The sequence below is a fragment of the Procambarus clarkii genome, chromosome 11 (assembly GCF_040958095.1).
Source record: "Procambarus clarkii isolate CNS0578487 chromosome 11, FALCON_Pclarkii_2.0, whole genome shotgun sequence".
In the NCBI taxonomy this organism is placed as follows: Eukaryota; Metazoa; Arthropoda; class Malacostraca; order Decapoda; family Cambaridae; genus Procambarus; species Procambarus clarkii.
The window spans coordinates 45,577,936-45,631,064 of record NC_091160.1 but is presented as its reverse complement, the minus strand read 5'-3'; the positions used below and the strand labels follow the sequence as shown (position 1 = coordinate 45,631,064).

Genomic DNA, 53,129 nt, shown 5'->3' with positions numbered 1-53,129 from the left:
CTGCTGAAGCAGGCCAACTGGGCCAAGAGTCGGGTGATGCAGGTCTGCTGGTCCGTCTGCTGAAGCAGGCCAACTGGGCCAAGAGTCGGGTGATGCAGGTCTGCTGGTCCGTCTGTTGAAGCAGGTCAACTGGGCCAAGAGTCGGGTGATGCAGGTCAGCTGGTCCGTCTGCTGAAGCAGGCCAACTGGGCCAAGAGTCGGGTGATGCAGGTCTGCTGGTCCGTCTGCTGAAGCAGGCCAACTGGTCCAAGAGTCAAGTGATGCAGGTCTGCTGGTCCGTCTGCTGAAGCAGGCCAACTGGGCCAAGAGTCGGGTGATGCAGGTCAGCTGGTCCGTCTGCTGAAGCAGGCCAACTGGGCCAAGAGTCAAGTGATGTAGGTCAGCTGGTCCGTCTGCTGAAGCAGGCCAACTGGGCCAAGAGTCGGGTGATGCAGGTCTGCTGGTCCGTCTGCTGAAGCAGGCCAACTGGGCCAAGAGTCCGGTGATGCAGGTCTGCTGGTCCGTCTGCTGAAGCAGGTCAACTGGGCCAAGAGTCGGGTGATGCAGGTCAGCTGGTCCGTCTGCTGAAGCAGGCCAACTGGGCCAAGAGTCGGTGATGCTGGTCTGCTGGTCCGTCTGCTGAAGCAGGCCAACTGGGCCAAGAGTCAGTTGAAGTTGCTGTAGGTGGAAAGCAGGTCTCAAGTAGGACCTGAGACAGAACAGCAAGATAAGCTAAGGTAGCTAAGCTGATAAGCTAACTGATCTAAGGAGATAAGGAGACGTGCAAGAGTCTTGAGAAACTGCAAGAGGAGTAGCAAGACTGCAACAAGGCGAAGAGGCACTAACATCGCGAGAACAGGACCAATGCAGACATCGTAACATCATACATCACAAGAGAGCAGCCAAGAGTTACTCTCGATACAAGCAACACTTCATAGACCAAGAGTTTCCAGAGTTGAGACGAGAAACATCCCTGGCCCCAGAGCCTGACGCAGCACCGCCCCTGGCCAGAGCCTGACGCAGCACCGTCCCTGGCCAGAGCCTGACGCAGCACCGCCGCTGGCCAGAGCCTGACGCAGCACCGTCCCTGGCCAGAGCCTGGCGCAGCACCGTCCCTGGCCCCAGAGCCTGACGCAGCACCTTCCCTGGCCAGAGCCTGACGCAGCACCGTCCCTGGCCAGAGCCTGACGCAGCACCGTCCCTGGCCAGAGCCTGACGCAGCACCGTCCCTGGCCAGAGCCTGACGCAGCCTTACAGAAGCACAAGGAAATAGAGACGCACCATAAATTAAAATATTGACCACGAAGGTAACCGAAGATTGCAAAAAAAACAACAAAAAAACAAGAAGCCGTGTCCGAAAGCGAGCAATAAGTCTACGATCACAAAAACCTACGGAATTCCCACCTGGGTGTTTACTTCTGTTTGACAACTGGTTAAACCTCTCGACGAGGCTCTGAAAATGATGCAATGGTAAGGCAAGTTCTTATTCTGAATATTGACCTTCTATTTTTCACTGTCTGTGATAAATATAAGATGTAAGATGCCTTTCAGCGTCGCTAAGATCACCTGCCCCGGCCTTCGGCCTCTTGCAAGATCTTGCTCAAGTATAGACGCTTGGAAATCAATATCATTTGCAATCCCTCGTGCAATTTCATATTTATCAAAAGGAAAAATATATCCTTTTGAAGAATTTCCCCGAACACTGATTTGTGAAGGGAAAAAATATCAAGAATCTGTAATTCGTTTAAGTGTTGATAACGCAGTAGTGGGGTTACCCCTGTGTCAGTCACATGGGAAAGTAGTGCGCAGTGGCCGGTTAAGCAAGGGTGGTTGTCGACCAGTGTGGCCGCTCGCTGCTGTAACGCCAGCGGTAGTGGAGAGCCTGCATGCACGCACGCACACACACAACACACATACACACACCACACACACACACACACACACACACACACACACACACACACACACACACACACACAAGGTCTTTGCGGCCAAGCGGACGGCGCTCGGGAGTCGTAGTCGAACAGCTGTTGTGGGCTGCATCCTGGAACAGTACGTGAGAGAGAGAGAGAGAGAGAGAGAGAGAGAGAGAGAGAGAGAGAGAGAGAGAAATGTGTAGTAGTCATGATAGAGAAAATTACGTCGGGAATCAGTACATTAGACCACCAACTATTAGAAAGGCGGGATCCAAGAGCTAACAGCTAGATCCTGCAGGTACCAATATTACCTTCAAATACTAAAGCCAGTTATGTCACCCCTCTCTAAGGACGAGCTCAGGAAGGACACGGTATAGCTTCCTAGGATAAAACTGAACTTCGCTCATAAGACCATATTTGACTGTTTTGGGAAAACGGCAATTTGTACTGTTATACATATTAATAACAACTTGGTGAAGGTGTGGCTACCCTTAACCCATGACTACGAGACCCCACGATCCGTATATAAGACCCACGATCCGTATACAAGACCCCACGATCCATATACAAGACCCACGATCCGTATACAAGACCCACGATCCGTATACAAGACCCCACGATCCGTATGTAAGACACACGATCCGTATACAAGACCCCACGATCCGTATATAAGACCCACGATCCGTATACAAGACCCACGATCCGTATATAAGACCCACGATCCGTATATAAGACCCACGATCCGTATATAAGACCCACGATCCCACGTGTCTTGAAGGAGGTTGGAGGCTTCTTGAGGTGTGGAGATGATAGTGGCTGAGAAGGTCACACTCAGAGCTCGAAAATAAAATTCGATCAAGAATTTGAGCCTGAGAATAGTTACGTTACATAGCCACGGGAAGAATAAGGGTAGTTGGCAGAGCATTAAAACCTACGCCTCATTCCACCGTAATCCTTAAGAGGCAAGTATTCCAAGAATAAAATTATATTGGACTTACATTTACTCTTATACTTACCTACTATAGGTGAATTTTTTTTTATTTGAGACGGCTTATTTTTAAATTTCCTTCCCAAGTACAAAAATAAAATAATGAAGACATTGAGAATTACAGTAAACTCTTGGTAGCATTATTCTTCTGATTCTTTGGGGTCATACTCGACGAATCACGCGTAAATTTTCAGGTATGTGACCCAAAGGAGACCCAGCGTGACCCAAGGGTGACCGAAACTGACCCAAGGGTGACCTAAACTGACCCAAGGGTGACCTAAACTGACCCAAGGGTGACCTAAACTGACCCAAGGGTGACCCAGGGTGACCCAATGGTGACCAAAGGTGACTCAGGGTGACCCAAGGGTGACCTCGGGGCTGGAGTAACCTAGCCGCTCCTGCACTAGTGGAGGTGCGTCAATGGCGTATTGACCTTGACAGATGCTAAAATTTGAGGATGACGCAGTTGACGCCACGATTTTTTCTTTTAAAATGTCGGTTCGACAAAGCAATGAAGCAATATGCGTATTGATATTTTGATTAGAAATGTTTACAATGTACAATGCATCATAATCAACGTTCTGTTATATATATATATATATATATATATGTCGTACCTAGTAGCCAGAACGCACTTCTCAGCCTACTATTCAAGGCCCGATTTGCCTAATAAGCCAAGTTTTCATGAATTAATTGTTTTTCGGCAACCTAACCTACCTAACCTAACCTAACCTAACTTTTTCCGCTCCCTAACCTAACCTAACCTATAAAGATAGGTTAGGTTAGGTTAGGTAGGGTTGGTTAGGTTCGGTCATATATCTACGTTAATTTTAACTCTAATAAAAAAAAATTGACCTCATACATAATGAAATGGGTAGGTTTATCATTTCATAAGAAAAAAATTAGAGAAAATATACTATTTCAGGAAAACTTGGCTTATTAGGCAAATCGGGCCTTGAATAGTAGGCCGAGAAGTGCGTTCTGGCTACTAGGTACGACATATATATATATATATATATATATATATATATATATATATATATATATATATATGTATGTACATATATTGCTGGGTGAATAGGTGCATTAGGTAAAAGGAAACGTGCCCAACCATTTCTGTCCCAACTGGGGATCAAACCTGTGATTCTCAATCGTGAATCGAGAACGCAACCACTGTATTATGTAAATTATATTGTTACGTAATTCAATTTGGGGCAGACAGTGATACATTGATGATGCATAGACGTGGGGGTCGCTGGATTGTTTCAAGCGCAGGCTAGACAGGTGTACAAATGAGTTTGGGTCGATATAAAAAAGGAGTTGCCTCGAAGGGTCCAATAGGCCTTCTGAAGTGTCATTCTTATGTTCTTAGTTTCCTAGTTAGTGTCTTAGTTTAGTCTTAGTACACACAAGGAAACTTGTGTGTCATTCTCCCAGCTGTTATATATACGTGAGTTTTGCAAAACATTTATTATATAAAACAAAAATTAATATATAATATAAAAAAAAGAATGTGTACGAAAACAAATTCATATCGGATTGCTATAAATCAAGACTGCATTTGCTCTCTGTTGCACTTTAACGTTGTGACAGCGGTGTGATGGAGCGAGGGTTGTGGCTCAGCTTGAGCGGTGTAAATGTTGATGCATGAGGCCGGTGGAGCAACAGGTCGCTCCTTGTAAGACAGCTACTGACACTGTCAGAGAGCTGAGGAAGGAAGGAAGGAAGGAAGGGGTCATAGCTGATGTGTCAGGTGAGGATGGGCCTTTTCTAGGGAGTTGTTGGCTGTTTCTTTAGATTTGCTGGGCTTTTCTTGGGATGTTATTGGGTCTTTCTTTAGATTTGCTGGGGGTTTTCTGGGATGTTATTGGGTCTTTCTTTAGATTTGGTGGGGGTTTTCTGGGATGTTATTGGGTCTTTTTTTAGATTTGCTGGGCTTTTTCTAGGAGTGTTGCTAGGCGTTTTCTGAATAGTTGCTGAGTTTTCTTCTCTTGTAGAGAAGATATTATAATCTATAAATAGTGAATGTATGACGTTGTTCACTTGACCGCTGACAGGAAATATTGACAGTCAATCTCAGGATTTAAAAAGTTTAATTTACATTCTCTAGAAAGACCGATGAGTAAGGTGGGGGGGGGGGGGGATAAATAAGGATTTAAATACATGAACAAATTAACTGAACACGAAACAATGGCTATAATTTAGATAAGTTTAGATTTTTGAAAGTCTGCGTAAATACTTATCTAGAAATAGATTTTGATTTATTGAACAAATTATTGGGTAGCATACTAAACGTAGGATCTCTGGGTTGTTAGACAATGTTAGGTTAGACATAGATTGACATAGATTGTTAGCTATGATCTAACATAGATTGTTAGATTGACTTCGAATGGACATAACTAGCAGAGTGGTCTTATCCCGCCAAACACACATCGAAACTACGACGTTGGTACAACGTTCGAACAAGTTTTAACACCTCCTAACCAGTTATAACAACCAATATAGCAAGTTGTAACAACGTTCTAATACGTCATAAACACGTTAAGCCAAGATGTAACAACTTTATTACAAGTTGTAACAAGCGGAAAATAGAGACAGTTACGGATTGTGTTTCCAGGGATGGGCCAATAGGCCTTCATTCTAAGTTGCAATAGGCCAATTGTTGGCTTTATTCTAAACTTCCATTAGCTATAAATTGTTTATCATAACTCCACAACAAACACGTTCTTTAGAGACCAATAATATTCGTGAGGGTCATTGTATATATATAAAATTTATATAAGATAAGTGTGTGGTTCTTATTGTTATATTAAGTGTGGGGGGGAATAAGTAAAGGCGATTTTAATCTTTATATTTATTAAGCTGTGTGAATCTCCTGAGACCTGATTCCTAAAGAGAGTGTTGGTCAATTCTGCGTGGTTGGTCACATCTGATGGGTACAGTGAGTGTTGTGTAGGTATGTGGTCTGAGTGGGATGGGCCAAGATCACACACGAGCCAAGAACCACGCTATCGGAAGTCGCCTCGCATTCCACACACACACACACACACACACACACACACACACACACACACACACACACACACACACACACACACACACACAGGTTCCAGTCAGCCCACCCACACCATTCCGTTGACAGTCCTTTACCGAAAAGCACGCACAGTTATTGCCCAATGCCCACTTACATACTTATGCACACACACAAAAATAGTCATGAGTACCTGTGCGCGCGCGCACACACCCACACACGGCCGCCCACCCACACACTGACGCCCACCCACCCACACACTGACGCCCACCCACCCACACACACACACGCCCGCTCACCCATACATACCTGTACTGATATGTATAACATTCATTCAAGCACTCAGAAACACTTGACTATTCACTCCCTGCCATACTTGTCCATACAGCCACTCCCACACAGATCCATAAACGCACCCAACACCACATCCTAACGCCACCCCCCACCTATGTGCCTGAAGGATCGTGCTCCAGCTCTTTGACCCCCCCTTTCTAGTTCCCTGCTGTCTAAATTATGGACGTCTTCCTAGACCACATCTACGCTTCAGATTTTGGATGGTGTAGGCTTCTTTAACCTCTACATCATGTTTGCTGCGATCTGAGACAAGTTTCAGGCTACGGGAATATGTTCTCACATGACTGTGGTTCCCCTTGTACCCTTGGTATTACCCACAGCCACACCCTCCCACACTACAGCCACACCCACACTACTGCCACACCCAGCCACACTACTGCCACACCCAGCCACACTACTGCCACACCCAGCCCCACCCTCTCGACACCCACCTTCCCTCTTTACCAATACCCTCACCCACATCCCATTTTTTTTGTAAACACATTTAGGTACATGCATATTTGTATGCATGTATCTAAATACATGCATACAAACACATATTTAGGTCCTCATACATATTTGACCATTGTCCAGGTATGCAAGTAAATCTATGTGGTCGCCTTGCCACAGTTCAGGACTGGTGGTAAGGGATCATTAGATGTAATCATCTAACTGTCCTCCTCCACGTAACCTGAAGACTGACCTCAAAAAATTAGATTTATCTGGTGTGTGACCTTGTTCAATTATCCTGGTGATTTGGGCTCTTCTAATTCAGCTATGTGTTGGGTGGAGCTGTTTAAGGTGTTGATGTGTGTGTGTTGAGAGCTGATGTCAGGTGTTGATGTGTATGTGTTGAGAGCTTATGTCAGGTGTTGGTGTGTATGTGTTGAGAGCTTATGTCAGGTGTTGATGTGTGTGTGTTGAGAGCTTATGTCAGGTGTTAGTGTGTGTGTGTTGAGAGCTTATGTCAGGTGTTGATGTGTGTGTGTTGAGAGCTTATGTCAGGTGTTGGTGTGTGTGTTGAGAGCTTATGCCAGGTGTTGATGTGTGTGTTGAGAGCTTATGTCAGGTGTTGATGTGTGTGTGTTGAGAGCTTATGTCAGGTGTTAGTGTGTGTGTGTTGAGAGCTTATGTCAGGTGTTGATGTGTGTGTGTTGAGAGCTTATGTCAGGTGTTGATGTGTGTGTGTTGAGAGCTGATGTCAGGTGTTGGTGTGTGTGTTGAGAGCTTATGTCAGGTGTTGATGTGTGTGTGTTGAGAGCTTATGTCAGGTGTTGATGTGTGTGTGTTGAGAGCTTATGTCAGGTGTTGATGTGTGTGTGTTGAGAGCTTATGTCAGGTGTTGATGTGTGTGTGTTGAGAGCTTATGCCAGGTGTTAGTGTGTGTGTTGAGAGCTTATGTCAGGCGTTGATGTGTGTGTGTTGAGAGCTTATGTCAGGTGTTGATGTGTGTGTGTTGAGAGCTTATGTCAGGTGTTGTGTGTGTGTTGAGAGCTTATGTCAGGTGTTGATGTGTGTGTGTTGAGAGCTTATGCCAGGAAACAATATACGAGTCCTTAACGATTTGTTTTTATTACAGATTGCTAGCTGACTCCTAACGCATCATCCCATCTGGAAGCTGCCCCGCACAGAGACTTCGTTCCACACCTAGAGACAAATACACTGGAAATCTACCATACAGAAAGGCTCCACACAGGAATCTACCATACATAGAAAGGCTCCACACAGGAATCTACCATACAGAAAGGCTCCACACAGGAATCTACCATACATAGAAAGGCTCCACACAGGAATCTACCATACATAGAAAGGCTCCACACAGGAATCTACCATACATAGAAAGGCTCCACACCGGAGGCTTCATAATATGGCATGGAGTATATCGATATATTTTTTTAATGTTTTCAGTCTTACCAACCTTCTCTTTTCCTTCTATTAGAAATAGTTTATAACTGAACTTTGAAATTGTATTTCTTTATTTACATATTAATGTATTTTATTCACCCTCATCACCCATCAGCAATTATATTATACCTATTATAACTTGTAACTAACCATTGATTATAACACAATGAAATACAATGAATAAATATAAAAATCACAATATACAATGAAAGTAATAATTTATGTTGCATTATAGAACAATTATCAGCCCCTAGCAGAACATTTCGAATCATTCACGTGTGTGTTCTTTGACGAAAAAGAACACTTTCCCAATAAACAGAAATAACCAAATATCACTTGATGAAAAACCCACATAGAAATAACAGGAACGTGATACATCAGATGAACAAATCCACAAGAATTAGTATTCGATCCTATGCCGAACCTTCTGGAAACCTTCAGTTCATAAGTTCGAACCCTCATCAGGGGCCCTTGGGGATTTATTCACTTGATGTAAAGTTCTGCCTAACTATTTATTTTCGCGGCAAATTATTTAGAATATTTGCTAATTGCCTCCGTTTTAACAGGTACAACAGAGGTTGGAGCGTCTCCCGTTGCTTCGACGAGTCTTCCCAAGTGCTGGATCAAGCTGAAGAGGCTCTGTTCAGTCTTCCAGTCGTCCTGTGATTGGCTCTTGCAACAACGGCGTCGTCCAATCATGGTCAGACCTCATGTTGGTAACTCCACCACCGTTGGCTTGTGATTAATAATTGGTCAACGGTTGTGGAGTACCTTCGTGATGCTTACCACAAGCAGCGAGTCTTACTGATGGAGCTTGTGGCACCTGCGGCCAGTCTTACTGATGGAGCTTGTAGCACCTGCGGCCAGTCTTACTGATGGAGCTTGTGGCACCTGCGGCCAGTCTTACTGATGGAGCTTGTGGCACCTGCGGCCAGTCTTACTGATGGAGCTTGTGGCACCTGCGGCCAGTCTTACTGATGGAGCTTGTGGCACCTGCGGCCAGTCTTACTGATGGAGCTTGTGGCACCTGCGGCCAGTCTTACTGATGGAGCTTGTGGCACCTGCGGCCAGTCTTACTGATGGAGCTTGTGGCACCTGCGGCCAGTCTTACTGATGGAGCTTGTGGCACCTGAAGCCAGTCTTACTGAATCTTGCATCAAACGCCGCTGTTCTTCCAAGGACTTCAACTACGTGTGGCCTGTAATATTCAGACCCGTTTCACATTTAGAGGATCATACTGATACTCGAACAACACAACGTGAATCTTGCTTCTATTCTACTTTAGTATAAAAAGAAGTTTAGTCAGACGTGCTTAACACTTAGGTGATAACTACCACAATCTACTTAAGGAGTTGCAACATATTTTCACACATCTTTCTTTCCATTGGCATTTAACTTAACAATAACTACAGTAAACATAGATCTATTATTCATAATAATAAACAAAATCTTTCAAAACTCTCTTATTCGAATGGTCTTAAAAATAAAAATGCAATTGATTTTTTCTTTTTTTTTTAGGGTTTAAGGTCACAATTTCTGATCGTCTTTCGTCTTAAATGTGACGCAAAAAATATTCTGCGTATTTCTTGATTATTTACTTTATTACTTTCTTGTGTCTATAAGGATATTGGTGCCGCGGCTATTCTGTTGGATCATTTCTTGAACTTTAAAGATATTCAGATAACTACAGTACAGAGCAAGACCATTCGTAAAGAACTGTCGTGTCTATATATATATATATATATATATATATATATATATATATATATATATATATATATATATATATATATATATATATATATATATATATATATAATGTCATTAATCACAATAGCATTGTGACTATTATTCATTTTCTTTTGGATATTTTCAATTCTACCCAAATATTTTCTACCATCTGGAAGGTAAAGAAACAATAGATCACTTAATCTTTCCATTTTTATTGTTCGACGTTTCGTCAGCAATGTGACATTTTCAGGAGTACACTGTTCCATTAACACAGCTATACTGAGCTTACAAAGTGATGTTGCTTTAGATTCAACCACTCGGAACAAAAAGTTCCAAGTAGCACGGGCTATGGTGAGCCCGTCAAGCTTACAAGCAGAACTATAGACATTTATAAGTGTGGGGGTACACCTCTACGATTCACCTAACCCTCTTAATCGTAGGGAGCAGCGAAGGGTAGGGTGAGGATATTGTTGTCTCACTCCGCCTTCTAGCTGTCCGCTACATAGCCTTCCCGGTTTGGTGCCTTCTTTTGATAATTACTTACTTCAAGTTGTCCGCCAGGTCTTACATCTTCCATCTAGATCAGTGGAGGACCATCGAACAGCTGTATGCTCAAAGTCGAATTCATCTGGATGTTGATTACTGGTGTCAGCTCCGGAATGAACAGTCTCCAGTATACGAAGCCTCCTGCGGTCGTCGGTGCGTATGATTATTGTCGTATCTTTCACTATATCTTGGCAATTCAGGAGAATGATGTTGAGAATGATGTTGCTTAAAACCTCCGTCTTACAAATGAAGTGTAAGACGTCTACACAATGTATTCGTCGTGTGTCCAATGTAGCTTATGTTTCGGAGCGCACAGTCTCCAGTGCTGCATTTGTAGTGATACACTACATTGGTACACCTCAGTTTGTCAGAGGAGGCAGAGATGTTATTTCTTATAATGAAGGAAGGTGTACGAGGGTTGTTAAAAGATGTGATAGGACGAATCCTGGCGTTTTCACTACAAAGCTCGCAATTCCTTTCAATTATGTCTCGAATCACTTTCTCATCCTTCTTGTAAGCCTGAGTGAATGTATTTTTATACTACACTACGATGTCTTCTCTTGGGGGGGGGCTGATTTTCCACCCCCGGGGCCTGATTATCCTCAGATGGCGACCTAGCTTCTTATGATTTCATCGAATTCTGTATTGCTTTAATCGTTGATCACCACAGTTTGGCGGATTCGTTCAAGTTGGTGGTGTAAGAGCTGCCAAGAAGATCATGTACGTATTGCACGACCTACATATGCATTGGTGACGCTTTTCTTATACCTCTCAGTAGATTCACTCTTACCATTCATACATTTTCCAGCATCAGTTGGTTTACGGTGCAGTCGATCTCCATGGAGTAGGCGCATATGGAGTAGTCTATCTCCAATATTGGCTGTTTCTTATCTCTAGCAAGTTTAAGACGGGTGAGCTTTGCTGGGTCGCCAGCCATAGTGGTGTTGCCCCCCCATGGACGTGCTGAGGAGGCTATCCACACTCGTCCTATTTCCCCGAAAAGGCAGTCCTTATTCAGATTTCTACCCAGTCATTCATTCCCGAGTCAGAGGCCGCTGGCAGGGTTGTTGATCCGGTAACAAACTGCGCACTCCTAAAGGATAACCTATCCCCTTGGCCTTCCACCTATCACCGCAATGCACTGTTGGAAACGGCTCTGGCTAGGTTACGTTCTGGTCATATACGCTTAACTCACGAGCACTGAATGGAGCGCCGCCCTGCTCATCATTGTCCAATCTGCATTGTCCTTCTTACGGTCGTGAACCTCCTTGTAGAATGTCCCTATTTTCATGACGATCGTCTGTCTGGTTTTTAAATAGACCCTCGAGTTATCTTTTGTTTCTCGATAGAATCTTTGGTGAATCCGATACCTTTGATATCGCTTGTCTTATGTCCTTTTGTTCACATATTGGCGTCCTAAGTGGTGATATTTAGCGCCTTTTTGGATATCCAGCGACACTGACGGTGCTACATAGTCTCCCCGGCTTGTTTATGTTTTGTTTTCATTATTGCTTACTTAGTGTTCCCGAGTCAAAGTGATGCCCCAGAGTTGAGTTGACTTAGTATTTCCCCTGAGTAAGGTTGACTTAGTGCTTCCCTAGTGATAAGTCACCAAGTGTTTCATATGAATATTCGTTTCGTTAGATTATTTCGGTTCTGTTAGATCTATTATTTGAATATTTTTATTATTAAATTTTTATACAACTGTGTTCCTAATCTTTCTTTCCTCAGACCATTGTATCTTTTGTTTCTGTCCTCGTCGGTTCTGGGAACCACATTTCCATTCGTCAACTGGTCGTGTCACTCGACCTTGGCCTTGCCTCTGCGGCAGCAGTTGAGGCACCTGGTGAGGCAGTAGCAGAAGAGGAAGACCAACACGGCCAGGACCAAGAGCCAGAAGAGCAGGACGTCAAGCAACAGGTACTGGAACAGGTGGAGGTTCTTGCCAGCGTAGAGGAGGTGGGGCGACCCCTTGTGGCGGATGGCGTACTCCACCCACCACACAGCCCGCGCCCCGGCGCTCTCCTTCTGGTCCTGCAGCGTCACCGACACCTTCCTTAGTCCCTCCTGGTACCTGTGGTGATGGAGGCGTGGTCAGTGGTCCCCTCCAGCCTACAGTGATGGAGGCGAGGTCAGTGGTCCCCAGTCTACAGTGATGGAGGCGAGGTCAGTGGTCCCCAGTCTACAGTGATGGAGGCGTGGTCAGTGGTCCCCAGTCTACAGTGATGGAGGCGAGGTCAGTGGTCCCCAGTCTACAGTGATGGAGGAGAGGTCAGTGGTCCCCAGTCTACAGTGATGGAGGCGAGGTCAGTGGTCTCCAGTCTACAGTGATGGAGGAGAGGTCAGTGGTCCCCAGTCTACAGTGATGGAGGAGAGGTCAGTGGTCTCCAGTCTACAGTGATGGAGGAGAGGTCAGTGGTCACCAGTCTACAGTGATGGAGGCATGGTTAGTGGTCCCCAGTCTACAGTGATGGAGGCATGGTTAGTGGTCCCCAGTCTACAGTGATGGAGGCGTGGTCAGTGGTCCCCAGTCTACAGTGATGGAGGAGAGGTCAGTGGTCCCCAGTCTACAGTGATGGAGGAAAGGTCAGTGGTCTCCAGTCTACAGTGATGGAGGCGTGGTCAGTGGTCCCCAGTCTACGATGATGGAGGCGTGGTCAGTGGTCCCCAGTCTACAGTGATAGAGGAGAGGTCAGTGGTCTCCAGTCTACAGTGATGGAGGAGAGGTCAGTGGTCCCCAGTCTACAGTGATGGAGGCGTGGTCAGTGGCCCCCAGTCTACAGTGATGGAGGAGAGGTCAGTGGTCCCCCAGTCTACAGTGATGGAGGAGAGGTCAGTGGTCACCAGTCTACAGTGATGGAGGAGAGGTCAGTGGTCCCCCAGTCTACAGTGATGGAGGAGAGGTCAGTGGTCACCAGTCTACAGTGATGGAGGCGTGGTCAGTGGCCCCCAGTCTACAGTGATGGAGGAGAGGTCAGTGGTCCCCCAGTCTACAGTGATGGAGGAGAGGTCAGTGGTCACCAGTCTACAGTGATGGAGGAGAGGTCAGTGGTCCCCCAGTCTACAGTGATGGAGGAGAGGTCAGTGGTCACCAGTCTACAGTGATGGAGGCGTGGTCATTGGCCCCCAGGCTACAGTGATGGAGGAGAGGTCACTGGCCTCTAGTCTACAGTGATGGAGACTCAATGAAGATGAACTGTATAACACAGTACAAACAAGGTACACATTAATGTTACAGTGATGGACAGAATGTGCCGCTCCCAGCCTATAAGGAAGGAGTAAAGTATTAAATTGAATGTAAACAAATTAAATGTTTAATAAATTATATATATATATTTTTTAATTCATTCCGTACACAAATGTACAGAAGTACAGGAAGACAGGTAGAGCCTGAAAGCATTAAGGTTTCGTCATGACCAGAGAGAACAAAAACTGGTCAGGATTCGTTAAACATTTCCGTGCCCTCTAACCCCTACATCTTACCTCAGTTATGGCTGCTTAGTCGGTATTAAACAGCTTACGAACATCGAAACTAAACAACTTCTGGTTATTCTTATTATAGACAATTTCGTTGCGTTTTAGGCTTCATAAGCTGTTTAAAAATTGTAAACAAAGCCACCATTGTTGAGGAAAGTTGTAGAGGTATCGTAAATGGACACGTAAATGCTTGGTGAATCCTTGCCATAGCCATATGGAAGGGTCTTACGTAGGATCGTTGATGAGTGTGTTGATAGCTTTCAGGATGGCATCAACACTCAAGTCCTGCCAATTGAGGACCAGAGCATATCCTCTGGTGGCCAAGGAAACAGCGTTGCGAGGCTGGTCGAAAGCTATGGGCATGGCGAGGACGGGCACGCCGTGGTACAGGGCCTCCTGCGTACTCTGGATCCCACAGTGGGAGACGAACACCCGCGTCCTCCTGTGTCCTGCAACACCCCCCCACTCGTGGGTACACGTGGTCCAACAATATGACTCAAGCACAATGGAAGAGCGGAATACATTAAATTAGTGTGTTACACAGAGTTTAGTGTGTTATGTAGCCCAGACATGTCAAACATGAGGTCCTTTGCAATGACACCTTCGACCTGCACAAAGGATACTATAATTTGGACATCACTGGAATATCATTATCAATATATTCTGAAATCATTTTTATTAAATTACTTTAATTAGTTTCGTGTGTGGCCCTCATGACAACACAAATGTGACCTATATGGCTCTCGGGAAACCCACAGTTTGACATGCAATGGGCAACAGTGTAGCCCACGTAGAAGGCGAGAGTTGTGTGTCTGAAGGACGCAAGATAATAGTATATTGTTTAGTCTTCCCCAGAGCAGAAATGGAGAGTATATCCAGATCTGTCACGATATACAAAGTGCACGCAGTAAGTTATCTGACCTACTAATTCGGAAAGGTGATGTCGCTTTACGCACCAGTTAACTATGCAATTGTCACACTAGCAAGGTGGACTGCCAATTCGCGACTGAGGCAGCTGCATGTATCAAAGTCACAGCAGATTGCCGGCTTGGCCGCCAGAGGGTGCAGACGTGCCCGCCTGAGCCGCACTTCCTGCCCGGCTGGCGTGGTGGTTAGGTGCTCGTCGGTGCTGACATGGCCTCTTTGATGGGGGACCTCTTCCCCCAATTGTGCGGGCTCAATCCGTGGGCCTGGAGTTTCTGGACTAGCTGGATATCCTGCTGTGGAGCTCGTGTTATGTGACTTGCTTCGTGTCTCTGTGGTGGACATTTATGGTATAGAATTGGTGTCTGTGCACTGTGCGATTGTCAAGTTTACTGCGGAGGAGGCATACCGGGAGTTTCTATGTCGCTACGAGGGGCTGACCTTACCCCTGCCGGACGATGAAGGCAATGTGATCCTTTTGGACCGTAGTGGTGCCCTCACAAATGTTAGTGTTCATGGGGCGCTCTTGGAGTTTCTGGAGGACATGCTGCGGCGTTATTCCAGCCAGTTTGGCACTGTTGTCAGTGTGCGGTTGCATATGCTTTCCTCGGGGAAGTTCAAAGGTGTGCAGACGAACATTCGTAACCCTGGGGATGCGTCTGAGGTCGGACATCCCGTCCTTTGTAAGGCTCCTGGGGTACTACGTACGTGTGTACTACACCCGGCAGCCTAGGACATGTTTCCGTTGTGGCCTCTTGGGGCATCAGGCTGGTACGTGCTCTGCACCAGCCGTGGCTCCACTAATCTCTTCCGTGAGGAGGATTTCCCGCTGCTTCGTGTGGGTGAGGATTTGGTGGGTGAGGTTGTGGCTGACTCCTTGGCTGCTGAGGCCCCCCCCTGTGTCGCCCGACGCGCCTGCTGCTGTTGTCGCCGCTCCTCCAGAGGTTGTGCTACCCTCGGTTGGTCGTCCTGCTCGGGTTGGTGTCCCTGATGATCCCTTGGTTCCTCCAGACGCTCTCTGCACGTCGTCACTGTCTTCGTCTTCTCCGGTTGTTGCTCCTGTCTCTTCGTCTCTGCCGTGTGTCCCGGCCGTGCTGGGGGAAGTGGTGGATGCGGGGCCTCCGGCTGTGTTGGGCCTGGTTTCCCCTGTGGTTGAGGCAGCGGCCGTCCTAAGGCGTGCGTCTGTGCGCCACACCCGAGTTGCCTGTGTTTCTGGCTCCGCATCCGGCTCTGATGGTGTGCAGCCAGAGCCCAAGCGTTCCCGCCATTCTTCTTCTGCCTGGCCGATGTGGGTGACTTCGGCGACTTTAAGTCTTCCGACGTCGACGGGGTTGTTCCAAGTGCGTCGCTCTCTGCAGCAACGGTGGTGGCGGAGGTTCATGTGCCTGCGGCTGCGGATGAGTGTCTCTGGCTTACCTTCTGTTCTTTCACCTGCAGGGGATTCTCCGCAGTGAGGAGTGGTTGCTGCTCCTGATGTGGATGGCGTGGGTGCTGGTGCGGGCCGTGGCATCATGATGGTATTGAAGAAAGATGCCCGCCGTGGGGGTTCCCAGCCGGTGCAACGTCCCGTGGTTGGCGCGGGGTGCCTGTGTGGCACCTGAGGTGGGGCCTGGTGCGCTGCCCGGTGTGCTTGCGCATGCGCCGTCCTCTGCCCAGCCCCCTAGGGCGATACCCTTGCCTCTCATCTTGGCCTCCGGAGTGGTGTGTGATAGGTCCAACCCTTTGAAGTTTGACATTATTGAACGCGGGCATCCTGCTTCGTAGAGCCCTTCCTCCATATGGGTTCTGCGGGGTCGGTGTGTGCAGAACGATAGTTGGTATGCCGGAATTAATGCCTCGGCCTATTGCACCTCCTGGTCTTTCGGTCTCGGAGGACGTCCAGTTGCTTTGGGAGGCGTATTGTTTACGCTTTCCGGCAGCGGAGTATCCGGATAAGTATGAGTAATCCGTGTGGTTGGTTTCTGTTTGTGTTTTGTTTACTTGTTTGATTCTGTTTTGATTGGTGTTTGCTCTAGTGTGTGTGTGTGTGTAGTTTCGTTTCCCGGTGCCTGCGTGCACGGGAGGGTGTCAGTGTGTGTGTTTATTCCTGGCTTTTGTGTTGATATTTCATGGTTGTTTACTGTGTTTTCTTTCTATATTTCCTTTCATGTTTTAATTTGCCTTTTGTACTGTTGCTGTGTATTGTGTTTCACATTATGCTTGTCATACGTGTTTGTGTCTTGTTATCGGCCCTTCTGCCCGGTGATTTTGTGCGATACTTGTTCATTTTGGATTTTATGTCTTTGTTTTATTGTACTTATTTCGCATGTAAATATAAATAAAAAAGTCACAGACTTAAAGCAAGTTAAAGGGACACCATAGTGTGGTGTTTTTTGCTTCTCGAGTCAGCCATAACATAAAAATAACAGAGAATTCCTTACCTACATAAATAGCAAGAGAGTACGGTCCCTGTGCCCTTCTTCACCACCTTCGAGGTCAACCCCGGAACTCACAGTTCCTGCGACGGCGCTGGAATCAATCGTATTGGCATGTGCCTTTCCATTGGAGACTTTCAGCGTCGTGGAGAGGGGTGACCTGCTGCCTGGGTAACAGCTTCTCCCCCGTATCAACCTACCCTGGCTTTGCGCCCTGGTGACACCACTCCAGACCGACAGCCAGAGCGCAACTCCATAGTCTCCAGAGACTGATGGATGCCTACTACTACTGCGTACCAAAGATACTATGAAGATAATAGATTTTATAGACTTGTCTGTAGAGCAGGAAACAAATTTTGTTGATGTCCATTACAAAGAAATGTGTTATGTAAAATAGTATGAGCAGCGTCACTCTGGATGAAGGATTGAAAAAGAGATGTGGAATGAGATAATGATTTTAAAATAGGATAGTAGGCGAGGTGTGAAACAGGATAAATATGCATACAAAAACAGGACATCGTGTCCTAGCTTGACAAGGCCCGTGTCCTAGCTGGACAAGGCCCGTGTCCTAGCTTGACAAGACCCGTGTCCTAGCTGGACAAGGCCCGTGTCCTAGCTGGACAAGACCTGTGTCCTAGCTGGACAAAGCCCGTGTCCTAGCTGGACAAAGCCCGTGTCCTAGCTGGACAAGGCTCGTGTCCTAGCTGGAAAAGACCCGTGTCCTAGCTGGACAAGGCCCGTGTCCTAGCTGGACAAGGCCCGTGTCCTAGCTGGAGAAGGTCCGTATCTCACCTAGGATGTCTTGCTGGGGGATCCACTTCCTGGTGAGGACATTTGGGGGAAGGTGGAGGTCGTCTCCCTCGTACTTCCAGACGACCCGCTGAGGCAGCTGCCGGAACGCCTCCACCAGCATCACCTGCAACAACAACAGTGTCAACACCTGCAACACCAACAGCGTCAACACCTGCGACACCAACAGCGTCAACACCTGCGAAACCAACAGCGTCAACACCTGTAACACCACCAGCGTGGTGGTGGTGCACACCAAAACATTATTGAACAGCTTCCTTCTTTATCGGTATGGTACCTTTTGAATGACTTAGTGTAGTGCACTTTCTCTCTCTCTTCACCTTGTATTCCTGTGGGATGTCGGAGCTCTTCGCAATACTGCCGAGGCTGAAGAGAATGACTCCGTCCTCGCCGGCTCCCTCCACGAACTCCTCCAGATCCTGCGGCGACAGGAGAAATCAGGTAATATGTCGTCAAGCCGCTTTCAAGTTAACTCACACACCATCTTCCTGACCATACCTTTAGAGATTAAACCAGTTCTCGTGACCTTCCTAGCCACTTCTAAGTTGCCTGTACCACCCCACTGGCCGTGACCTTACTCTGAGGGGGGGGGGCACATGACCTCTGGGTTCGTTATTTATAAGACGAGCTCTTGCGATCATGTCAGATTTGGCGGGATTTCTTTATTCAGGCTACCTGTGGGTGTAGTTTGGCGACCTTTGACTTGACTGTGGAAGAGACGAGACATCTTGGCGAATCTTAATGAGTAAACGACCTGTTTACCCACTAAAGTTCATGTGCGAGTTGGCGGGATCTTAATGCTTACTGAGAGAAGGTCACGAGTCTCGTAGCTTACCTGTGGGAAGGGTCGAGGTCTCGTAGCTCACCTATGGGAGGGGTCGAAGTCTCCTAACTTACCTGTGGGAGTGGTCGAGGTCTCTTAGCGGAGATGGTGCCCACCTCCACCTGAGTAGGCAGGAGAGGCACGAGGCCGTCCACAGCGAAGTGACTGTTGATGAGAGTCAGCGAACTATTCGAGTAGAGTTGAGTAAGGGGCGGCATCTCCGGGAAGTACTCCTCCAGCAGCTTCTGGGCGCGGGGAAGCGCCGTGAAATAAGGTAGCGTATAAACGTAGAGAATAGTTAATGGGTTTATGGCTCGCTGAAGGAAGGTCATGTGCTGGGTGAAGGGGAGCAACCTTGAGGGCACGACAGAGGCAGGCGGGATGTTGCCCTGTTGCGCAATGTGTATGGGCTCGATACCCGGCGTGCAGAAGTTGACGTATACGCCATTGTAACCCAGCAAGAAGGGAACGGCGATCTCGTTCATGTAACAGACAATTATTATGGCATCGAAGGTATTTCTCTCTTGCCATAGCTGCTGTATCGCTGGGTTAGTCCACATCGCTCGGCCAATGTTCTGAGTGGTGTCCTTTAATAGTGTGTAGGCGAGATAGCTGCTGGTCCCGGTGTGGAAAATGTTGATATGTTGCATGTGTTGATTGTCAGCGCCGGTGTGCACCTCCCGCACGTTATTCTCACTAGAAAAGTGAGATGAGTATTGATGAAGTGTTTATACCATAGAACACTATACTTAGTCATAGAACACTTATAGAACACTCCACTCACTCACAAAACACTACTGAGTTATATACACTCAGTCAAATAACACTCCATTTTGTTATAGAATACTCCACTTAGCCATAGAAAAAACACTCACAAACATATTCATTTGAAGAATGTGTTTCAGGGAGATAAACTTCGAACTCGTAATTGAGACATAGGAATAACAGTGATTTGTAAATCACTGTAACTGGTGATTTACAACATCACAGCGATGTTGTAAATGTTACGGTATGCTGCTCGCCTTGATCTAGGCCAGGACTTTTGTCCTATGGGTACTTTCACTTGGTTCCACTCCTGCATGGTAACGGACAAGGTCTCGTGGACACGGTCAGGGGAAACGGACACGGTCACAAAAGGAAAACCTTAATGATGGGAATTATATATACTGTTCAGATGCACAGATGTTGTGGGTAGCGTTCGTCATGAGGGGATCCGGGTTCGATTCCCGCGGCAGGACGGAGATACTTGCCAAACGCTACCTTTCAACCGATGCCTCTGTTCACCTAGCAGGATATATATATATAGGTACCAGGAGGTTAGGCAACTGTTGAGGATTGCATCTTGGGATAAGAACAGTGTTGGTCTAGTGGGGCCGCAATACGGCCTAACAGTCTTCTTGTCCCCGACAATTTCAAACTAGAAGCTGAAAAAAGTGTTCTAACTATGAAAGAGCTTTTGTAGTCCAGAGAGAAGTTCAACAAGCTTTTGTAAATAGTTTGAGTGAAATAAAAAAAAGTATTCTACTATAGGGTTATTTGTGGCTTAACACCTATTTCTTGACAAAAAAGTTCTATGCTAAGAACATTAGAGAGAACACAGCCGACAGTTCACTCTCGTAACACACATGTTCTTATGACTGCCAACACTTGAGTTGTCTTATGACTGCCAACACCTGAGTTGTCTTATGACTGCCAACACCTGAGTTGTCTTATGACTGCCAACACCTGAGTTGTCTTATGACTGCCAACACCTGAGTTGGCTTATGACTGCCAACACCTGAGTTGTCTTATGACTGCCAACACCTGAGTTGTCTTATGACTGCCAACACCTGAGTTGGCTTAATAACATATGGGTTATAACATATATTGGGGCATCTAATAGTTGGAAGCCAGCATTCTGCGTTAGTTACTTGACGAAGGGACTACAAAAGGGCAATAAGATCTACAGTAGTTACTTGGAGAAGGGGGGGATGATCTTCACAAATTATTTGAAGGAGAGATTATGACTCCAAATAAACAATTCGAAGGAGGAGGGAGAGTAGGTTGTTACAATCCTCATTCCTCCCAGAAGAAGAAGAAGAAGAAGACGAAGTACGCTCTCTTACTAACCTTACAGAAGTTTCGAAGGAGGACACAAGAGTGACGGAGTGGCCAGCGTCCCCCAGGGCCACAGAGAGGGACCGACACAGTTGATAGATGCTGCGGTAACCTACAGGCACCAGGACGAGGACCTGGTACCCCAGGGCGGGGCCCGTCGCCACCAGCAGGAGCCCCACCACCACCACCACCACCCACCACCTCATCCTCCTCGCCTTGCGCCGACGCCTTGTGCTGGAGGGATACAGATGAAAAGGTTCGCCGACGCCCTGTGCTGGAGGGATAAAGATTTGACCTTGTCAGAGCTGTGTCTGCTCCACTACTGTGAGAACAATGCTCCTGCAGAGTCTAGCGTGTTCATGGAAATGTTAATAAGAGGTCGCTAGAGTCGTAAACAAGTATTGGTTGGTGCTTGCTGAGGCACGAACTGTGAGAGAACTGCATAGCGGTGAGACACGCCAGGATAGTGAAGAGATACAACTATACTGTAGTGAGAGACAACGGTGTAGCAGTGAGAGACATATGTGTAGTGGTGAGACGTTACTAATCTCTCCATTCAATAATTACCATCTAAAATTATGTCTAAATAATAAAATAAAGATACAAAATAATGATAATTAAGTATTATTAAACCTGAGTTTGAGGTCGTGTGTGTATATATATATATATATATATATATATATATATATATATATATATATATATATATATATATATATATATATATTGTGACGGTAACGCGTTGGTGTTCGGCTGTTTAAGGCTAGGGGTATGGCCTCGTCACATAGTTATAAAAAAAAATAGAAAAAACTGGAACTTCGTCTGTGGTAAGGTAAGGAGAAGACACACAAACCACAAGTAAACTTTAACAATGAAATTTTAATTACGTTAAATAAATTAAAACATGAATAAAATGCACAAACAAATTTGTATAATAAAATCAATCAATCAAAATAATAAGAATAATTAAATGACACAATGAAAAGTTACGTTAAGATAAAATAACAAGAAGTGCAACACAAAATAAAGGGAAGGTGCTGGAATATTGGCTTTAAGCTACCACCTCTCTCAGTACACGCTAACGTCTAGCCGGGAGGAGTGGTAACCACGAAAGCACTGAATATTCTGAGGTCTAAGGTCGTGGCGACCCCAGACATCAAGTAGTATGGGGGGGCGAGTGCAGTTGCAGCCAGACCGGCGACCAATCAGCGGAGCCGGTAGCGATCAACAGGTAGTTTGGCGGTTTGAGTCTGAACAGGTGTCTCTGGCTGCAACGTTTTGCGCTCTGGCAAACCTTGCTGGTGTTGTTGTCGTTGTTGGACATTTCTTCCATAGTAGTTTTATATAATTTCAACGACGTAATGGTGGAGGGAAGAGCAGGCTCAATCTCTTGAAGGAGATTATCGTCACAATATATATATATATATATATATTATATATATATATATATATTATATATTATATTATATATATATATATATATATATTATATATATATTGTTGGCCCAACAGACCTGTTTCCTGCATTAATAAATTCTTAAAGAAGTCCTAGTTCTTAAGAAGTATAAAACCCTTGACCTGGCCATCATCCCCAGTGACCCACAGTGTGGGTAGATGTAGGTCCGAACACTTGACAGCTGAAGTTTTTTTTATCATTATCAGCTGAACTTGTCAGCTAAACTTATCATTATCTGCTGAACTTATCAGCTGAACTTATCATTATCAGCTGAACTTATCATTATCAGCTGAACTTATCATTATCAGCTGAACTTATCACTATCAGCTGAACTTATCATTATCAGCTAAACTTATCATTATCTGCTGAACTTATCATTATCAGCTGAACTTATCATTATCAGCTGAACTTATCACTATCAGCTGAACTTATCATTATCAGCTAAACTTATCATTATCTGCTGAACTTATCATTATCAGCTGAACTTATCATTATCAGCTGAACTTATCAGCAAGCAAGCACCCTTGGTGGTGCTAGCTTACCTTTGACAGTGTTTATCTTGAGATGATTTCGGGGCTTTAGTGTCCCCGCGGTCCGGTCCTCGACCAGGCCTCCACCCCCAGGAAGCAGCCTGTGCCAGCTGACTAACTCCCAGGTACCTATTTACTGCTAGGTAACTGGGGCATCAGGGTGACAGAAACTCTGCCCATTGTTTCTTGCCGGCGCCCGGGATCGAACCCAGGATCACGCGTCCAGTGTTCTGTCCGCTCAGCCACCGGCTCCCTTTGCTTACCTTTGGCAATGCTTGATTACTTTTGGTGGGTCTTGCTTACCTCTGGTGGTGCTTGCACTCAAGCAGTGGTAAGCACTGCTTGAGTGCACTTGAGTGCACTCAAGTGGTCGTGCACTCAAGCAGCCACTGCGCAACAAGCACGGCAGATGTTCGGCTGCAGGTGTAGTGGAGATTAAGTCTGGGAGTGGCCACTTGGCTCGTCAACTTGCAGACTCAGGTTGACAAGCACGGGGGGGGGGGACTTACCAGCACTGTAACAAGAGAGCAGTACATAGTACATGAACATCATAACAGCATGAACAGGCCACGTGGAGGATGAACAACCCACAGGCGCCAGACAGGCGGCGGCAGACAATGTAAAAGTTACACCTCTGTACAAGTTAGCCATAGAGTCAGGTCAACGGTCATCGAATCACAAAGAGGTCAGAGTTAATGCCGTCATGAAAATCTTCAGGGATTAACCCCTAAACATCAAAGGTAGAACCCTCATGTTCAGCTGAGGAGCAACAGATCAGGGGAGTTAGTACAGTGGGCGCAGCCCAGTAGGAAGGTGTGTGTGGACCCGGGGAAGGAACATCATCTCCCGGAAACGGTGGAACAACATACGAGTAAGTACGGCTCTCTTGTACTAAAGCACCTCATTCAGTACCCTTGGCCTCTAGTAGGGAATATAGCTAGGGAGTGTCTTATTTAATTATTTTTAATAAAGTCAGATATTAAGTGTTATTAAATGTGTATTAATGGTTCCTTGCCTAGTGATATTGGGCCTACCGTCCCTTTTGCCCTAGTGACCTAGTGCTCTTAATTATTCAGTACTCCTCCCCCCGTTCGTCTCCCGTGTTGAGGTGTTAGTATTGGTGTGTCCCGCCTTATTCTTGTGTACACTATAGTTCCCAAGTGGTCAGGATTATTCGAGTGTCAGGCCAGGATCCTTGTACCGTTCAATTGTCCCCTACACCTGTCCTGGTAGGTTATTCCATCTGCAAGACCTACGACTCTCACTCCGGTCCCCTGTCCGGTAACTCAGGGTGGTGGCAGCGTCACTCGGTAACTCATACGATAGGTTGTGACTACGATTACCTCTATCATTCTGTCTCACTCTCCCTCACTAGTGTCTCACTCTCCCTCGCCCTCACTCGCTCTCGTTCTCCCTCCCTTGCTCTCGTTCTCGCTCTCTCCTCTCTCTCTCCTCTCGCCCTGCCTCCCTCTTCCTCTCCTCTCTCTCCTTCCTCTGTGTACTGGTTTACGTCTTCGTATGACGGCCCGAGTGTTAACATCTTACATGATCGGTATAGATCTGTTATTACCATAGAAAGAGCGGAGATTGCACGGTTAGCTCAGTGGTAGTAGCGGAGTGCGCGGTCGAGATAGATACAAGGCGAGTTATTACAATTAGGGTTATTACAGCACCGGGATTTATTAGTGAATTATATAACTAATTATATTATGTAACGTTATTTATAAATTGAAACATTATTAAAATAATTTGAATAATAAACCAGAAAACATATTTTAAGGCTACAGAACCCTTCTTACACTCATATATATATATATATATATATATATATATATATATATATATATATATATATATATATATATATATATATATATATATATATATATATATATATATATATATATATACCCAACTGGCCTTATATATATATATATAAGGACCCAACTGGCCTTATATATATATATATATATATATATATATATATATATATTATATATATATATATATATATATATATATATATATATATATAAACAACACGTCAACAAAAAGCGTAACAACATCATAGTTGTAGAAGACAACAATTAGCGAGTGAACAGTGGAGTCAAGGCCTCAGAGTTGGTCAACTCAGGTCTCGTGTTCACGATACAGAGACATTCCAAAGGTGTTGAGAACTATAGTCGTCGAGGAGTGAGAGTCAGTACAGACAACATCGGCGCGAGTGAGAGTCGGTATAGACAACATCGGCGCGAGTGAGAGGATGGTCCACGGCATCACTGTGATCTCTCTACCAACAGAGGACCCAACTGGCCTTATGGACAAACCAGTGAGGTAAGAGACAGATACCAATATGCTCACAGACACTGAGTTTAAGGTAGTTGTTTTTGAGTTCAGGACGACGACGATGGTTTAAGGTTTCGTGATCACAAATCCTTTGCCTACAAGAGTTTTGAGAGGTTTAAGGACTCCCATAAGTGGGTATGTGTACCCCCCAAGCACCGACCCCTCATAGCTCAAACCTTCAACACGGTAGACAACACCACCATCGCTGTTTTAAATTGTTTACAACAGTTATTATTATAAATAAGGTTAAATTTAATTTATGGATAGAATTATCTATGATTATCGCGAAATTGTTTCTACTGTCATAGCTAAGAGTATGCAGATTAGGATATTTTCTATACTGTAAAGGAAATTCTAACGAGATATAAGATATGTAAGAAATATAACAATATGTAACAATTCAGTTTTAAGATTTTCCTCAAATTCCCATTAAATACTTTGTTTGGAACGCATTTGCCAGTGAACTCTTACAAAATTTGTATTTCAACTTTAATTTATTTATAAGCTGAAAGAATCGATTACCCAGAATGTATATTATTGATTTTACTGGACTAACTGCGTGTTTCTCGCGGCTGACATGCAAAACACGATAAAGCTGGTGACCCATGACCCAGCTTCGTATAGCTGGTGACCCCCTTGACCCAGCTTCGTATAGCTGGTGACCCCTTGACCTAGCTTCGTATAGCTGGTGACCCCTTGACCCAGCTTCGTATAGCTGGTGACCCCTTGACCCAGCTTCGTATAGCTGGTGACCCCATGACCCAGCTTCGTATAGCCGGTGACCCCTTGACCCAGCTTCGTATAGCCGGTGACCCCTTGACCCAACTTCGTATAGCCGGTGACCCCATGACCCAGCTTCGTATAGCCGGTGACCCTTCAAGCTTGGCACCCAGCGGAGAGAGAGAGAGAAAGAACCTCTGGTCTCAAGTAACCTAATTCTGGTATTTCTCCCAGACGACATTACATTACATCCTTGAAAGAAGAGCCGACAGTTGTTATGGGTTTATACACGTGTATTTTGCCCTGGTTTTAACCTATCTTTCCTATGGTTAATAGGGGTGTTGCGGCCAGCCATAGGGAAGCAGACACGCTGAACTATAAACTCCATAGAATCCGTAGGTCCCCTTATTATCGCTGAGACGAGATCCAAACGGATTTTAAAGAGGCTCAATGAATCTTTTTATTGATCATGAGATTACAAGTTTCCTGTTCCAGCTTTTCAGGTCGCGCCGTACACAAACATAGGCGCTAGAATGTTGAATGATGTTGAATGAATGATGAATAGGTTTCGTAAATGGGTGAAATTCATCAAGCCGTTATGCTTGATGAATTATGTCTCTCGGCACAGAGTTCCAGATTACCAATTTTTTTAAGTTTCATTAATATTGGTTAATGTATGTCACTTACTTACTAAATTACTATATAAAATATAACTGAAATAGTATAAAAATGATTGTTCAGCTAAGGAGTATAAAGATCCCTTGAGCACCTATTAATCTCTTCCTAAATATAATAGAGGTTGTACTCCAAATATATATGTTCAAGTTATGGCGAGTACTGTGACATCATTATATATTTGAGAGGATTGCAATAGTCAACACCATCATTGCACCTTGCAAGACAACGGAGAGGCGTGGCAAGGATTGCAATTGCCACACCACAGCATCTTGCAAGACTAAATGACAAGTATTACTAAAGTTTTACATGTCAAAAACTACCTCATTCTTGTATAATTCTGATCGCCACACAGAGGAGATATTTGTGTTATGTTTTAGCCCAAGTCGGTCGGCCCAAAAGGAAGCCGGTTGGCCGAGCGGACAGCACGCTGGACTTGTGATCTTGTGGTCCCGGGTTCGATCCCGGGCGCCGGCGAGAAACAATGGGCAGAGTTTCTTTCACCCTATGCCCCTGTTACCTAGCAGTAAAATAGGTACCTGGGTGTTAGTCAGCTGCCAGGGGCTGCTGCCTGGGGGGTGGAGGCCTGATCGAGGACCGGGCCGCGGGACACTTAAGCCCCGAAATCATCTCAAGATAACCTCAAGATAACCCTGTCTATCATGCAGACTTCTGTCAGGAAGAGGATTATAATTGCCGAATTCTTTGAAGATACCAAATTCCTGACTGACTTAAACACAGCAGATCCTGTTGTTAACTAATCATAATATTTTTGTTTACGTGTCTTATTTAACTGTTAAAAAACATCCAGGATTGTAAATTGATACTTTGAGTTACTGTCGTGTTTTCTTGCAGTTTTGACTGTAGTTAGGCACGCCGGCCTGTCTCTTTGTCCTTGACTTTGAGTGTCGGATATTCCTGAGGGGCGCTGGACATCTCAGCTCTGTATAACATACGTCCCAGTGTGGATGGATATCTCTGGCTTTTATGCAAGACGTCCCAGCGAAGACGGATATCTCTGGATTGTATGATAGACGTCCTGTGTGGATGGATATCTCTGGCTTGTATGACATATTCCAGAGTAGGAAGAATAAAAATATCCAAACTATGTACCACATTATTATTTCTATGCAGAAAACGTTAAATTCTCATTAATACAATATCGAATAAAGTTGCAGAGTTTGAGTCTTAAAATATACATTATCAACGTCATAGAGGTGGAAAGATTTTTTGATTCCCATAATAACCTCAGATTCCATTTGTTTAACTCGTAAGCAGAGAACATCATTACATCTATTGCAGCCAGTGTTATTTAATCAATAATATTGTCAAATCGTGGCTTGAGTTTACATACATTACTTCCACTAACTTTATCAGACAAGTCGGAGGTAGATATGACATTCCTTGCTCTAGGGACAGTCATCTAGATCTTTTTTTTTTAAACGATCAATTTACACATATGTGAGTTTACACACAAAAGAAAAACAAACATTTTATTTAGGCAAAAGTACACATATACATATATAGGATTCGAACCCATACTCCCAGAAGCAACGCAACTGGTATGTACAAGACGCCTTAATCCACTTGACCATCACGACCGGACATTTTGACAAGTGGATTAAGGCGTCTTGTACATACCAGTTGCGTTGCTTCTGGGAGTATGGGTTCGAGTCACTTCTGGGGTGTGAGTTTTCAGTTGCATATTGTCCTGGGGACCATTCAGGCTTGTTCGCATATATAGGATATAAACACATTGTTGGATTCGTAAGAAAGAAGCCTTAATTAAGCCACTAATACGCAGAGCGTCTTGGGCATAATGTAAGGAAAAAAACTTAAAAGTCTTACAAATAAATGAGATCAGAAAACAATAATGAAGTTGAGAAATAAAATTACAATTATTAACACGACGGATGGAACATCAACACTATAACAAAGCAACAGATAGTAATTTTTCAGAATAAATACAAGAACAAAATTTTTTGTATTAAGATGTTGAACACGGCAGACAACAGCAGCAGCAGTACAAGTTCAATAATTAATGTTCAATAACGGCAAAACACAGGTAAACATTTAGGAACGTAGGTTACGTAGAGTTTATTAGGTAGTCCATAGTTTCTCTTTTTAAACTGGCTGAGAGAAAGACAGTCTTTGATGTGATTAGGCTCGTTAATCAACATTTTGAGACCGTTGATTTGCAGCGTATTTCTGCTTTCGGTAAATCGCACTCATGGAATATCTAGTAGATATTTGTTTCTAGTGAGGTGCCCATGGGTTCTGTTACAACCCTCTAGGAAGTGTTTAAGCTTCAGATCAAACGACAGGTGCAGGCTGCGACAGGTGCAGCCTGCGACAGGTGTAGCCTGCGACAGGTGTAGCCTGCGACAGGTGTAGCCTGCGACAGGTGCAGCCTGCGACAGGTGTAGCCTGCGACAGGTGCAGCCTGCGACAGGTGTAGCCTGCGACAGGTGCAGCCTGCGACAGGTGTAGCCTGCGACAGGTGCAGCCTGCGACAGGTGCAGCCTGCGACAGGTGCAGCCTGCGACAGGTGCAGCCTGCGACAGGTGCAGCCTGCGACAGGTGTAGCCTGCGACAGGTGCAGCCTGCGACAAGTGCAGCATTCACATTCCTCAGTCTTTTCGTAGGTGATATCCTCTTCCAGGGTACCATCCTCGGGTTCTGATGACAGGACGTCCTCTCCTCCTGGGGGCAGCGTCCCTATGCTGCCCACTCTCTGGGAGCCAGGGTAGCGGGGACACCACCGCTGTCCGACAATATCGTGGAGGTGTTAGCAACCAAGCTTACCGCACATCAGCAAGATTCCAGTAACGACATAATCTCCAGCTGGAGCTCTCAATCACTACTTCGATGTCACCTGCTGCCTTGAAGGAAGCTATCCACCTAAAGCAAATAAATAATTATTTAGTAACATATAATAATATGAATATATTCCATCAAAATATTCAACAAGATATTTGAATGAAAACTTAAATGGTAATTCCGTTATTGGCCTACCTGGAGGTCGAGCTCTGGCATGGTGACCTCTTCGAGGTCGAACTCCGGCATGGTGACCTCCTCAAGGTCGAGCTCTGGCATGGTGACCTCCTCGAGGTCGAGCTCTGGCATGGTGACCTCCTGGAGGTCTCGCCTCTCACACTTCTGGGGAAAACACACGAATAATTTTACAAAAAAGTTTAACAGCTACGTTTCCACTCGCTTCTCCTTTATTGAAGATTGAAAACTCTCAGAAAAGTATTGAACGAAGAGTTAGGTTATAAACAATTGTTTGAGAGGCAACTCTAATAGTTGTTTGATTGTGTTTACCCGAAGCACGAAGTCTTAATCGGTTTTATTATTACTTGATACTAGATTTTTTCTATTTTAACAACCTTCCCTTTTAGGATTTCTAAATATTGACAAATATCTGTTATGAAACTTAAACCTAAAGCATTCTAACAAAGATGGGCAACACAAACCTTTTTCTTGGGCAAAGTAACCACGAGGATGCCGTCAGTGGACATGGTGGACGTCATGGTGTCTATCCTAGCGAGACCCGGGAAAGAGATTCGTCGTCGGAAGCTGTACTCTTCCTGTCGCCCCTCCGTACTGCTGCTGTTTTGATCCTGCTCCTCCTCCTCCTCACTGCTGCCGTCCTGTCCTCGCTTTTCTACACATCGGCTGCCTTCCACCAACAATTCATTTCCGTCAACCACGTCCACTTTCACTCCACTGCTCATGAAGTCACGAACGTTCATCATTACCTAAATATTGTAGAAATAACATGAATTAAATAATTTAAGTGCATATTTCTGATGTAAATATAATTTAATTATTTTATTTATTCCAATAACTCTTACAAGATGGTTTACATAAGTTTAAAGGAATTTTAGCATAAGGCCCTATCGCCCCCAAAATTATTTATTGAAAATATCAAATGTAAGACCATTATTGGAATTTTTCCTTAGTTACCCATATTGATTTTGTTTTCTCTGAATACTACAAGGAATCAAAAGAAAATGACAAATCAAGGTGTAACTACCTCATATTTAAATACAAACTATCACTATCGGTATTTAATTGATTTGCAATTCAGTGTAGCCAAGAAGGTATTATGGTAAAGAAAGACCAAGTGCAGATGCACAGGAAGCCTGTTAGGTTTATCGAGGTCCTCTCCACCCATGTGAACAGTACTGATGACCTATTCTAGGATGTCTAACTCCCGGTACCTATCTACGTTACTACTAGATAAACATAGACAAGAGGTGAAAGGAAACTTTAGTAAGCCTGAAGAGCTTGAAGAGCCTGAAGAACCTGAAGAACCTGAAGAGCCTGAAGAGCCTGCAAGAACCTGAAGAACCTGAAGAACCTGAAGAGCCTGAAGAGCCTGAAGAACCTGAAGAACCTGAAGAGCTTGAAGAACCTGAAGAACCTGAAGAACTTGAAGAGCTTGAAGAACCTGAAGAACCTGAAGAACCTGAAGAGCTTGAAGAGCTTGAAGAACCTGAAGAGCTTGAAGAACCTGAAGAACCTGAAGAACTTGAAGAGCTTGAAGAACCTGAAGAACCTGAAGAACCTGAAGAGCTTGAAGAACCTGAAGAACCTGAAGAACCTGAAGAGCTTGAAGAACCTGAAGAACCTGAAGAGCCTGAAGAGCTTGAAGAAACCTGAAGAACCCTGAAGAACCTGAAGAACCTGAAGAGCTTGAAGGACGTGAAGAACCTGAAGAACCTGAAGAGCTTGAAGAACCTGAAGAACTGAAGAGCTTGAAGAACCTGAAGAGCTTGAAGAACCTGAAGAACCTGAAGAACCTGAAGAACCTGAAGAACCTGAAGAGCTTGAAGAACCTGAAGAGCTTGAAGAACCTGAAGAACCTGAAGAGCTTGAAGAACCTGAAGAGCTTGAAGAACCTGAAGAGCTTGAAGAACCTGAAGAACCTGAAGAGCTTGAAGAACCTGAAGAACCTGAAGAACCTGAAGAGCTTGAAGGACCTGAAGAACCTGAAGAACCTGAAGAGCTTGAAGAACCTGAAGAACCTGAAGAGCTTGAAGAACCTGAAGAGCTTGAAGAACCTGAAGAACTTGAAGAACCTGAAGAGCTTGAAGAACCTGAAGAGCTTGAAGAACCTGAAGAGCCTGAAGAACCTGAAGAACCTGAAGAGCTTGAAGAGCCTGAAGAACCTGAAGAGCCTGAAGAACCTGAAGAGCTTGAAGAACCTGAAGAGCTTGAAGAACCTGAAGAGCTTGAAGAGCCTGAAGAACCTGAAGAACCTGAAGAGCTTGAAGAACCTGAAGAACCTGAAGAACCTGAAGAGCTTGAAGAACCTGAAGAGCTTGAAGAACCTGAAGAGCTTGAAGAGCCTGAAGAACCTGAAGAACCTGAAGAGCTTGAAGAACCTGAAGAACCTGAAGAACCTGAAGAGCTTGAAGAACCTGAAGAACCTGAAGAGCTTGAAGAACCTGAAGAACCTGAAGAACCTGAAGAGCTTGAAGAACCTGAAGAGCTTGAAGAACCTGAAGAACCTGAAGAGCTTGAAGAACCTGAAGAACTTGAAGAACCTGAAGAGCTTGAAGAACCTGAAGAACCTGAAGAGCTTGAAGAACCTGAAGAACCTGAAGAACCTGAAGAACCTGAAGAGCTTGAAGATCCTGAAGAGCCTGAAGAACCTGAAGAGCTTGAAGAACCTGAAGAGCCTGAAGAGCTTGAAGAACCTGAAGAACCTGAAGAGCTTGAAGAACCTGAAGAACTTGAAGAACCTGAAGAGCTTGAAGAACCTGAAGAGCTTGAAGAGCCTGAAGAACCTGAAGAACTTGAAGAACCTGAAGAGCTTGAAGAACCTGAAGAGCCTGAAGAGCTTGAAGAACCTGAAGAACCTGAAGAACCTGAAGAACCTGAAGAGCTTGAAGAACCTGAAGAACCTGAAGAACCTGAAGAACCTGAAGAGCCTGAAGAGCCTGAAGAACCTGAAGAACCTGAAGAACCTGAAGAGCTTGAAGAACCTGAAGAGCCTGAAGAACCTGAAGAACCTGAAGAACCTGAAGAGCTTGAAGAACCTGAAGAGCCTGAAGAGCTTGAAGAACCTGAAGAACCTGAAGAACCTGAAGAACCTGAAGAGCTTGAAGAACCTGAAGAACCTGAAGAACCTGAAGAACCTGAAGAGCCTGAAGAGCTTGAAGAACCTGAAGAACTTGAAGAACCTGAAGAGCTTGAAGAACCTGAAGAGCCTGAAGAACCTGAAGAGCTTGAAGAACCTGAAGAGCCTGAAGAACCTGAAGAACCTGAAGAACCTGAAGAACCTGAAGAGCTTGAAGAGCCTGAAGAACCTGAAGAACCTGAAGAACCTGAAGAGCTTGAAGAGCCTGAAGAGCTTGAAGAACCTGAAGAACCTGAAGAACCTGAAGAACCTGAAGAACCTGAAGAGCTTGAAGAGCCTGAAGAACCTGAAGAACCTGAAGAGCTTGAAGAACCTGAAGAGCTTGAAGAGCCTGAAGAACCTGAAGAACCTGAAGAACCTGAAGAACCTGAAGAGCTTGAAGAACCTGAAGAGCTTGAAGAGCCTGAAGAACCTGAAGAACCTGAAGAACCTGAAGAGCTTGAAGAGCCTGAAGAACCTGAAGAACCTGAAGAGCTTGAAGAACCTGAAGAGCTTGAAGAGCTTGAAGAACTTGAAGAGCTTGAAGAACCTGAAGAACCTGAAGAGCTTGAAGAACTTGAAGAGCTTGAAGAGCCTGAAGAACCTGAAGAGCTTGAAGAACCTGAAGAGCTTGAAGAACCTGAAGAACCTGAAGAGCTTGAAGAACCTGAAGAACCTGAAGAACCTGAAGAGCTTGAAGAACCTGAAGAGCTTGAAGAACCTGAAGAACCTGAAGAGCTTGAAGAACCTGAAGAACCTGAAGAACCTGAAGAACCTGAAGAACCTGAAGAGCTTGAAGAACCTGAAGAACCTGAAGAGCTTGAAGAACCTGAAGAACCTGAAGAACCTGAAGAGCTTGAAGAACCTGAAGAGCTTGAAGAACCTGAAGAGCTTGAAGAGCTTGAAGAACCTGAAGAGCTTGAAGAGCCTGAAGAGCCTGAAGAACCTGAAGAGCTTGAAGAACCTGAAGAGCTTGAAGAACCTGAAGAGCTTGAAGAGCCTGAAGAGCCTGAAGAACCTGAAGAGCTTGAAGAACCTGAAGAGCCTGAAGAACCTGAAGAGCTTGAAGAACCTGAAGAGCTTGAAGAACCTGAAGAGCTTGAAGAACCTGAAGAACCTGAAGAGCTTGAAGAACCTGAAGAGCTTGAAGAACCTGAAGAGCTTGAAGAACCTGAAGAGCTTGAAGAACCTGAAGAACCTGAAGAACCTGAAGAACTTGAAGAGCTTGAAGGACCTGAAGAACCTGAAGAACCTGAAGAGCTTGAAGAACCTGAAGAGCTTGAAGAACCTGAAGAACCTGAAGAGCTTGAAGAACCTGAAGAGCTTGAAGAACCTGAAGAGCTTGAAGAACCTGAAGAGCTTGAAGAACCTGAAGAGCTTGAAGAACCTGAAGAGCTTGAAGGACCTGAAGAACCTGAAGAACCTGAAGAGCTTGAAGAGCTTGAAGAGCTTGAAGAACCTGAAGAACCTGAAGAGCCTGAAGAACCTGAAGAGCTTGAAGAACCTGAAGAGCTTGAAGAGCTTGAAGAGCTTGAAGAACCTGAAGAACCTGAAGAACCTGAAGAACCTGAAGAGCCTGAAGAACCTGAAGAGCTTGAAGAACCTGAAGAGCTTGAAGAACCTGAAGAGCTTGAAGAACCTGAAGAGCTTGAAGAACCTGAAGAGCTTGAAGAACCTGAAGAGCTTGAAGAACCTGAAGAGCTTGAAGAACCTGAAGAGCTTGAAGAACCTGAAGAGCTTGAAGAGCTTGAAGAGCTTGAAGAACCTGAAGAGCTTGAAGAGCTTGAAGAGCTTGAAGAACCTGAAGAACCTGAAGAACCTGAAGAGCTTGAAGAACCTGAAGAGCTTGAAGGACCTGAAGAGCTTGAAGAACCTGAAGAGCTTGAAGAACCTGAAGAGCTTGAAGAACCTGAAGAGCTTGAAGAACCTGAAGAGCTTGAAGGACCTGAAGAGCTTGAAGAACCTGAAGAGCTTGAAGAACCTGAAGAGCTTGAAGAGCTTGAAGAACCTGAAGAACCTGAAGAACCTGAAGAACCTGAAGAGCTTGAAGAACCTGAAGAGCTTGAAGAACCTGAAGAGCTTGAAGAACCTGAAGAGCTTGAAGAACCTGAAGAGCTTGAAGAACCTGAAGAGCTTGAAGGACCTGAAGAGCTTGAAGAACCTGAAGAGCTTGAAGAACCTGAAGAGCTTGAAGAGCTTGAAGAGCTTGAAGAACCTGAAGAACCTGAAGAACCTGAAGAGCTTGAAGAGCCTGAAGAGCCTGAAGAACCTGAAGAGCTTGAAGAACCTGAAGAGCTTGAAGAGCTTGAAGAGCTTGAAGAACCTGAAGAACCTGAAGAACCTGAAGAGCTTGAAGGACCTGAAGAGCTTGAAGAACCTGAAGAGCTTGAAGAACCTGAAGAGCTTGAAGAACCTGAAGAGCTTGAAGAACCTGAAGAGCTTGAAGAACCTGAAGAGCCTGAAGAACCTGAAGAGCTTGAAGAACCTGAAGAGCTTGAAGAGCTTGAAGAGCTTGAAGAACCTGAAGAACCTGAAGAACCTGAAGAACCTGAAGAACCTGAAGAACCTGAAGAGCTTGAAGAACCTGAAGAGCTTGAAGAACCTGAAGAGCTTGAAGAACCTGAAGAGCCTGAAGAACCTGAAGAGCTTGAAGAACCTGAAGAGCCTGAAGAACCTGAAGAACCTGAAGAGCTTGAAGAACCTGAAGAGCTTGAAGAACCTGAAGAGCTTGAAGAACCTGAAGAGCCTGAAGAGCTTGAAGGACCTGAAGAGCCTGAAGAACCTGAAGAGCTTGAAGAGCTTGAAGAGCCTGAAGAACCTGAAGAGCTTGAAGAACCTGAAGAGCCTGAAGAACCTGAAGAACCTGAAGAGCTTGAAGAACCTGAAGAGCTTGAAGAACCTGAAGAGCTTGAAGAGCCTGAAGAACCTGAAGAGCTTGAAGGACCTGAAGAGCCTGAAGAACCTGAAGAGCTTGAAGAACCTGAAGAACCTGAAGAGCTTGAAGAACCTGAAGAGCTTGAAGAGTTTGAAGAGCCTGAAGAGCTTGAAGAGCCTAAAGAGCCTAAAGAGCCTGAAGCGCCTGAAGAGCCTAAGAGCCTAAAGAGCCTAAGAGCCTAAGAGCCTAAAGAGCCTAAGAGCCTAAGAGCCTAAAGAGCCTCAGAGCCTAAAGAGCCTAAGAACCTAAGAGCCTAAAGAGCCTAAAGAGCCTAAAGAGCCTCAGAGCCTAAAGAGCCTAAGAACCTAAGAGCGTAAAGAGCCTAAAGAGCCTAAGAGCCTCAGAGCCTAAAGAGCCTAAGAACCTAAGAGCCTAAAGAGCCTAAAGAGCCTAAAGAGCCTAAGAGCGTGGTCCAACAATTGATTGCGAGAGATGAACTTAAGTACCCACCTAACTGTATACCCCTAACAATGGTTGCGGGGGTTGAACCTCAGCTCTCTGGACCTGCCTCTCTATCTTCAGTCAGCCGTTGCTCTGAGATTCACGTTCAAGTGTGTTTGAGACATGAAAGAAATGCACCTCAAAGGGATAGAGTAGCTTGGGCTATTTCTACCCCACCTACATGTTCTGAAGGTCCGTCCTCCATATTTGCCACTCCGTTAAAAAGACGACTGTTTTGACTAGCCACAAACGTGTTAACCCAAGCAACCCACCTAACCTATCGAGGCTGAGGCATAGAAAACGTTTATATTACAGTGCTTTAATTGTTACTAATACCTCGTAATTTTAACGGATTGGTCGATTCCGTAATAAATGTGACGTGTTAAGTGAGAGGACAGGTTCTGATACCCGACTGTAGCGGAGTGGTCTGCGTAATCGGGGTCACAACCAGAGAGTCATGGGTTCGATTCCAGCTAACTCCCATGGAACTATTTACTGCTTGGTGAACAGGAACATCAAGGTGAAAGAAACTCTGCCCATTTATTTCCGCCTCCATCGGGGATTGAACTTAGAACCTTTGGACTACGAATCCCGAGCCTTGTCCACTCAGCCGTCAGGCCCCCAGAAGGGGACAATTATCTATCATATCTCTCTGGCTCATTTTGGTACCAATTCGTGTACTAATCTGTCCTTGTCTACCCTGACAATTACCTAGAGAATTTTGTATGTGGTAATCATGTCCCCACTAATTCTTGTCTGTTCCAAAGACGTGGAGTTTAATCCCAATAGTCTTTCCTCGTAACTCATACCTCTCGGCTCTTGTATTGAGAAACCCCAACGCTATTACTATACCTTTTAGGGACTTCTCTAGCTGGCGATGCATATTCCAGATTTAGTCTGACGTATGTGGTAGACATTATTTTAAGTGCTTCTGTATTCATGATTTAAAGGGAATCTTTATTTCTGGGGTAACCTTACATATACAGCTGTTGACACTTATTTGTGTGTGTGTGTGTGTGTGAGTGTGTGTGTGTGTGTGAGTGTGTGTGTGTGTGTGTGTGTGTGTGTGTGTGTGTGTGTGTGTGTGAGTGTGTGAGTGTGTGTGTGTGTGTGTGTGTGTGTGTGTGTGTGTGAGTGTGTGAGTGTGTGTGTGTGTGTGTGTGTGTGTGTGTGTGTGTGTGTGTGTGTGTGTGTGTGTGTGTGTGTGTGTGTGTGTGTGTGTGTGTGTGAGTGTGTGAGTGTGTGTGTGTGAGTGTGTGTGTGTGTGTGTGTGTGTGTGTGTGTGTGTGTGTGTGTGTGTGTGTGTGTGTGTGTGTGTGTGTGAGTGTGTGTGTGTGTGTGTGTGTGTGTGTGTGTGTGTGTGTGTGTGTGAGTGTGTGAGTGTGTGTGTGTGAGTGTGTGTGTGTGTGTGTGTGTGTGTGTGTGTGTGTGTGTGTGTGTGTGTGTGTGTGTGTGTGTGTGTGTGTGTGTGTGTGTGAGTGTGTGTGTGTGTGTGTGTGTGTGTGTGTGTGTGTGTGTGTGTGTGTGTGTGTGTGTGTGTGTGTGTGTGTGTGTGAGTGTGTGAGTGTGTGTGTGTGAGTGTGTGTGTGTGTGTGTGTGTGTGTGTGTGTGTGTGTGTGTGTGTGTGTGTGTGTGTGTGTGTGTGTGTGAGTGTGTGTGTGTGTGTGTGTGTGTGTGTGTGTGTGTGTGTGTGTGTGTGTGTGTGTGTGTGTGTGTGTGTGTGTGTGTGTGTGAGTGTGTGTGTGTGTGTGTGTGTGTGTGTGAGTGTGTGTGTGTGTGTGAGTGTGTGTGTGTGTGTGTGTGTGTGTTTACTAGTTGTGTTTTTACGGGGGTTGAGCTTTGCTCTTTCGGCCCGCCTCTCAACTGTCAATCAACTGTTTTTACTAACTACTTTTTTTTTTTTTTTTTTTTTTTTTTTTTTTTTTTTTTTTTTTTTTCCCCACACCACACACACATACCCCAGGAAGCAGCCCGTGACAGCTGACTAACTCCCAGGTACCTATTTACTGCTAGGTAACAGGGGCACTTAGGGTGAAAGAAACTTTGCCCATTTGTTTCTGCCTCGTGCGGGAATCGAACCCGCGCCACAGAATTACGAGTCCTGTGCGCTATCCACCAGGCTACGAGGCCCCCCGTATGTGTGTGTGTGTGTGTGTGTGAGTGTGTGTGTGTGTGTGTGTGTGTACTCACCTAGTTGTGTTTGCGGGGGTTGAGCTCTGGCTCTTTGGTCCCGCCTCTCAACCGTCAATCAACAGGTGTACAGATTCATGAGCCTATCGGGCTCTGTCATATCTACACTTGAAACTGTGTATGGAGTCAGCCTCCACCACATCACTTCCTAGTGCATTCCATTTGTCAACCACTCTGACACTAAAAAAGTTCTTTCTAATATCTCTGTGGCTCATTTGGGCACTCAGTTTCCACCTGTGTCCCCTTGTGCGTGTTCCCCTTGTGTTAAATAGACTGTCTTTATCTACCCTATCAATTATCTTCAGAATCTTGAATGTGGTGATCATGTCCCCCCTAACTCTTCTGTCTTCCAGCGAAGTGAGGTTTAATTCCCGTAGTCTCTCCTCGTAGCTCATACCTCTCAGCTCGGGTACTAGTCTGGTGGCAAACCTTTGAACCTTTTCCAGTTTAGTCTTATCCTTGACTAGATATGGACTCCATGCTGGGGCTGCATACTCCAGGATTGGCCTGACATATGTGGTATACAAAGTTCTGAATGATTCTTTACACAAGTTTCTGAATGCCGTTCGTATGTTGGCCAGCCTGGCATATGCCGCTGATGTTATCCGCTTGATATGTGCTGCAGGAGACAGATCTGGCGTGATATCAACCCCCAAGTCTTTTTCCTTCTCTGACTCCTGAAGAATTTCCTCTCCCAGATGATACCTTGTATCTGGCCTCCTGCTCCCTACACCTATCTTCATTACATTACATTTGGTTGGGTTAAACTCTAACAACCATTTGTTCGACCATTCCTTCAGCTTGTCTAGGTCTTCTTGAAGCCTCAAACAGTCCTCTTCTGTTTTAATCCTTCTCATAATTTTAGCATCGTCCGCAAACATTGAGAGAAATGAATCGATACCCTCCGGGAGATCATTTACATATATCAGAAACAAGATAGGACCGAGTACAGAGCCCTGTGGGACTCCACTGGTGACTTCACGCCAATCGGAGGTCTCACCCCTCACCGTAACTCTCTGCTTCCTATTGCTTAGATACTCCCTTATCCACTGGAGCACCTTACCAGCTACACCTGCCTGTCTCTCCAGCTTATGTACCAGCCTCTTATGCGGTACTGTGTCAAAGGCTTTCCGACAATCCAAGAAAATGCAGTCCGCCCAGCCCTCTCTTTCTTGCTTAATCTGTGTCACCTGATCGTAGAATTCTATCAAGCCTGTAAGGCAAGATTTACCCTCCCTGAATCCATGTTGGCGATTTGTCACGAAGTCCCTTCTCTCCAGATGTGTTACCAGGTTTTTTCTCACGATCTTCTCCATCACCTTGCATGGTATACAAGTCAAGGACACTGGCCTGTAGTTCAGTGCCTCTTGTCTGTCGCCCTTTTTGTATATTGGGACCACATTCGCCGTCTTCCATATTTCTGGTAGGTCTCCCGTCTCTAGTGATTTACTATACACTATGGAGAGTGGCAAGCAAAGTGCCTCTGCACACTCTTTCAGTACCCATGGTGAGATCCCATCTGGACCAACCGCCTTTCTAACATCCAGATCCAGCAGGTGTCTCTTGACCTCCTCTCTCGTAATTTCGAACTCCTCCAAGGCCGCCTGGTTTACCTCCCTTTCTCCTAGCACAGTGACCTCACCCTGTTCTATTGTGAAGACCTCCTGGAACCTCTTGTTGAGTTCCTCACACACCTCTCTGTCATTCTCTGTATACCTGTCCTCGCCTGTTCTAAGTTTCAATACCTGTTCTTTCACTGTTGTTTTCCTTCTGATGTGACTGTGGAGTAGCTTTGGTTCGGTCTTGGCTTTGTTTGCTATATCATTTTCAAAATTTTTCTCTGCTTCTCTTCTCACCCTGACGTACTCATTCCTGGTTCTCTGGTATCTCTCCCTGCTTTCTGGTGTTCTGTTATTCCGGAAGTTCCTCCACGCCTTTTTGTTCAGTTTCTTCGCTTCCATACATGCCCTATTATACCATGGATTCTTCTGTTGCTTCTCGGATTTTTCCCTTTGGGCCGGGATGAACCTGTTTACTGCCTCCTGACACTTTTGGGTAACATAGTCCATCATACCCTGTACAGACTTGTCTCTGAGGTCTGTGTCCCAAGGTATTTCACTTAGGAAACTTTTCATCTGTTCATAATTCCCCTTTCGGTATGCCAGCCTTTTGATTCCTAGTTCTTTTTGGGGGGAGATAAGTCCTAGCTCTACCAGGTACTCAAAGTTCAATACACTGTGGTCACTCATTCCCAAGGGCGCTTCCATCTTAACTTCCCTTATATCCCATTCATTTAGGGTAAATATCAAATCAAGCATTGCTGGTTCATCTTCTCCTCTCATTCTTGTTGGCTCTTTGGTGTGCTGGCTTAGAAAGTTTCTTGTTGCCACGTCCAGCAGCTTACACACACTTGTGTGTGTGTGTGTGTGTGTTTACTAGTTGTGTTTTTGCGGGGGTTGAGCTTTGCTCTTTCGGCCCGCCTCTCAACTGTCAATCAACTGTTTACTAACTACCTTTTTTTTTTTTTTTTTTTTTTTTTTTTTTTTTTTTTTTTTTTTTTTCCCACACCACACACACTCACACTGTGTGTGAGTGTGTGTGAGTGTGTGAGTGTGTGAGTGTGTGTGAGTGTGTGAGTGTGTGTGTGTGTGTGTGTGTGTGAGTGTGTGTGTGTGTGTGTGTGTGTGAGTGTGTGAGTGTGTGTGAGTGTGTGAGTGTGTGTGTGTGTGTGTGTGTGTGAGTGTGTGTGTGTGTGTGTGTGTGTGAGTGTGTGTGAGTGTGTGAGTGTGTGTGTGTGTGTGTGTGTGTGAGTGTGTGTGTGTGTGTGTGTGTGTGTGTGTGTGTGTGTGTGAGTGTGTGAGTGTGTGTGAGTGTGTGAGTGTGTGTGTGTGTGTGAGTGTGTGAGTGTGTGTGTGTGTGTGTGTGTGTGTGTGTGTGTGTGTGTGTGTGTGTGTGTGTGTGTGTGTGTGTGTGTGTGTGAGTGTGTGAGTGTGTGTGAGTGTGTGAGTGTGTGTGTGTGTGTGAGTGTGTGAGTGTGTGTGTGTGTGTGTGTGTGTGTGTGTGTGTGTGTGTGTGTGTGTGTGTGTGTGTGTGTGTGTGTGTGTGTACTCACCTAATTGTGCTTGCGGGGGTTGAGCTCTGGCTCTTTGGTCCCGCCTCTCAACCGTCAATCAACTGGTGTACAGATTCCTGAGCCTATTGGGCTCTATCATATCTACATTTGAAACTGTGAATGGAGTCAGCCTCCACCACATCACTTCCTAATGCATTCCATTTGCTAACTACTCTGACACTGAAAAAGTTCTTTCTAACGTCTCTGTGGCTCATTTGGGTACTCAGCTTCCACCTGTGTCCCCTTGTTCGCGTCCCACCAGTGTTGAAAAGTTCATCCTTGTTTACCCGGTCGATTCCCCTGAGGATTTTGTAGGTTGTGATCATGTCCCCCCTTACTCTTCTGTCTTCCAGTGTCGTGAGGTGCATTTCCCGCAGCCTTTCCTCATAACTCATGCCTCTTAGTTCTGGGACTAGTCTAGTAGCATACCTTTGGACTTTTTCCAGCTTCGTCTTGTGCTTGACAAGGTACGGGCTCCATGCTGGGGCCGCATACTCCAGGATTGGTCTTACATATGTGGTGTACAAGATTCTGAATGATTCCTTACACAGGTTCCTGAACGCCGTTCTGATGTTAGCCAGCCTCGCATATGCCGCAGACGTTATTCTCTTTATGTGGGCTTCAGGAGACAGGTTTGGTGTGATATCAACTCCTAGATCTTTCTCTCTGTCTGTTTCATTAAGTACTTCATCTCCTATTCTGTATCCTGTGCCTGGCCTCCTGTTTCCACTGCCTAGTTTCATTACTTTGCATTTACTCGGGTTGAACTTCAACAGCCATTTGTTGGACCATTCACTCAGTCTATCCAGGTCATCTTGTAGCCTCCTACTATCATCCTCTGTTTCAATCCTCCTCATAATTTTTGCATCGTCGGCAAACATTGAGAGGAACGAATCTATACCCTCTGGGAGATCATTTACATATACCAGAAACAGTATAGGTCCAAGGACTGACCCCTGCGGGACTCCACTTGTGACGTCTCGCCAATCTGAGACCTCACCCCTCACACAGACTCGTTGTCTCCTGTTGCTTAGGTATTCCTCTATCCACCGGAGTACCTTCCCTCTCACTCCAGCCTGCATCTCCAACTTTCGCACTAGCCTCTTGTGTGGCACTGTATCAAAGGCTTTCTGACAATCCAAAAATATGCAGTCTGCCCACCCTTCTCTTTCTTGCCTTATTTTTGTTGCCTGGTCGTAGAATTCAAGTAACCCTGTGAGGCAGGACCTGCCATCCCTGAACCCATGTTGATGCTGTGTTACAAAGTTCCTTCGCTCCAGATGCTCCACTAGTTTTTTTCGCACAATCTTCTCCATCAGCTTGCATGGTATGCAGGTTAGGGACACTGGCCTGTAGTTCAGTGCCTCCTGTCTATCCCCTATGTGTGTGTGTGTGTGTGTGTGTGTGTGTGTGTGTGTGTGTGTGTGTGTGTGTGTGTGTTTGTGTGTGTTTACTATATGTTCTTCGACCTGTTAGCTCTTGGACCCCGTCTTTCTGACCGTCGGGTGTCTAATGGTCTTTCTCCCCCTCTGACTCTTGAAGTATTTCATCTCCCAAGTGATACCTTGTATCTGGTCACCTGCTTCCTACCCCTATCTTCATTACATTACATTTGCTTGGGTTAAACTCTAACAGCCATTTGTTCGACCATTCCTTCAGCTTGTCCAGGTCTTCTTGAAGCCTCAAGCAGTTCTCCTCTGTCTTAATCCTTCTCATAATTTTGGCGTCGTCAGCAAACATTGAGAGAAATGAGTCTATACCCTCCAGATCATTTACGTATATCAGAAACAGGATAGGTCCAAGTACAGAGCCCTGTGGGACTCCACTGGTGACTTCACCCCAGTCTGAGGTCTCACCCCTCACTGTAACTCTGCTTCCTATTGGTTAGGTACTCCCTTATCCACTGGAGCACCTTACCAGCTACACCTGCCTGTTTCTCCTGCTTATGTACCAGCCTTTTATGCGGTACTGTGTCAAAGGCTTTCCGACAGACCAAGAAAATGCAGTCCGCCCAGTCTTCTCTTTCTTGCTTAATCTTTGTCACCTGATCGTAGAATATATTAAGCCTGTAAGGCAAGATTTACCCTCCCTGAACCCATGTTGGCGATTTGTCACGAAGTCCCTTCTCTCCAGATGTGTTACCAGGTTTTTTCTCACGATCTTCTCCATCACCTTGCATGGTATACAAGTCAAGGACACTGGCCTGTAGTTCAGTGCCTCTTGCCTGTCGCCCTTTTTGTATATTTGGACCACATTCGCCGTCTTCCAAATTTCTGGTAGGTCTCCCATCTCTAGTGACTTACTATACACTATGGAGAGTGGCAAGCAAAGTGCCTCTGTACACTCTTTCAGTACCCATGGTGAGATCCCGTCTGGACCAACAGCCTTTCTAACATCCAGATCCAGCAAGTATCTCTTGACCTCCTCTCTCGTAATTTCGAACCCTTCCAAGGCCGCCTGGTTTACTTCCCTTTCTCCTAGCACAGTGACCTCACCTTGTTCTATTGTGAAGACCTCCTGGAACCTCTTGTTGAGTTCTTCACACACCTCTTTGTCATTCTCTGTATACCTGTCCTCGCCTGTTCTAAGTTTCACTACCTGTTCTTTCACTGTTGTTTTCCTTCTGATGTGACTGTGGAGTAGCTTGGGTTCGGTCTTGGCTTTGTTTGCTATATCATTTTCATAACTTTTCTCTGCTTCTCTTCTCACCCTGACGTACTCATTCCTGGTTCTCTGGTATCTCTCTCTGCTTTCTGGTGTTCTGTTATTCCGGAAGTTCCTCCACGCCCTTTTGTTCAGTCCCTTTGCTTCCATACATGCCCTATTATACCATGGATTCCTCTTTTGCTTCTCAGATTTTTCCCTTTGGACCGGGATGGGTGTGTAATTACCTAAGTGTAGTTACAGGATGAGAGCTACGCTCGTGGTGTCCCGTCTTCCCAGCACTCTTGTCATATAACGCTTTGAAGCTACTGACGGTCTTGGCCTCCACCACCTTCTCCCCTAACTTGTTGTGTGTGTGTGTATACTCACCTATTTGTACTCACCTATTTGTGCTTGCAGGATCGAGCATTGACTCTTGGATCCCGCCTTTCGAGCATCGGTTGTTTACAGCAATGACTCTGGTCCCATTTCCCTATCATACCTAATTTTAAAATTATGAATAAAATTTGCTTCCACAACCTGTTCCCCAAGTGCATTCCATTTCCCCACTACTCTCACGCTAAAAGAAAACTTCCTAAAATCTCTGTGACTCATCTGAGTTTCCAGCTTCCACCCATGTCCCCTCGTTCTGTTACTATTCCGTGTGAACATTTCGTCTATGTCCACTCCGTCAATCCCCCCTGAGTATTTTATATGTTCCTATCATATCGCCCCTCTCCTTTCTTTTTTTCTAGTGTCGTAAGGCACAGTTCCCTTAGGCACTCTTCATATCCCATCCCTCGTAACTCTGGGACAAGCCTCGTCGCAAACTTCTGAACCTTCTCCAGTTTCCTTATGTGTTTCTTCAGGTGGGGACTCCATGATGGCACGGCATACTCTAAGACTGGCCTCACATAGGTGGTATACTGTGATCTTAAAGCCTCCTTATTCCAGTTCCTGAAGGATGTTCTGACTTTCGCCAGAGTAGAGTATGCCGCTGATGTTATTCTGTTTATATGAGCCTATGGAGTTAGGTTTGGTGCTGTGTCCACTCCCAGGTCTTTGTCTCCAGTCGTTATAGCGAGGTAGTTTACCTTCATCCTATATTGGCCAGTTGGTCTCCTGGCTCCTGCTCCCATTCCCATCACCTTGCACTTGTTAGTGTTGAACTCTAGCAGCCATGCCTCGAACCATCTCTGCAATCTGTTCAAGTCATCCTGGAGAATCTTACACTCCTCATCTGCCTCAACCCTCCTCATTAGTGTTGCATCGTCTGCAAACATTGACATACAAGACTCAACTCCTGCAGTCAAGTTGTTTACATGACTGAGGAATAGTCTGGGAGCCAGGAGTGACCCTTGAGGGACCCCGCTTGTTACTCTACACCAGTCCCACTCCTCGCCCCTCACTCTCACTCTCTGACACCCAGTGGATGGAACAACCTGTTGTACCACAGACCAGTGGATGATCAACATTCATATATACTGACGGGTGACACATGTTAACTCTGCGAGTTGGCACGCGCGCGCGTGTGTGTGTGTGTGTGTGTGTGTGTGTGTGTGTGTGTGTGTGTGTGTGTGTGTGTGTGTGTGTGTGTGTGTGTGTGTGTGTGTGTGTGTGTGTGTGCGTGTGTTGTGTGTGCGTGTGCGTGTGTTGTGTGTGCGTGTGTGTGTGCGTGTGTGTGTGTGTGTGTGTGTGTGTGTCTGTGTGTGTGTGCTCACCTAATTGTGTTTGCGGGGATTGAGCTCTGGCTCTTTGGGCCCGCCTCTCAACCGTTAATCAACAGGTGTACAGGTTCCTGAGCCTATTGGGCTCTATCATATCTACACTTGAAACTGTGTATGGAGTCAGCCTCCCCCACATCACTGCCTAATGCATTCCACCTGTTAACTACTCTGACACTGAAAATTCTTTCTAATGTCTATATGGCTCATTTGGGTATTCAGTTTCCACCTGTGTCCCCTAGTGCGTGTGCCCCTTGTGTTAAATAGCCTGTCTTTATCTACCCTATCAATTCCCTTGAGAATCTTGAATGTGGTGATCATGTCCGCCCTAACTCTTCTGTCTTCCAGCGAAGTGAGGTTTAATTCCCGTAGTCTCTCCTCGTAGCTCATACCTCTCAGCTCGGGTACTAGTCTGGTGGCAAACCTTTGAACCTTTTCCAAATTAGTCGTATGCTTGACTAGATATGGACTCCAGCTTGGGCTGCATCCTTCAGGATTGGCCTGACATATGTGGTATACAAAGTTCTGAATGATTCCTTACACAAGTTTCTGAATGCCGTTCGTATGTTGGCCAGCCTGGCATATGCTGCTGATGTTATCTTCTTGATATGTGCTGCAGGGGACAAGTCTGGCGTGATGTCAACCCCCAAGTCTTTTTCTTTCTCTGACTCTTGAAGTATTTCATCTCCCAGATGGTACCTTGTATCTGGCCTCCTGCTCCCTACACCTATCTTCATTACATTACATTTGCTTGGGTTAAACTCTAACAACCATATGTTCGACCATTCCTGCAGCTTGTCTAGGTCTTCTTGAAGCCTCAAGCAGTTCTCCTTTGTCTTAATCCTTCTCATAATTTTGGCGTCGTCAGCAAACATTGAGAGAAATGAGTCTATACCCTCCGGGAGATCATTTACATATATCAGAAACAAGATAGGACCGAGTACAGAGCCCTGTGGGACTCCACTGGTGACTTCATGCCAATCGGAGGTCTCACCCCTCACCGTAACTCTCTGCTTCCTATTGCTTAGGTACTCCCTTATCCACTGGAGCACCTTACCAGCTACACCTGCCTGTCTCTCCAGCTTATGTACCAGCCTCTTATGCGGTACTGTGTCAAAGGCTTTCCGACAATCAAGAAAATGCATTCCGCCTAGCCCTCTCTTTCTTGCTTAATCTTTGTCACCAGGTCGTAGAATTCTATTGAGCCAGTCAGGCAAGATTTACCCTCCCTGAACCCATGTTGATGGGTTGTCACGAAGTCCCTTCTCTCCAGATGTATTACCAGGTTTTTTCTCACGATCTTCTCCATCACCTTGCATGGTATACAAGTTAAAGACACTGGCCTGTAGTTCAGTGCCTCTTGCCTGTCGCACTTTTTGTATATTGGGACCACATTCGCCGTCTTCCATATTTCTGGTAGGTCTCCTGTCTCCAGTGACCCACTATACACTATGGAGAGTAGCAAGCAAAGTGTCTCTGCACACTCTTTCAGTACCCATGGTGAGATCCCGTCTGGGCCAACAGCCTTTCTAACATCCAGATCCAGCAGGTGTCTCTTGACCTCCTCTCTCGTAATTTCGAACCCTTCCAAGGCCGCCTGGTTTACTTCCCTTTCTCCTTGCACAGTGACCTCACCTTGTTCTATTGTGAAGACCTCCTGGAACCTCTTGTTGAGTTCTTCACACACCTCTTTGTTATTCTCTGTATACCTGTCCTCACCTGTTCTAAGTTTCATTACCTGTTCTTTCACTGTTGTTTTCCTCCTGATGTGACTATGGAGTAGCTTTGGTTCGGTCTTGGCTTTGTTTGCTATATCATTTTCATAATTTTTCTCTGCTTCTCTTCTCACACTAACATACTCATTCCTGGTTCTCTGGTATCTCTCTCTGCTTTCTGGTGTTCTGTTATTCCGGAAGTTCCTCCATGCCCTTTTGTTCAGTCCCTTTGCTTCCATACATGCCCTATTATACCATGGATTCTTCTTTTGCTTCTCTGATTTTTCCCTTTGGGCCGGGATTATTATTAACATCTTTATTGACAAAATTAATTACAATTTTGCCTAATCTGAGGATTTTGATAGTCTTATTAAATTGAGGATAATGCTATTATTCACTGTCACGCAGGACAGAGGGTCATACATAAGACAATAGGTCTAAACTGTAGGCTGGAGCACATATATATCATGGTTACAATCAATTTTGGGCAGGGATGAACCTGTTTACTGCCTCCTGACACTTTGGGTAACAGTCCATCATACCCTGTACAGACTTAGCTCTGAGGTCTGTGTCCCAAGATACTTCCCTTAGGAAACTTCTCATATCCTCATAGTTCCCCTTTCGGTATTTCGCCTTTTGTTTCGAAGTTCTTTTTTGGGGGAGTTAATTCCTAGCTCTACCAGGTACTCAAAGTTCAATACACTGTGGTCACTCATTCCCAAGGGTGCTTCCATCTTAACTTCCCTTATATCCCACTCATTTAGGGTAAATATTAGATCAAGCATTGCTGGTTCATCTTCTCCTCTCATTCTTGTTGGTTCCTTGATGTGCTGGTTAGAAAGTTTCTTGTTGCCACGTCCAGCAGCTTAGCTCTCCATGTTTCTGGTCCTCCATGCGGGTCTCTGTTCTCCCAATCTATCTTCCCATGGTTGAAGTCTCTCATGATTAGTAGTCCAGATCCATTCCTCCTAGCAACAGAAGCTGCTCTCTCTATTATGTTAATGGTGGCCATGTTGTTTCTATCATATTCCTGTCTGGGTCTTCTGTCATTTGGTGGTGGATTATATATGACTACGACTATAATTTTTTGTCCTCCAGTTGTTATAGTACCTGTTATGTAGTCACTGAAATCTTCACAGCCCTGAATAACCATCTCCTCAAAATCCCAGCCTTTTCTTACCAGCAGAGCTACACCACCCCCACCTCTTCCTTCCCTCTCTTTCCTCATAACATAATAGTCCTGTGGGAACACTGCATTTGCTATGGTTTTTGTTAGCTTTGTTTCTGTGAGTGCTATTATGTCTGGGTTTTCTTCTAGTACACATTCTCCAAGTTCATTTGCTTTATTTATAATTCCATCTGTGTTAGTGTACATTGCCTTGAGGCTCACTTTCCTCTGTCCCTTCTCAAATCGCCTCCTTGGTGAGTGTTCTGCTGGTGGAGGAAGCTGTTCCATGGGTGTGAGGATTTGTGAGGTGGATAACAGGGTCTCAGAGGATACTGGGGTGAGGGGCGGGGGGTCAAGTGTAGGGGGGAGGGACAGGGAGGGTATGGGGTACCTGGTTGATACCTGGTTGATGGGATTCTGGGAGTTCTTCTACTCCCCAAGCCCGGCCCGAGGCCAGGCTTGACTTGTGAGAGTTTGGTCCACCAGGCTGTTGCTTGGAGCGGCCCGCAGGCCCACATACCCACCACAGCCCGGTTGGTCCGGCACTCCTTGGAGGAATAAATCTAGTTTCCTCTTGAAAATGTCCACGGTTGTTCCGGCAATATTTCTTATGCTTGCTGGGAGGACGTTGAACAACCGCGGACCTCTGATGTTTATACAGTGTTCTCTGATTGTGCCTATGGCACCTCTGCTCTTCACTGGTTCTATTCTACATTTTCTTCCATATCGTTCACTCCAGTACGTTGTTATTTTACTGTGTACATTTGGTACTTGGCCCTCCAGTATCTTCCAGGTGTATATTATTTGATATCTCTCTCGTCTTCTTTCTAGTGAGTACATTTGGAGGGCTTTGAGACGATCCCAATAATTTAGGTGCTTTATTGCGTCTATGCGTGCCGTATATGTTCTCTGTATTCCCTCTATTTCAGCAATCTCTCCTGCTCTGAAGGGGGAAGTGAGTACTGAGCAGTACTCAAGACGGAACAACACAAGTGACTTGAAGAGTACAACCATTGTGATGGGATCCCTGGAATTGAAAGTTCTCGTAATCCATCCGATCATTTTTCTGGCTGTAGCAATATTTGCTTGGTTATGCTCCTTAAACGTTAGGTCGTCCGACATCATTATTCCCAAATCCTTTACATGCTGTTTTCCTACTATGGGTACATTTGATTGTGTTTTGTACTCTGTATTATGTTTAAGGTCCTCATTTTTACCGTACCTGAGTACCTGGAATTTATCACTGTTAAACATCATGTTATTTTCTGATGCCCAGTCGAAAACTTTATTAATATCAGCTTGAAGTTTTTCAATGTCCTCAGCCGAGGTAATTTTCATACTGATTTTTGTGTCATCTGCAAAGGATGATACGAAGCTGTGACTTGTATTTTTGTCTATATCTGATATGAGAATAAGGAAAAGCAGCGGTGCAAGGACTGTACCCTGAGGTACAGAGCTTTTCACTGCACTTGGACTAGATTTTATATGGTTGACAGTTACTCGCTGAGTCCTGTTTGACAGAAAACTGAGTATCCAGCGTCCTACTTTACCGGTTATTCCCATTGACTTCATTTCGTGTGCTATCACGCCATGGTCACATTTATCGAAAGCCTTTGCGAAGTCCGTGTATATCACATCAGCATTCTGTTTTTCTTCTAATGCCTCAGTGACTTTGTCGTAGTGCTCAAGTAGCTGTGAGAGGCACGATCTTCCCGCTCGAAATCCATGTTGGCCTGGGTTGTGAAGGTCATTGGTCTCCATGAAATTGGTGACCTGACTCCTAATCACTCTCTCAAATACTTTTATGATGTGCGATGTTAGTGCAACTGGTCTATAATTTTTTTGCCAATGCTTTGCTCCCTCCCTTGTGTAGAGGGGCTATGTCTGCTACTTTAAGTGCATCTGGTATCTCCCCTGTGTCCAAGCTCTTCCTCCACACTATACTGAGTGCCTATGCTACCGGCACTTTGCATTTCTTTATAAATATTGAATTCCATGAGTGGACCTGGGGCCGAGTGCATGGGCATGTTGTCAATTTCTTTTTCAAAATTTAGTGCGCTCATGTTTATATCAGTTATATTTACAGGTGTTTATTGGAGTGCTAAACATGTCCTCATACTGCTTTTTTAGGATTTCACTAATTTCTTTGTCATCCTCCGTGTATGAACCTTCACTTGTACGAATAGGTCCAATACTGGCAGTGGTTTTTGCTTTTGATTTCGCATATGAGAAGAAATATTTTGGATTTTTCTTTATTTCCTGAATTGCTTTCTGTTCTAACTGCCTTTCTTCAGTTTCATATGAGTGTTTCAATTTCCGCTCGATTTCTTCAATCTCCCTATTTAAATTATTCCTTCTTTGACGGGAAATTCGTGTCTGCATAAGCAGTTCCGTTATTTTTTTCCTGCGTTTATAGTGTCGTCTGCGTTCTCTTTCCACGTTAGATCTCTTTCTGGCTTTCCTCAAAGGAACATGTTTCAGACAGACTTGATACGCTTCTGAAGTCAGTTTTTCTATTCCTTCTGTAGGACTTGTATTACTTAGAACAGTTCCCCATTGAATGTTTTAAGTTCCCTGTTTATTATCTCCCAGTCTATCCTTTTATTATTAAAATTGAATTTACTGAATAGCCCCTCTCGCTTTATCAACGTTTTAGGTCTATTCTGAGTATTGATGGTCGTTTGCACTTCAATGAGTTTGTGATCTGAGTATGTGGTATCTGATATCGTAATGTCTCTGATAATGTCTTCATTGATCGTAAAGACCAGATCTAGAATATTTTCATTTCTCGTTGGCTCCGATATCTGCTGATTGAGTGAAAATTTGTCACAGAATGTAAGTAGTTCTCTAATCTGTGGTTGGTTAGGTCCTGATAGATTTCCTGGTATAATATTATTGTTTGCTATTTTCCACCTAGACTAGGCAAGTTGAAGTCACCTAGGAAGATAATATCAGGTATCGGGTTCTCCAAATTATCAAGGCTATTCTCTATTTTGCTTATCTGTTCTGTGAATTCCTCAGCCGTTGCATCTGGCGGTTTGTATATTAGAATAATCACTAAATTTATTTTCTCTATTTTTAATCCCAGTACCTCTACCACCTCATTTGTAACGTTTAGGAGCTCCGAGCATACAAGGTCTTCCCTAATATACAGACCCACTCCTCCATGTGACCTAATTTTCCTATCACACCTGTATAGGTTATATCCTGGAATCCAGATTTCACTGTCCAACAATTCCCCTGCATGGGTTTCTGTGAAAGCTCCAAATACTGCATTTGACTCCGTGAGGAGGCCATTTATGAACTGTACTTTGTTGTTTGTTCTTGTTTTCAGTCCTTGTATGTTGGCAAAGATGAATGAGGTTACTCTATTAGTGATAGTTTGAATGGGAGACTTTTTCGGCAAGCCCATTATTCGTGGACATAATGAGTTTGTTCTGACCAGTACTGATTGTTGTAGGGCAGTTGTCTGTTGTAGTTGTAGTTCCCTTTCGGTGGGTAATTGTATCTGTAATTCTGGAATGCAAGTGGATCTGGCATCCAGTTCCATACACTCTCCATGCTGCTCCTTTTGAATTCTCTGCCGGTCTGGTATAAAAAATTTATAGAGTTTCCTCCAAATTCATTATCCTGCTTGTCACTCTTTATGTAGCGTTCCGTGCCTTTCACGTGAAAGTGTGGGCAGCTGAGGTCATACCATTTTCTGTCCTCCAGTGAGGTTTGGCACATGTCAGGATGGAAAAACCTACATATTGATCCAAATCGACACTCGCCTTTCCTAAGCATATTTAAACATTTTTTGGGATGTTGGTAACTGCATTTTAATCCTTTCTTATTACCAGCATATCTATGTCTGCATATGCCCTTTGCATAAAATTTGCATAAGTCTGTCCTTCTGTTCTGAATTGCTCTATCGGGAACCGTTGTAGTGTCTGTACCTATCGAGCTGTCAGTGCTGTCTGGTACACTTTCTAGTTTACTGTCATCTACATCCTGGCCTACTGAGTCAGAGTTTACAACTTCCTGAGTTTCAGCCTCAGTTTCATCCCTGACTATAGCCTCCGCCCCTTGTATATTAGAATTGTTGTTCCTTTCCCACTCCTTCTGGATGGCTGGTAAGCTTCCAATGAATGATGTTTTCCGATCATGCGTCATGTTATCTAGAAGGTTTTTTAGGATATTCCAAGCTGGCAGGTCATTTTTACACACCCAGAGCAAGTGGCCAGCTCTCAGTGCCGTAGTGTTACTCACTCCTGTACAAGCCGAATGGAATCTAGTCTTACAGATATAACATTCAATGAAGGGGTGAAGGGGAAGGGAGGACAGGAAGGAAAAGGGGGGAGGGGGGACATGGCAGGAGGAGGGGAAGG

At 45.1% G+C, this 53,129-nt stretch overlaps 2 protein-coding genes across 2 annotated transcripts; both read right to left on the bottom strand.

Moving 5' to 3' along the window:
* Nucleotides 1-12,229: 12,229 nt before the first annotated feature.
* LOC138363701 (UDP-glucosyltransferase 2-like) lies at nt 12,230-21,592 on the bottom strand. The gene is made up of 6 exons (XM_069323089.1): nt 20,987-21,592; nt 18,952-19,573; nt 18,375-18,473; nt 18,037-18,160; nt 14,136-14,355; nt 12,230-12,503 (listed from the first exon to the last, which is right to left on the bottom strand). Exons 1-6 carry the CDS (start codon nt 21,178-21,180, stop codon nt 12,230-12,232), a joined length of 1,533 nt encoding a protein of 510 aa, XP_069179190.1. The 5' UTR covers nt 21,181-21,592.
* A 6,214-nt stretch (nt 21,593-27,806) lies between these two features.
* On the bottom strand, nt 27,807-30,489 carry LOC138363472 (uncharacterized). The gene is made up of 3 exons (XM_069322783.1): nt 30,178-30,489; nt 29,717-29,860; nt 27,807-29,602 (listed from the first exon to the last, which is right to left on the bottom strand). The coding sequence occupies exons 1-3, from the start codon at nt 30,457-30,459 to the stop codon at nt 29,573-29,575; spliced, it is 456 nt and encodes a 151-aa protein (XP_069178884.1). The 5' UTR covers nt 30,460-30,489; the 3' UTR covers nt 27,807-29,572.
* Nucleotides 30,490-53,129: the final 22,640 nt, after the last annotated feature.

Bases quoted from the DNA above. Each gene is read 5' to 3' on its own strand.
- LOC138363701 (XM_069323089.1), bottom strand. From the start codon at position 21,180: ATGAGGTGGTGGGTGGTGGTGGTGGTGGTGGGGCTCCTGCTGGTGGCG. The intron at 18,161-18,374 runs GTGAAGAGAGAG...TTGTTGTTGCAG, and splicing joins ACATCCCACAGGAATACAAG to GTGATGCTGGTGGAGGCGTT. The intron at 14,356-18,036 runs GTGAGATACGGA...GGGGTGTTGCAG, and splicing joins CCCCCAGCAAGACATCCTAG to GACACAGGAGGACGCGGGTG.
- LOC138363472 (XM_069322783.1), bottom strand. From the start codon at position 30,459: ATGATGAACGTTCGTGACTTCATGAGCAGTGGAGTGAAAGTGGACGTG. The intron at 29,861-30,177 runs GTTTGTGTTGCC...TGTTTTCCCCAG, and splicing joins TTACTTTGCCCAAGAAAAAG to AAGTGTGAGAGGCGAGACCT. The intron at 29,603-29,716 runs GTAGGCCAATAA...TATTTGCTTTAG, and splicing joins TGCCAGAGCTCGACCTCCAG to GTGGATAGCTTCCTTCAAGG.